The 72,089-nt window shown below is 29.9% G+C and overlaps 3 protein-coding genes across 4 annotated transcripts; 1 reads left to right on the plus strand and 2 right to left on the minus strand.

Moving 5' to 3' along the window:
• Nucleotides 1-3,989: 3,989 nt before the first annotated feature.
• On the plus strand, nt 3,990-27,104 carry LOC107442205 (deoxyribonuclease-1-like). Of its 2 annotated transcripts, none has more exons than XM_043055935.2 (10): nt 3,990-4,137; nt 5,904-6,174; nt 7,528-7,616; nt 9,787-9,867; nt 10,777-10,874; nt 12,237-12,352; nt 14,389-14,543; nt 16,732-16,828; nt 19,634-19,685; nt 26,697-27,104. In XM_043055935.2, exons 2-10 carry the CDS (start codon nt 5,917-5,919, stop codon nt 27,083-27,085), a joined length of 1,335 nt encoding a protein of 444 aa, XP_042911869.1. In that variant the 5' UTR covers nt 3,990-4,137; nt 5,904-5,916; the 3' UTR covers nt 27,086-27,104. The 2 variants fall into 2 exon arrangements, with proteins under 2 accessions (XP_042911869.1, XP_042911877.1); XM_043055943.2 differs by having other exon boundaries at nt 4,029-4,137; nt 5,851-6,174.
• A 1,691-nt stretch (nt 27,105-28,795) lies between these two features.
• On the minus strand, nt 28,796-41,051 carry LOC107442233 (zinc finger DHHC-type palmitoyltransferase GABPI). Its single transcript, XM_016055744.3, has 3 exons — nt 40,126-41,051; nt 37,631-37,807; nt 28,796-33,880 (listed from the first exon to the last, which is right to left on the minus strand). Exons 1-3 carry the CDS (start codon nt 40,581-40,583, stop codon nt 33,691-33,693), a joined length of 825 nt encoding a protein of 274 aa, XP_015911230.1. The 5' UTR covers nt 40,584-41,051; the 3' UTR covers nt 28,796-33,690.
• Nucleotides 41,052-46,706: 5,655 nt separating this feature from the next.
• Nucleotides 46,707-66,801, minus strand: LOC107442215 (Protein phosphatase PP2A regulatory subunit A). The gene is made up of 16 exons (XM_016055712.3): nt 66,649-66,801; nt 66,331-66,415; nt 65,817-65,907; nt 64,012-64,112; nt 61,177-61,318; nt 59,907-59,997; nt 58,574-58,721; nt 57,994-58,149; nt 57,073-57,187; nt 56,317-56,473; nt 53,864-54,086; nt 52,295-52,355; nt 52,049-52,203; nt 51,185-51,327; nt 47,776-47,867; nt 46,707-47,682 (listed from the first exon to the last, which is right to left on the minus strand). Exons 2-16 carry the CDS (start codon nt 66,412-66,414, stop codon nt 47,669-47,671), a joined length of 1,773 nt encoding a protein of 590 aa, XP_015911198.1. The 5' UTR covers nt 66,415; nt 66,649-66,801; the 3' UTR covers nt 46,707-47,668.
• Between the last annotated feature and the right edge of the window lie 5,288 nt (nt 66,802-72,089).

Below are 72,089 nucleotides of genomic sequence, written 5' to 3' on the forward strand. Positions count from 1 at the left end.
AACATATAGAGGTGAACAGTTTGCCAATATTTTATATTTTTTGGCAAAGTGGAAATCATTCGGAGCTTATTTTTTATTAATAAGTCAGTGTCAAACTAAAAAAAATGCTAAGATATATCAAGAAATTTAATTAGAAAGTGTTTAAAAGATATTTATTTGGTTACGAACAAGGTATCAAACACAATTAACACAGAGGCGAACAGTTGGCGAATTTTTTATAATTTTTTGCAATGAGGAATTAGCTTGGAGCTTACTTTTTATTAATAAGTGAGCGTCAAACTAAGAGAAAATACAAAGAAATATCCAGAAATATAATTAGAAAATGTTAAAAAGGGATTTGTTTAGTCCCGGGGCTTCTCTTTTTTTTTTTTTTTTTTTTTTTTTTTTTTTTTTTTTTTTTTTTTTTTTTTTTTTNTAATAGGTGAGTGTGACGCTACAATTGGCACTACATATATAAAATGTATTTAATTACTAACATTTACTTTTTTTTAATCATTCCTAATCGAATTATATTTAAATTAAATCAATGAGTTAATTTTTATAAAACCGAACATAAAATATTTATATTCTTTTCTTATCGATCAATGTAACAGCTAACTTTTTTGTTTCAATACTAATGTAGACTCATTAATTCACTGTCGCGCCTAATCGTTAACAAAAATCTATTTATAACTCTTATTATTAATTTCTTACCACCAATATGTTTCAGTCATATGGTTATACTAATTCTTACCATCTTGTTGGCGATTTGCAATCATTTTCAAACCTAATATTGATTATGGGGGGTTGGCTTTATTTTCGCTATGTTATATGTCGATAATTCGCCAATCTTGGATCTCTTCTCCGTGCTTTGTGTCAAACAACAAACAAATTCATTCACATCGATTCAGGACATATTCATTCTCTTTGAATTTCAAATTTGTGGGGACTAGGGGGGCCCTTTAATGCCTCTCTGTCCCAACCGCTAAAAAAATATTCTTCTCATACTAACAAAACTGATCTATGTAGAGATTGTTATCTTTATCCCTTTAAGGGATTTCTTTTTTTTTTTTAATGATTTGCATATTTTAAATATGGCCATTTTGAATAGATTAATTCTTAATAAATAAATTTTTTACTTAAGCGACTTTATTCATTTTCTTTGAGACAATACTTCAACCATCACTATAATATTAATAATAGTGATCACCGCCTTCATAAGATTGGTGCCTAGGACCACACAGAGCGAAATTGGATATTGAGCATCTGATGATGAAAGAACTAAAAAATTTAAAAGCTGAGAGAAAATGTGAGCCTGTATGCCGATGAATCTCAACCATAGATCTCAACTAAGAAATGACATTGCGTCATCCAGCTGCCGCTGCAGACTTTTTCAAAAGATAAAACTGTTCAGTTTCTGCTTCTCATTAGATAAATTTAACGAATCGTTATGGTTCCAAGAATATTTTAAAGTGAGCCTTTACATTGATCGATAAGAAAAGAATAAAATATTTTATGTTCGCTTTTATAAAGATTAACTCTTTGATTTAATTTAAATATAATTCGATTAGGAATGGTTAAAAAAAAGTAAGTTTAAGTATTTAGAGATATTTTAAAGGCTAGAAAATATGTAATGCCAATTATGGCTTCAGTGTGGTTGTTGTTTTGCGTGAAGGCATCCGTGAAGAATAATTTAAAGTGATTTTCTTTACTTAGGTGCCAGGTAATTAAAATTCATTCAGTGGCATAGAGATAAATTGTTTTCTTACAGTATAAATAAATAAACAAACGTAAGTAATAATTAATTTACAGTAATAGTTTTTTTTATTTAATTTTACAATAGCTGTAAAGATTAAATACAGCTTTACTTTTTATCATGTAACAATAATAAATTGACGTGAACAATATTAGACATTTTATTTTGCCCTAATATTTTTAGAGTAAATTGAAATAAGAAAATATATTTACTTCCTTGTGCATAAGAATAGGGTTATTAAATACAAGAAATCCAGACACCAAAATATTGCATTTTGATTTAGAAATATGTATTTACTATGAAAAGATAATGCAACTTTTTTAAATGTTTTGAACTGAACCATTTTATACAATTCAATAATTGTTCACAATAAATATAAGATTTTTTGCAGAGTATAAATTTTCAAATGAACATAATAAAATTTTCAAAATTTTTTTCGTGCTTAAATATATATATATATTTGAAAAATAAAATAATGCAAGCAAACAAAACTTAAGTGAATTCTTTTTCTCAAGAAAGGACTTGTGCACAAATTAAGAAACAATGTATGTTTGCTGTTCTCGCAAATTCGTGAGAAATTAAAATATCCTGGCCAGGTGATGATAATGCTCAGCTAATGGAGAATTTTATATACTCAGCTTATTTTACATCAAAAGTTCAGAACATTTATATATGAGATTTAATAACAAGAATGTTGAAAATATATGTTAGAGCTATAACTGTATGTTATAAAAATTTTTTTGAATAATAATGATACTTTGATATTTAACTACACATGAGTTTATATGCATATATTATATTTTGTATTACATAGATATTTCATGTCTTAATACATAACATTTTCTTGAAACATGGGAGAGAACCATCAATTTAGTAAAAAAAATTATTACATTTTTTTCTGTATCCAGCGGGGATGCTGGATGTCACAATTGGCATTACATATTTCCTTGCCTTTAAAATATCCTTAATTACTTAAACTCACCTCTTTTAACCAATCTTAATGGAATTATATTTAAATTAAATCAATGAATTAATGGTTATAAGCGCGAACATAAAATATTTATATTCTTTTCTTATCGATCAATGTAACAACTAACTTTTTTATTTCAATACTAATGTCGACTCATTAATTCACTGTCGTGCCTAATCAAAAACAAAAATATATTTATAACTCTTTATTGTTAATTTCTGACCACCAATATGTTTTAGTTACACGGTTATATTAATTCTCTCAGTCTTGTTGGCGATTCGCGATCACCAAAGTATTTTCAAACCTAATATTGATTATGGGGGATTGACTTTATTTTGGCTATGTTATATGTCGATAATTCGCCAATCTTGGATCTCTTCTCCATGCTCTTGTGTCCGTTAGAAACAAATTCATTCACTTTGAATTTCAAATTTGTGGCGACTGGGGGGTGCCCTTTTATGCCTCCCAGTCCCAAACGTTAAAAAAATATCAATGCTAACAAAACTTCTCGATGTAGAGAGTTTGTTATCTCTTGATCCCCGTAAGGGATTTCTCTTTTTTTATGATTTGTATATTTTAAATATGGTCTTTTTTATTATACTAATTCTTACTTAATAAATCAATTTTTTACTTGAACTATTTTATTCATTTTCCTTGGAACACTACTTCAACCACCACTATAATATTAATAATGGCAATCACCGCCTTCATAATAAGCATCAAACTAAAAGGAAATACAAAGATATATCAAGAAATTTAATTAGAAAATGTTGAAAAGAGGTTTTTTTAGTCTGGAACTGGCAACCCTTTCAGCATAAATATTTGGAATCATGGCATTGCTAGAAAGATGGCAAAAGGTATTGGACCAGAATGGATAATATATGATTCTATAAATATGCCTTCCCTATGAAAAAATCGTGTTTCAATTTCCTAAAGAAAAAACAAAACAAAAAGAAAAACCCAATAGCAGACTTTCTTTGTTTAAATGCACATTTACATCATTTTACTTAATGGGTGACGCCAATCATTCAGGGCTCTATTGCCAATGATAAATTGGAAACCGTTTACTAAACCACATAAAATCTTAAGACTTTTTTAAAGCAGTAGGAAAGCTGAAATATTTTTTTATGGAAATATTTTCATTCCTTCTAATATGTGATATGATTTGATTTAAAAAGCACATGCAAATGAGATTTCTAATTTTAAAAGATAACATAAATAGTGATAAAATAATAGAGAGATAAAAATAAAGCATTGGTGTGTTTGGTTTCTGTCCGATTTATAATTGTATCAAATGTTTGAAAAAGAAAGGGGGAAACCACCTGTGATTTAGATAAATTTATCTTCCTTCACATTAAATTCCATATCGCTTTCAGTAGGTGTTATGTGTCAAAAACAGATGTAGTGATATTTTACTGAATATCCTAACACGGTAAGTATGCATTTCCCCCTTTTTTTTATTTAAACTTTTTTCTTACATTATTTCAGCCAATTTATGTTGAAATCTAGCAAACGTATTTTTTTTTTATTTCCTTTAGAATTATCAGGAAAGATGGTTCAGAACAAAATACGGAGTATTTATAAAACTCCACTCTTTATATACGCTTTTCGAAAAAAACACTTCTCAAAAATAAAGAAGAAAAGCATATGCAAGGGTTGATCAAAATAATGGAAACACTTCTATGCCAACACCTTCTTTTGATCTTTCGAATAAAATACTTGCAGAGTCATTTTATTAATTTATAAGTGTTTTGATTATGCATTGCCTTATACTTATCAATGAAGTTTAAAGTTTTTGTAAGCTTGATGGGTCGACACTAAATTGCAAACGAAAAAAAAAAGTTTTTGAACACCCTTTGTCAAATAATGTAGAAATATGTTTGTAACTTGCAAAAACTAGTTCTGTTATTAAATGCAATAATTTCACAAAATTTCGCAAACCTAGCTTACATATATATGGAGATATTTTTGGAGCAATTTAAGATTAATTGGGTATAATATAGCCTACGTCACAGGTTGTGTTGTTCCTACTAAATTTAACCCATGAACGTCATTTTCTGCGAGCCTAACTTCAAGCCACAAATAAACAAACGAAGTGTTCGATCGTTTAAATAGCTGCTCGCCAGATTTTATTGCATTATAAAGAAAAGTTATTGAAACTAAAAAAAACTAAATAAACAACAGCAACTAAAGCAAATAACAACAACTACTAATAACAATAACTAAATAAACAACAACTAAATTCCATTCGTTTAGCATTGCGTCATGTGTTGTTCCTACTAAATCGAAGTAGTTGTGTTTTTTTCATATTATACCCAATTACAATTTATTAGCAACTTATAAAAAAAATTCAAAGTCAATTCCTACTTAGGTCAGCAAAGAAAAATTTTATTTTAGATACTTTTTATTAAATAATTACAATTTTTTCTCCCATATAAAACTAAAATTAATTAATTAAATTTAATGAATAAATTAATATTTGAAAAATCTGTATTATTGTCAAGTGTCATCCACTACAAGTTCAGAAAAATACATTTGAACTTGAATGCGCAATAAACTATTTTTTTCTTCAAAAAGAGCTATAAGTTAGAAATTGTCCCTGATGTTATTTTTAAAATATGTGAGAAAGTGAATCGCTTATAGCGAAATTTACAACAATGACGAACGCTTAACCATTCAGATAATTCCATTTCGCTTTTCTCTCATTCACTTTTAATTAATGAACTAATATTTGAAGAATAAACTCAACTTAAACTGATCTGAACAGTTGAACTGGTCATCAACTTGAACTTCTGTACTTATAAATAACAGATTTTGTAAATTATTGCTTACAAATACAAATTAACTCGATGAGAAATGAGCGCATAACACCCGAGAAATAGCTATCCGTATTTCTCTCTTCTTGACCCCACACAAACCTTTACTGTTACCCGCAACAAAGAAACGAAGTCCTATACATTGTTGTGTTTTTCTATTTTATTCAGTTCTTTACAGATTGTCTCACAAATCGAAGAAGAGATAGCTTTGCATAGTTATTAAAATGAATTTGGTGAAATTTAATGAATTTGGTGAGACATACGCTAACAACTTCCTTGTAAATTGTTAATAATGTAATGGAATATATTAAAATTTTCTTTTTGTTTAGTTTTAGAATCGTTTCGGTCACTTGAAAAATTCATTTTTAAAAATTCTTAACAGTGATTGGTGCAAAATGGAAGGGAATTCCTTCTATTCTTTGCTGTTTGTTGTGTTAGGGATTCTATCAATTCTGAAAGATGTAGATGCATTCAGAATTGACGATGACAGAATTCTAACAAACAGAGTGGAAACACAATTTGCAGAAGATAAGTTTCAAGAAGACATTAAAATTAAAGTTGTTGAACGGCCTCTGTTTATTGGATCATATAACGTTCAAACTCTTGGAAAGAAAAAATTAGGCAATGACGACATAATGATTAATTTAGAAAGGGTAAGTACAACGCAATTTATTTCCTTTTTTAGAACTATTTCTGAGTTTCATTTAACTCCAATCTTATTGATTTAAAAAAAGTGCATATTTTAATTCATTTAATATTTTATATGCGAAAGGTTAGGATAAATACAAAGATAAGCCACATTTTCAAATCTTTCAGAAGAGCTTTTTTAGTGAAAAGCTCAACGATTTTCTGGTAAACAATAAAATGTTTTTATGTGTAATGTGCTTTTATCTAGTGGCCTCTAGTGAAAATCTGGAAATAATACTAAGAAACAATCAATAGCCAGTAAGTGATTTTGGATAAATCTCGAAATACGGATTTAAGAAAATAGACATAATTCGAAATACGTGTTTAAGAAAATACTGACATAGCTCGAAATACCTGTTTAAGAAAATACAAACGTAGCTCAAAATACGTGTTTCAGAAAAGAGACATAACGTGTGTTTAAGGAAATGGACATAGCAAACTTCTCAGTGAAATTTGACATTTTTTTAAAGAATAAACTAATGGATCAAAAATCGAAATAGATCCGTAAAGTGACATCTCCCATTTGCTTTAGTCACCTGGTACAAATTTTAAAATTAATCTTTTTTGAAAAATCAACCGTGCGTTTTTCAAGGTTGTCACGTGTCCTATATATTTCTAATAGTGGTATCAAATTGACTTCCTACGAATTTCGATTTTTTTTAAAACCACTTTACCGTTTAGTGTTCTGAATACTAAGAAATGCCTGGAAAATTTGTGAATCTGTGATATCTCAGCCTCCCCCCCCTCCGACTCTGAAGTCCGGTACTTGGTCCTCTAATTACTATGCTTAGTATTTAAATAAGTAAAGAAAAGTAAATACGAAATTCCTTTAAAAAATTAAACGAAACAATAAATAATTTGTTAATTAAAAAATTTAATAATTTAATGCAATAAATTTCAAAATTGAATTAATTAATCATTAATGATAATTAATTTAATGCAATTAATTAACTAATTTAATACAATTAATTGATTAATTTAATACAATTTATTAATTATTCATTACTAAAATAATATAATGCAATTAATTAATTAAATAAATTATTTTTGAGTTATTGTTAATATTTATGAATTGTTGTTAAATTTGGGTTGAACACTGAAAAATTGTGCTGAGTCCATTTTCTTGCGTCAATTTTCTTAAACATGCATTTCGAGCTGCGTTCACATTGAAAAGCCTATAATTTAAATCTTACTCTTTTTTGTTTTTTTAAAAAAGGGGAAGAGCTTTAGCAATTTCATTTGAACTAAAAAAATTTTAAACAAGAATGCATGTTGAACATTGGGAATGTATTACGAATGTATATTTCATATGATTTCAGGTAGTTCATCGTTATGATTTGATTCTTATAACGGAATTAATGACAAATGATAAGCGATTGATTGGAAGATTTCTTAGCAATGTCAACAGGTAAGATAACAAAAGAACGAAGCTTTATTCGCAGCTTACCTGCATAGTTAATAACATTTTGCTTTAAAAATCATTTTCTCACTTCAATTTATCAAAAGGCAAACATATAGGAAATATTGTAAAATTTATGTTGCTGATGATGAAGCTTCAAAGCAGTCTAGGGTTGCGTTTTAAAGCTTTTATTATGACAAAAAACACTTAAATGGCGATACAAAATAATAAGAGCTGGAACATCTTAATGAGCTCGCTCTCCGTAGCCGTTCAGTGAGTGAATGTAGAGGGAGTCTGCTTAACTACAGGTGGCGCTGCATGGCGTATGCAACATTTATGTTTAATTATGATTTTTGTCCTAATTTAATGTTTTGCGTAAACAATGTTGTTTGCCTTGCATTTACCTAAAAAATCCTTAGTATTAATGTTAACAAATATTATACGGAAACGCAAGAAAAGCATTTTAAAGAAATAAACAAAAATATAAGAATAAAATTTAAAGCCAACTAGATTTCAATAAATGTGTCATTATTAAAAGAACAATGGTGACGCTATTTTAGTTTCAGTAAAAAAAATAATAAATAAATAAAAATTAATAATTTTAAAAAAAACTAATATTTTACTTAACTAATATGAGAAATATAATCTTTAAAAATTTAAGAATTGATTTATGATAGATTTACATTTTGTGTGCTAATTACGGAGAAACGAAATCGGGAAGGAGTTACAAAAAGACGTAACAAAAGAAATTCAAAATCTGTCTTCACTTCAGTACTTGTGAAGATTATTAACATATTATCGGTATATTCCACATTCTTAAGAGGACGCTATACTGCGGAAGAAAATTTTTCCCTCAAATTCTCTTTCTCCCTCATTACTAATTTAAAACTAATTAATACTAAAAAATTAATTCATACTAATATTAATTAGTTATATATAATTAATAATTACTAATTTGAAACTAAAAAATTTATTAATAGCTAAATAACAATAAATAATTAATAATAATAGCTATTAAATAAATAATTAATAATAAATAATTATTATTTAATAAATAATTAATTACTTAATTAATTAAGGAAAGAAATAGTAAGTTCAGGCAAGCCTAAAATTTGCCATGAAGTTTCAATTGCTCAAAAAAATACTTCAAAATATTAAAATACAAGCTTCAAATATTAAAATACTTCTCTATTGCAAGCTATCATCTCATCATTTTGAAATTTTATGGTTTGTCAGAACTCACTCTTTCTGCACCCTCAGTCTCACCATCTTTGAATATCTATCCTTTTTAGAGAAACTTTGGTTTACCTTAGAACATTCTTAATCCTAGAGGCCCTTAGCCTTGAAAGGGGGACACTTGAACTTTCAGTCGATTATTTTAATTATTCTATTAATCTTATTTTAGTCTTATATGTACTTAATGTGATTTTCGCATTTTTACCATTTGATGTTTTACCTGACCTTACTTTTATATGTTTTTACCTGTATTTTTGACACTTTTATTGTGGTTTAATTTTACTCACTTAGGTGTTTTAAGCGCTTTTAACTTTTTTGAGGATTCTGTTTTATTTTTATCAACTTTTCGATTTTGTGATTTTTCCTACGTGTATCAATCTTTTTGGTTTTGATTTTACTTTACTGTAATTTTATAGTGTTTAGTTCACGTGACAACGGGTGAAACCATTATCCGAAAACTGCTTCGGGGGTTGGTCGGTTACTGTTAGTCTTTTTCTGCACTTTAAATTTTAAATTAATAGTAAAGGAGAAGGAGAATTAGCGACTGAAATTTTCTGCCGCCGTACGTCGTCCTCTTAAAAAAACATACTCGCGCGGAAAAAAAGTAAGATATGCCGTAACCATGGTGACAGAGAACATGGGAGAACATAGAGAAAGCGAACATGTGGAGAACATAGAGAAAGCGAACATGTGGAGAACATAGAGAAAGCGAGTAACCTTGAGAAGCCTATTCTATTTTCAAAAAGTATACAAAGCTTGTGAGCTAAGATTTCCTTTCTATAAAATTCAAGAAATAACAAATTTAATTGGATTGAAATAAAACCAACCAAAGGATTATGATATTTGAAAATAAATTCTATTATTTAGTTTTTATTTGAATTTTTTTAGGATGAATTTATTGAAAAGCAGAAAAGTAATGCTTTAAGTATGTATTTATTTCCAGATTTGCCCCTGAAGGAGTCACGTATAATTTGACAATGAATAATGATATAATAACAAACGAGTTCAGCGCATTCTTATACAGGTAAAGTATGCTCTTTATGGAGGAATAAAATAAATATTTTTAATATGATTTCATGCGATTGTCCTGTAGACATATGATGATTTTATTAATACAAGTCTCCTCATTGATAAATAGAAACTAGAATAAATACTTTTAGTATGATTTCATACGAGTGTTCAGTAGACAAATGCTAATTTTAATAATATAAAACTTTATAATGATGAATAAAGTAATGGAATAAATACTTTTGATATGATTTTATGCGAGTGTCCTGTAGACGCGCGTACTGATTTTAATAACACAGAGCTCCTTATTGATGAATAAAATAAATTAATAGAAAAAAAATTTATATGATTTCATACGAGCTTCCTGTGGACACAAGCAGATTTTAAGAATACAATAATTTAATGTCCTAAATTTTATTTACAGTTACATTGAACACCAATCTATTATGTGAAAACAATTCAAACAAATAATTGTGATCTGTTTCTTTCGTTGAAATTCTCGCATTTCCTACTTTGCCAGAAGCGTATTTGTCCTGTCGGACAATTGCTAGGCAATGTGTACTCCTCTAATGTTAATTTAAAAAAATTCCATATTTCAGTCTTTTAAAAAGCTTAGCATTTCGCACTTTATCGTTAACATGCATGTATATAGATTTAAACTATGCCTTATGGAGAGAAAAAAGTAACAATGTTCATAATACGCCTCGCGGATATTAGCAAATTTCAGGGGAAAATCCTGATGCCAATCGGGATCATACATTCAAAAAGATAGAAGAGAAGAAATGATAATATTCATATATGGAGGTGATATGCCTTCCCCACTTTTAAATTTATTTTGTGACTTGTCATTGTTTCACACTTAAATTTGTAATAAAACTCTCCGTATGGATTTGCTGTTAAAATTGTTTTTCCTTTTCAATTTTAGAGTAGATAAATTGAAAGTGATAAAAGTGGATTCCTACTCAGATCCAAGAAAATTCTACCGGTCACCTTACTTTGTTCTCTTTCAATCACCAACATTGAGTAAGCTTTTTTTTTAAATTTACTATACACATTTTTTCCCGTATCACGTATGTTAGGAAACAAATAAAAGTTGGATATAAAAAGAGTTGAAAATAATCATGAACTTTGTGGGAGAGTCATACCGATAATCCCAACTTTCAGCTATGAAAAGGGACATGGAATCGAGTTAGCATGTCTTAGATACTAGTGAATTAGAATTGTATTTTTGTAGTGGTAGATACACTACAGTACTCCCTCGTCAGAATTTTATCTGTGATAGAATTCGATTAACGGGATACCACAAGTTGATTTATTGCTGTTTTTGTGAGAAGCCGGGAGAGCTGTATTAAGATCACAGTAGTTTTGAGTGCTGATCGTGAGAGCTGTATTAAGTTTACGGTCGTGGTCGCTTCTGTGTTGCCATTTGCAGTCGATTGTATACAGGCCGACGATGTGTGTGATAGAGACTGAGTAGCAACAGTGCGAGGAGGTGGATAATGTCGCAGTCACAAGTAGCAAGTCAACTGTTCAATGTGGACCATTCATCGAAGTAGGCGTGTTCAAATCGAAATGGGAGTTTCAGTCAAGGTAGGCGTCTTCTATCACGTCCGAGTCACTAATGTGGGATAGTAGTTATCGACAATGTCAACCTTCGTCTATGAAAAGGTACCCCTGCATAGAAACGAGTTAAAAAGTCTTATATACCAGTGAATTGGAATTGTATTTTTGGAGTATATACATACACTGCAAACTTTGATTTCAGAATGACAAAATAAATTCATCAGTGGGAATGTAAGCAACAGAGCTTAGATGAAAGATGTCACTTGTTTACGTTAGCATCTGTTCCTTCCATTCTATTTCGAGTAAGCCAAGTCCGTCAAGCATCAATTACCTTAAGTGACACAAGATTCTTTCACAAAGTCTTCAATTCTTTCAGTTTATATTTCTAATTTAACACAAAGACAGGCACGAAGCCATGTAGAAAATGACTGTGCATCGAAATTTCCAGGTACACAAAACAAAAGTATATCACGTTTACAATAAAATACATAAGCAAATAATAAATCTAAGTTTAGTAAGTAAAAGACGTAGACGAGAAAGAATTATATTTCAACAATATAGATGTGAGATAGGGCACTGTATTTAATTAACTTCATTTTACTTAACATTTTAACTTACGTGAAGAAACTTAGCTCAACTTTAACACGCCATTCTGCCTACAAACGATCAGCTGATGTCATAGGTCACATGTTTGGTTATATGTGATCTTTTTGAAGTACAAGCACCCAATTATCGCTCTATTATTAACTCTATAATGTGAATAAGCTGTTTCATTCAACTTTTCCAATCAATCTAATATTTATTCCAATTCTACAATTGCAGGAGATATGAAGCGATTCGGTGTCATTGGATTTCATGTAAAGCCATCTCAAGCAGTGCAGGAGATAAGTGCCTTAGCAGACGTCTATGACTTCATGAAAATGAAGCATAAAGTGGAGGTTTGGTAAATTTTCAATCTGCATTTACTGGAGTTAAACAAAAATATAGAAACATTTCTGTTCTAACTCTCTGTAAACAATCATTCTTTTAGCTACAAATGGTTTGGAAGATTTCACATAAACTGTTGGCACAGTTTGAAAGATCATGCTTGAAGCTTTCAGAAATGATGTCCTATTTACCCATGCGAAATTCGGATCGACCCAATCAAGGAGTGAAAGTTATAAGTTTTTTTTCTGGTTTTCATACCAGCAATATTGTAGTTTTACTCAAAAAGTCCAACAAAAAGAACCTAAGACATCCTAAAAAAGAGTCATTAATAGTTGAAATATATTTTTAAAGGTGTTTCTTAGATAAACGATGCTAAAGAAATATTTTTCTGCCTTTTTTAAAGTTTTGAAAGTTTTTCTATGGATGAAGAACATCTTTGAAAACGCGTTTATACGAGAGCCATTTCTTTTTTTCAAGGTCCGATTGGTTGCTAAGAGAAAATCACAGTCAGAATCAAGGAAATTTTGTATGGAACAATGTGATACAACATTAAGCTACTTTTCGGCTTAATCGCCGTTCCGATTTATACATTTGTCGTAGCGTGGTATCAATTTTCCAATACCTTCATCATAGAATGCAGCCGCCTGTGTTTTCAGCCAATTCTGTACGCGGGTTTGCAGCTCGTTGTCTGTGGCGAAAGTTTGTCCTCCTAGCCAGTGTTTCTTCAGTTTCGTAATTTACCCATGCCTCATCTCCTGTGACAAATTTGTTCAAAAACTCATCTCCGTCATGATGGTAGCTCTGGAAGAAGATTAATGCGGCTCTCATTCGTTGAGTTTTGTGACGGTCGGACAGCATCTTGGGAACCCATCTCGCGCAGAGTTTGCGGTACTCGAGTCAAGGAGCTGACCGTGAAATTTTCGGAATCAAGTCACTCAACCTAGAAATTGTGAACTGACGATTTCTGCGAATCACCTGATCCACGCTCTGAACAAGATCATCGGTTGGCACTGACTTCCTTCCCTGGCCGCCTGCATCACGAACATCTGCGCGTCCAGCATCAAAGCTCCTGCACCATTTCCGCACATTGCTATCACTCATGAACGATTCTCGGTACGCTTTATTCATTCGTCTATGAATTTCAACTGCATAGCTTCCTTCAGCATGCAGAAATCGAATGACTGAACGCAATTCACATTTGGTGGGAGACTCTATTTTTCGAAGTATGTTTATGTGCTCCATACGTACTCAAAAATGACAATCGCTAATCCACGCTTTACCCTGGCCAATAAAGACACAGCGCACAGACCTAGCGGATTTTCCTCGAAGTTTTCCGTTAGCGACCAATCAGACCTTGAAAAAAAATAACGCTCGTATTAGGTAGATTTCGCAAATTTACGTTAACCTCCGTACGCTCACTTACGTAAGGTTTTAAGTACTGACGCAGACATTACCCTAAAACAAGAATACTACGCAGTTAAAGATAAATCAAAAACCAGTGCTCGACTACCAAAGCTCAATAAACTGTTAACTCAATCATTTGCACTGCAAAACAGACATTTTGATGTGAATAATATTTTACAACAGAAAAATGTACTCTGGAAAGATCTACTCGATTGATCCCTTTCCTATACAGCTAAAATAAAAGTGCAAAACTGCGCCATATAATAGAGCTAAATGAAATAAGGGTGATAGAACAAATTTAGACTATTGACCAACCTAAAGAACTTACCTATTTTATTTCAGTTATTACGTCCCTTTCTGTTTTAAATGCATATTTTCCTATTTTTCTTCAAGTGTTTTCCATGTCATTGTAATTAATGCTTTTTTAAAACTTGCAATTTCTATGGAGGCAATTTGTAAGAGGCTCTTAGAGTTCAGGGAAGAGGTTGTTGCAACATTTTTACGTAAGCTTACTTTTGCTAACAATGAGGGAGGTGGGAGTCCATAATTGCCAAAGATAAGCTCTTTTTTTTTTGGCAATTATGGCAACATTTGAACAACCCCACACAACAAATTTTACTTTCCTTTTAACGTTTTGTTTCAGGATATTTTGTTGATGGGTGATTTCAACGCGGATTGTTCTTACGTGAAAGAGGACGATTGGGAAAAAATTTCTCTCTGGACAAGACCTGAGTTTACTTGGCCAATCGGTCACGGTACAGACACAACAACCAATTACAGAAGTTGTACACTTGACAGGTGCTTATTTCTTTTTCAATAATATTAAGAGTAATAAAATCTTTAATGACGTAATTGACTAAATACCATTTAATTTCCAAGACTTATCTAGGAAATATTTGTGAATTAGATGTCCATTAACTAACATATTTCAATGTAACCACTACCCGTCGTATTTTACTTCGAGGTGAAAAACTCAGAATGTCCTCTTAGCGGAATTGTGATGATATTATATGCATTATATGTCTCCATCTTTTGAAATTTCTATAATTTCATAAATTTTTAGCCTTTCTTAATCCTATTATAATTAAGCTTATTTAATTACTTAATTTGTATAAAAAAGCGACTGTAAATACTTTTATTCTTTTCTTAACAATCAATGTAACGACTAACTTTTTAAATCAATACAAATATGTAACTCATTCATTCAGTATTGCGACAAATCAATTATCAAATTCTATATTTAGCTTTATTGAAGTTATACTTCTTATGTGACTTCCAACAAGGTTGCGTTAAACGTTTAACGCTACATTTTTATTGGCCGGGAAATCCAGTTTTCCCTCATTCATTTCCATATTGTTTTGGTTCTCACTAGCATGAAAATAATAAAAGTCATAAAAGTATTGTCTTTCTATAAATATTTTTTTACTTTGTTTTGATACACATATAATTTAATAGGGTAGTATTTTTTATTTTCAAATTTAGTGGATAACAATTGGGAAAAATGAGTGAAAACAATCCCACGGACAATGCGACGGATTTAAGGTTATGTCAAGGTACGTCTCTTGTGAATATCAATTGATTGTTAGGTTTTCTCTTCTGAAATTACATTATGACGCATTCACATACATTATTAATACAAATACATTTTCCAGGGCGAGACGATGAGGCAACCACAAGCACTTCCACTGGTTCAAGAGGTCCACGAGGGAAAAATGCACAATATTACCGTGATTACAGAGCACGGAAGCGAGTGGAGCAGGAAAAAGAGTCGTTGAATAGAACTAGTGATCCTTCTACGACTGCTGATTCTTCTACAGTTAACGTCGCAGGTTGCGAAGTTTAACTTCTTCTGCGCAGTGGGACTCCACGTATTAATAGCACGGAGTTGGCTTTATTTTTGGCTCTATTATCTATCGGTAACTTGTCAAATTTTGAGTCTCTTACCAAGCTTTAATGTGCCCGTTAGCAACTATGCATTTAATGGTAATTTGAATTTCGAGACGTTATGACTAGGGGGGGGGAATGTCTATGACCACTAAGTCCGAACGTTAAAAAGTTTTAAAAACAATTAAAAAAAGAAATGCTGAAAAAATTGTTACCTCGCTTAAATTTTTGTCCATCCTTATACGAGATCTTGAAGAGCACTATAGAGTGGCGCCATTATGTGGAACTCATTCTACTGTTAAATAAAGGAAGATGTTTGATTTTGCACTTTATTATGTTATTAATTATTATGTCGATCTTAAATGCAACAAGACATGTTCAGATAGGAGGGTATCTAATCAATCTATTAACATAAGATATTGATTGCTGGCTCTATCTATTTTGGTTATAAACCACTAAATAAAAGTAGCCAGGAAAATGACAGATTTTCTTGGGACAAACAAATTATTGACAGAAAAAATTATATTATACGAAGTTTTTGTAAATAATACCCTCTCCGTATATTCTAGAAATGCTTAGGTTGAGATAAAAAGAAAATTAATGCGAAGTTTTGAAGCAAGTTATTATTGAAAATATTGTTTGTGACATACCAGAAACATGACATTTTGAAATTCAATTAAATTTTATAAATATACAAAGCAGTCGATCCTAGTACAAGGTCATTTTAAAGTGCTAACAGCAATGCTATTTATTAAAATTTAAGAAAAAAAGTTATTTTAGTAGTATAGTATTAGATCTTGGAGCAATACTTTAAATTGTCATATTTCGTGAGAACCACCCATACCACTCTATTGATACGAAACAAACTCATAATTTAACAATCATTTCATTTCACTTCATTTCATGAGCGAATTTTACGCATACAATGAGAATGGCCCCTTTGTTTTATAGATCACAGTGTTTTATAGGTCGCAGTGGTGACTGAGTGCAAAGAATGAAAATAATTTGTTTCAGATAAGTATTTTAAGAAACCTTTTATGTGAAATGTTGAATTTATTTTTATTTTATTTTTAAATATTGATAATTATTTTTAAAAACCTAGGTTTGTATATGCGGGTGAAAATATGAACAGCGGTGTCATCCTAGCTTCAGCCAGATCTTTAGATTTGCAGCAAGAATTCGGACTTTCATTACAAGAGGTAAAATATCGTAATTTTACAAATAAATCATTCGATATTGGTAAACATTTTTGCTTGAAGTGAGCAGGATAAAATATTTTCTATCGTGAAACCATCAATAAAAATGTAGAAAGTAAGTTATAAGGTATTTGTTCAAAACATTCCGCTTTGGTAGTTATAAAAGTATAGTCATAAAACGTCAAAATCACCTCAACTTTTTTTAATAATAAATTCTAAAATTCTAAAGACTAAGAAGAAGAAGAAAGTCTTTAAGAAAATTCTAAAGGCTAAAATATTCTGTAGCTCAATATATTATAACTTATTATAACGCTTATAAACTTAAAACGCTTATAAACTTAAAACGCTTATAAACTTATAACGCTTCTGAACTTAATAACTTATTATATTATATTCGCGAAAGCAACGACCTATAGGGGGCGTTGTTATTTGAGACAAATGATTATTTATAAACCAAAAAACGTAAAATAAGGAATGCTAACGATAAAAAAGTGTTAGCGGTTGTGCGGTTGTTATTCTGGTTTTTAGATCATTCATCTTCCTGGAAAATAGTCATTCCAAGAACTACGAACGATGATACCCCAATGAGGTGGTGTACCATCTTGTTGCAAAAAGACATGTGGCTGAAGCTTTTCCAGTTGTGGAAATACGAAGTTTTCCAACATGTCCAAGTANTTTCAAGTAATTCGGATGATTCTTTATTGCAGTTTATTGTATTATATAGATACAGAAATACAGGGTGTTTATAAAGTCCCGGATCCATTGTGATGTTTAATATCTCATAAAATAATAAAGACAGATTGAAATTAATAACATAAATGGTTAGATAGACTCAAAAAGTTTCATGACCCTTGTCAATGAACTTACACTTGTGCCCCCTTCATCGCATGGAGAATATCTAGTCGATAGTCAATTTCACGCCAAGTAGCGGCAAGCATGTCGGCATCCACAGAGGCTATTGTGGTTGTTATTCTGGTTTTTAGGTCATTCATCTTCCTGGAAAATAGTCATTCCAAGAACTACGAACGATGATACCCCAATGAGGTGGTGCACCATCTTGTTGCAAAAAGACATGTGGCTGAAGCTTTTCCAGTTGTGGAAATACGAAGTTTTCCAACATGTCCAAGTATACGACTGATGAGACATGAATATGCATTGGGCGAGGAGATCCAATTCCTTGGCCACCCAGATCACCTGATATAACGCCGTTGGACTTTTTTCTTTGGGGATTTATAAAGGACAATGTTTACAGGAGGATCGTGTCGAACACTGATGACTTAAAAGCCAGAATTACAACCCTAATAGCCTCTGTGGATGCCGACATGCTTGCCGCTACCTGGCGTGAAATTGACTATCGACTAGATATTCTCCGTGCGATGAAGGGGGCACAAGTGTAAGTTCATTGACAAGGGTCATGAAACTTTTTGAGTCTATCTAACCATTTATGTTATTAATTTTAATATATCTTTATTATTTTATGAGATATTAAACATCACAATGGATCCGGGACTTTATAAACACCCTGTATATACTATTCTATGAAGAAGAATAGTCTGAAATCACATTTATTTATTGGAATCAACTAAGCAATGTTGACTTCACTTTAATTTATAATGAATTGAAAACAGAAAAAAAATGTATTTTACTGTCATACAGACATCTGTAACAGTATGCGATCATAATATCGGAAGTTATCGTTTGCAAGTCTGTTGCTAATAGAAGGGAAAACATTATTGAGCAATTGTTCTTCAAATATTAGGTGCGTTCTGTTTTAGAATGATTTAACAATGTTCTGCGTCCTTTTTTTTTTTTTTTTTTTTTTTTTTTTTTTTTTTTTTTTTTTTTNTTTTTTTTTTTTTTTTTTTTTTTAAAGTTCTTTTTCTGCCATTTCCTTCGGAAAATTTTGTGTCTTATTTTCTGCTAAAAATAAGGCCAATGGTTCTCTAAGGTTCTCTACCAATGAATCTGATAGAACTAAATGTAAACTTAATAAATAGTTGCCTGAAAATATCATCCCCGCTAGAGGGCGTATTCAAGTGCTGCGATCGCGAATAACTTAAGCAAGGGAAAATTAAACAGTTTTAATACTACTTATAAAATATTTCTGACAACCCATAAAGCTTATTTTTAAAAAAATTTCCCCAAAAATGAGAATTTTCGTTCTACAAATTTAATACGTTAAAGTGCCAATTGGTTGCTTACACTTCAAGAAGAAGATTACTGATACCCATGCATGTGACCTATGACGTCAGCGTCAGCTGATAGGCAAAATGACGAGTTAAAGTTGAGCTAAATTTTTACACATAAGTTAAAATGTTACTTGACGTGATGTTAATTAAATACAGTGCCATATCACACAGCGATATGCTGAAATATAATTCTTCCTCGTCCACATATTTTAATTAACTTATTTATTATTTTTATGCACTTTAATGTAATCATAATATATTTTTGTTTTGTGTACTTGGTAATTTCAATGCATAATTTGTTTATGTTCTACATGTTTTCATGCCTGTCTTTGTATTAAGTAAGAAATATATAGTAAGAGTATTGAAATCTTTGTGAAAGAATCTTTGAGTAAGAATATAGAATGTGTCACCTAAGAGAATTGGTACTAGCAACTTCTATGCAGACGGGCTCGACTAACTCATATGGAAAGAACAGTTGCTAACGTAAACAAATGACACATTTCAACAACCAATCAGGATCGAGATACCCACACTGCGTCACTTGCATGCATCCCATTAAATTGTTAAAGTATAGCTTATTATTGTAAATATAATACATGACTCTTAATTTCCCTCTTAGGTAAGGTCTCTGTCAGATCACAAGCCTATTGAAATAAAAATACGAGGAAAAAGTAAGGACTTTTCATCAACTTCACTTTTTTTGTTTTGCTTATAAAATTTATTATATTTATTAATCAATTCATTAATTAATTTTATAAACAGCTAAGGTAGAAATGAAAATTAACCTAGCAATTTCAAGACGTTCGAAGCCAAGACAGTCAGATTTATTTGATACATTGTCCCTGATTTTACATCTAAAAATATTTTAAGAATCGGATATGCTTTAAAATTCAATTTTCGATCAAAATTCAAATTTATTTTTTCAATTTTATTTAAATGTTTACGCGTAAGTAAATAACGATATATTCTTCATGATTGAGTAGTAGAAGCTTATTTACGTAGCACTAGCTATTGCAACTAGCGTCGCAATGAGCTATTGGCAACGGCCTGGGAAACATCCCTGAGGATGTGCCCCGATTTTCAAATCTTATATTTTTGTTTAAAATGGTTATGCATAGTGCAGCTTTTGCCAAGCGTATGAAGCTGCCGTACCATTTATAAGTCCTATCCTAAGCTACCTACAAAATGAAAAACCAATCTTTTAGCCAATTAAGCACAGGATTTCATTTTAGAAATCCCCCACTGATTGCAGAATTGAAATCGAACTCAGGGCAAATGGTGCTAGAATAAATATTTTACGAAAAACTTACAACCAAGATATTTTTTAACACTTTTTATGACATTCTAGGGTATCAAGTCCGGTGTTTGCAGCCACTTACCAACACCAATAATTGTTTATTTTTATTTTATAAACGTCGTTGAACAGCTGACCGAATCTTGGTTTGCGATTACTTATGATCGACTCCATAACCTTGTAATTTTGCATCTAATCCAGAAGAACTCTTGGATCAAGTATTGGAGGAAATTTGTCTTCGTGGAGGACTTTTTGATGAAACCAACCCGAATTTGCGTATCGTGGAGAGGAAGGCCATGAAAACCTCCCACGATTAGCTTGACGACAAAAAGACTCAAACCCATGATCTGTCTACCACTGAGGATATTTTACGTCAGCACTGTGATCGGTGCGAGCCGAGTGCGGAATTCGTATCGACCAGCCATCACTTGGATTCAAACCCAACAAATTAGCCACCACGGCTCAAGTGTTGTTTCTTGGAATAAATAGTTCCCCCCCCCTACAAAAGTTGAAATCATTCTCTTAAAATATACGTACCAAAAAGAAATCCGTTTGCTAAATGTTGTGCACCTACCTCCCACGTCCAACATTTCTTTTATGATTCAATTAAGATTTATCACTGAACCTAAATAATTTTTGTTTGTTATTCTTTCTTTAAATAACACTTAAAATTAAAGGTATCTTTTAGATGCGATATGAATCGTATTTAGTATACAGGCTGATATAAACTACATAAGATTTGTGCACAAAGCTGCTGGTAAAGCTCTTAATCATTTAACGAATCTCTTTAACTGTAATTTATAAATATTTATTGACGTCATTTGCACCAAAAATAATAATTGTAAAACAGTTCATAAGTTTTGAGAGCGATTTAAATAAGTTTGTCTTAAGATGCAGCAGAATAAGACAATTTCATAGAATCTTATATATATAATTCTCTTATGTGGTTCCCAAATTTTGGCTGTATTTCTTTTCCGCCGGTGGCAACGTTTGCTTTGTTTTGTTTCGACTAATGATTGCCGCTAAAAATGTCACATGCCAAATCTAGCTGAGGTGGCTCAACATATAGCGCTTTTAAAAACGGAAACTGAAATAACCAGAGAGCATCAGCTGCGGCAATCTCATACTATTAAGCCAGGCAGAAGTGAGTAGTAGTCTTTGTCGATAGATCTCTATTTAGTATTTTGTCGAAAGCACTTTTTTTCACGAATTTATATATTACGAATTTATTTGACGATTTTAGATTTTTATCACGAATTATACTATAGCACATTTCTAATGGGTTTAACGAATTACATGTCATTTATTTGAATTCAAATTTATTTTAATGACTTAGTATTTACTAAAAAGATGTAATTTTTTTTGAAAAAAAGTTTTTATATGGATTTGAATGATTGTTTTGAATTCTTAGAATTTTGTGCATTTGCAATGTACCTAAGTTAGTAGCCAGCGAAGTGAGCTTGGTTTGTGAGGCAAACTATATAAGATTGCGCAGCAATTTTCGGGGATTGGCGAGCGTTAGCGAGCAGGGGGCGCAGCCCACTAGTTACATCATAATAAAGAAATAACTCTTTTAATTTTAAACTCTTAAATTAGGAAACAAGCTAATCGCAAACATAATAACAACTGAATAGAATTCATATATTACTGGTGCAAATAGGTTATAGGAAAACAGTACCTTTATGACTTTCATTAATGGATTGTTTTCCTAATGCATGACTACCACACATACATTTCCTAGTACATGTTTTCCTTATGCATTTAATGCTTGACTACCAAACTTGAAGATGGCCGGTATTATGATGAAATCTTAAAACGAGTACTATATACATTATTTTTAACAAGCGAAAATATGAATAATTTGTCATTTAGAAGTTAAATGAAGTTTTCTTTTAAGTCTAAGACTACGTGTTCATGGATATTTGTCTAAGTTCAGAAATCTTTTGCCTTCTGACCATCTGTGCTGGGGTAATTACTAATTTCTCCATAGGAAGATAAAAACTAATTTGGTTTAGATCAGTGTTTCCCAACGTGGGGCCCACGCCCCACCGGGGGGCAATTCATAAATGGACTCGACATGAGTTTAAACCTTTTGCTCTGGGCCATTTAAATGCAATGCGAAATTTCGGTGACAAAATCGAAAGAAAAAAGCAAATTCTTAAATAATTGAGGTCAATAAATATTATGTGACTTAGGGATTTTTTAAGCGACAAACCTGAAATGAAGTATCTGTTTACAGTCGATGGTAAAGCATTTGTGAGTTATTTAGCCAATATCTTTGAAAAACTGAATATATTAAATAAGAAACTTCAAGGAACAAATAAAACCTTGTTGATGCAAAAGCGAAGATATATGGCTTCANGTATAAATATTTCTTGTAATTAATCTCACTATCAATTTCACTGTTTTCTTTGCTGGTTTGTTGTAGTATTGTTGACGTGAAGTGTTTACATAGTTATCGATCGAACTAATCATAATGGTATTATCGATATCAAGAACTCGCAGAAATGCAAAATGATGAGTCAGTTAAAACTTTATTTAATATAAAAGGAGTGATGGTATGGCTTCGTGAGGAAACAGAAAACAAATACTCAAATTCAATAAAATGTGCACGAAAACTATTGTTACTGATTCCATCTTCATATTTAGCTGAATGTGGATTTATTGCTGTAAATGATTTTATTGGTAAAAAAAAAGATATCGTCTGGATATAACATAACGGGGAGACTTGAGACTGAAGCTAACCAAATTGGAACCTAAGATAAAATCTACGTGCAGCAAGCATCAAGGGCAAGAATTTCACTAAATTAAAATATTAAATTATTATAGAAAAATCTTTATTAAAATTATTTCGAGTTTTAGTTTTTCATCATATGTTCGGAAAATTTACTTACTTTGTTTCGCTAACAATTTTCTAAGTTTCTTAAGTGAACAATTCGATTTTGTAATATTAAAAATTATGTATATGTTACATAGGGAGGCATAAGAATTTTAGAAAGGCTTAGGTGGGTCATGGTGCAAAAAAGGTTGGGAAACACTGGTTTAGATTTTAAAAACTTTTCTGATGTCTGCAGTTTTATTATTGTTTATGTCAACTTTTCCAAAATTGGGTTATTGGTTATGGCCCCATTTTTAGGTTACTTTCTCTGAATAGAGTAAATATTAACATCGCATAAACCACTCATGAAATGAGATACTTCATCAGTTAGGATGCTTTTATAAATAAAATTGCTATCACGTGAAACTTGTATTCCATTCCTGCTTTTTCATGGGAGGATTTTGATAGCACATTTTTCTATAATGCTCAGCCACCAGTTTTTGAAACCAAGTGTCCCGCAGTGGACTGATCGTAAGGACACGATTTCCAGCAGAACACTGAAATCAAGCATCACTATCTGCGGTCAGTAAGCGGATGGGTGACCACTTTGGTAAGCCTTCGTAGGGACAGAGGGAGCGTGGTATCGGTCCTCGTTAAACTGTTCTACAGTGAAGTGCTCGACTTCTGGCGTGCAGGTCGTCCGGCAACCAACAATTGCGATGCCATGTGTTTGAATCATCCTCAGGGATGCTTCCCAGACCGTCGCCTATAGCCCATCGTGTAGCTCTAGTGCGACGTAAATAAAGTACCTACCGTACCCTTGAAACCAAGCATCATATCATTATTTGTAGTCACCTCCTTCACAGTGCATAGTTACTCCTTTATTTTCTGGCATATACCATCTAAAGAACTGTCCTCTGAATCACTCATTGTGTGATAAAACGCAAAAACAAAATAACAAGCGACACTTAAATAATTCATTGTTAGGTTATACGAACCATCTCATAAGCAACAACAGCCGCAATCTAGCGGTATATCTCCAAGCTTATAGCGAAAACAGGTCACCTCCAGAATATGGTATGTTTTGGCACCAAATTGTGACTTCACTCCACGAAATATACTATACCAAATAGGAGGACATGAATCTTTTATATCCTAAAAATGTGTATCTATGTCAGCTAAACTTAAAAATGCAATGACTGGTTTTCGAACTCATCGATTCAATTAAAAACAATGAGAGCTTATTGTATTCTTCACAAAAGACAGTTATTGCGATGCGTATGACAAGTATGTTCGCCCAAAAAAAAAAAATAATAATATTTATTTTGCCGGGTGCAGGGGGCTTCCGATCCGAAACCATACATAAGCTGTGACTTAAACGGCAAGTATCAATTTGTATAAACAATAGCGTTGAAATTGCGTAAAAAATGAGCAGGGTCGATACTAGCCCTCTGCTCTACGAAGCAGTTTGCTAGATATTGTTTAATTTAATAGAAAAATTCGAAGCATTAGATTAAAAAAAGCTCTCTCTGCGTCACTTTTGAAGCAGGGCTCAAAATGAGACGGGAAAAAAAGAAAGATAGATAGCAAAACAATTTTATTTGTAACTGTTTCTTGTGAGGAGTAAAAAAAAAAAAAAAACTCTTTTCGACTTTTAATTCTGACTATTTACTTCATCTTAGGTTTTATTTTATTTTAGAACCAGCTTTGAAAAGCTGACCTAATTCTGAATTTACGACTATTATAATTAACTCCATATCCTTGTAATTTTGAACCTAACCCAGAAGACAAGGAAACTCATGGATCAAGCATTAAAACAATCTACCCTTTGCGGAGGACTTTTTTTAATTGAAATTAAACTAACCCGCATTTGCATTACATGGAAAGGAAAACTCTCGATTCCCCTACCACTGAGGATATTTTTACGTCAGCACTGTGGTCGGTGCAAGCCGGGAGCAGAATTCCTATCAACGAGCTCGAGCCTGGTCACCTCATTAAGAGGCAAACGCTTAATCCCCTGACCAACCGATGCTTTTCATATTAAGTTAAAAGAAACACACACACACACACACATATATATATATATATATTTATATATCAAATTTACGAACGAATTTCGCGTACATTGTAACTGCATTAAAAATGAATCTATGACAATAGCATTGTAAAGGATATTTTTTTCAAATTTCTTTTGAATGAAACAAATGAAAGATATAGTTGTCTTCCTTTATGCTATCCTATAAAGATCTTTTGCAGTGGTAAGCAAATAATTATAAAAGTAACAACTTCATACAGACATTTTAATTTCACTAATACTTCAAATAGAAACAGAAATACTGTTCGGATTTCTTCTTATTTATTTTTATTAAAGGAACTATCAGTGGTCATTTTCGGTTCGCCAACACGTAAGAACAATGTCAGATTCTTGTTCAAACAGGTAACCGGCTTCCAAGAATACACATAGGTATATCAAATATGACAGTATCGAGATCATTTGCGATAATAACACACATCGTAATTAAATTAGATAATGCCATAATCATTATTGATGTCTATAATTATCGATTAAGATAATACAACGATCATTATAGATAGCAAAAGCCACCGTATACTGAGAATATCATGTGTAACGATAATTATTAAATACGATATTATTGAGAGTGTTAGTCAAGTTTATTTGAATAAGGGAAATATTGACCAATGTAAAAATAATATAAATTAGTTGAGTTGGGAAAATATCGCAATATGTGGTTGGATATCAATATTTTTGATGATTCTTTACGATTCTAAAATTCGTACTTTACCGTTTTAGGGGTCAATTTTCTTGTTGGCGACAACTCTGAGAAGCAATCGCCTCCACATAAACGAAAAGTACCCTAAAACCAAACAATAATCTAGTATAATAGTGACCTGGCGGTGGTTCTCTATATAAATAGCAGACGGCAACACAATAAGAGGCATTTATAACTTCCTATGGATAATAGGAATGCATTGATTTACACTAATCTGAGCAGCTATGACGTAAGAGGAGGACTGCAAAATTTCCGGTTTAGCTTGTTTGTTTAAGATATTGGGTGAACAATAAGTTTTGTTATCACTTTATATAAAGAAAAAATTACATAAAAATTCCAGAAAGTGGTAAATTCCTAAGTCGTCATCACATAAATAAATAATTACATTATTATATTGTATCGGAATTTAACATTTTACTGTGAATGACCGAAATTGGTGGGTGTTGGCAATCTCATAGTCACTTTGGTAAACGTTCGAAAAATATACGAGATCTAGTTAAGTGCCACTGCCTCGTATACATTTGCCCGGTATGCCCTACATCAATGTTATTTTAAGGTCAAGTGCCCAGTATGCATTTAACCAGTACTCCGAACATTGATTTTTTTCTCCTAATCTATCCTCAGTAGATATTAAAATATCGAACAAATATCAAATCGGATAAAACAAATATTTCAGACATTCACCGGTGAAAGTCGACATTCTCTTGATTTCGGTCGTTCACGATAACATATGTGTTAGTTTTTTTAAACTTATTCATTCTTTTTTTTTTCTTTTTAGTGTCAGACACGGGTGAACAACATCTCACTTCAGAAAGTTGCTTTACAGTCAAAGATTCGAGAATGCCAAATGTCACCCAGTCAGAAGCCGTAGAAGCTGGCAAAGCTGCTCACTACACAACCCAGGTATCCCAATCAGGCACTATATTCATGAAAAATTCCACTAAAGACTTCGAGGACATGATGGGTGCTTTGAAAAGTCTTAAAAGAGCCATGCCACTCACTTTTACGAACGAGCAGTATGAAGCCATATTGTACAAGTTGGAAGAAGGAGCATTGGAAGACAGAAGCTCTTACGCCGATGAACAAAATGTTTTCTTCGGAATAGACTATTCAATTTTAAAAAATCATTGTGCTATTATGGTTTGTAAAACCAGTACAATAAATTAGAGCTTTTATACGTTTAAAACTTTTTCAATTGGGTGGCGACAAAAACAAGTTTTTAGTTACGGTATACTCTCGATATCTAAAAGTTGAAGGGACGCTAAAATACTTCGAGATGCAAGTTCAGATCTTCTAAAAAGTAAAAAAAATATATTTTAAAATATGACTTTAAAAGGTAGAGTCATGAAACATAATAATAATATGTATGTAATCATAGTTGACTGTAAGTCTAAATACAACAATGATAATTTTATTTTTAAAAATAATTAGGCATTGAATAGAAAAGGATTGGTGTATAATGATTTTACATTGTGATTTTTCCAAAAAAAAATTCAATTTCTCCTTCGAAAAAAATTCGACGTAACAAGGTTTTGAGAAGAAACTCTTCGACATAGAAATTCAAATTAACATTAGGTTAATATTTAAAGGGAAAATATTTTTTTGACAAAACAAGGTTTCGAGATATCGAAGTTCGATATATCGAGAGTATACTGTATTCGCATTTTTATTACGTGCATAGAGCTGCGGTTTATAGAGATAAATTAGAAAATTTAGCTACTTACTTATTATAGCATTTTTAACAGCGACCATTTTAAACACTTAAAAAACTGTTGAAATATCATGCCTTCATTTAATAATAATTAAATGAAGGCATTTCGTTTGTAATTTCTTAAAATGTACTAAGCACAACAAAGTTCTAAAATGAAGACTTATTTTAACAAAAAATAAAGTAATTTTCAGAATATTATAAATTTTTTATAGGTTCTTAACCTTATCCTCTTTGCGAACCCCTTTTTAAATTTCGAGACAAACTGGCGAACCTCTCATATGTTAAGTAATAATAGATAAATAATTGATAAACCCAATTCAACAAATCAACCGATTCTCTGTTAGTCATACATTATATTTTTTAGAATCACACTGAATTGCGTTACATGGAGAGGAAAACCATGAAAATCTCCCAACTCCAAGGGATTCTAATCCATGATCCATTTACCACTGGGCTGTTTTACGTTAGCCCCGGTGCGAGCTGAAAGCATAATTCGAATCGACCAGAAACTCTTGGATTTGAACCTGGGCCCACCTTACTAGAAGGCGAGCACTCTGTCTTCTGAGCCACTGTGGCTCTATACCTTTTATTTGATTCCAGTCTTAGATAGATAATAAGTAGTACAAAAATAATAACATTTATAATGTTTTTTTATTATTATTATTAAACAGCTTATTTATTTGCAAATTAAGTGAATAAAAGAAAGATCTTTACAAATAGTTTCTAAGAGCTGTGTGTAATCAGTTTTTATTTCTTCCTGTCAAGTTAAAGATATCTCTATACATGCAGATCTGGGATTTACGTATTCCCAGTTGTTTTACAGAAATATATTGCATGTAATAGGAAATTAGTTAATTCAATTTTCTGATAAAAAGCTACGGAAAAAGCAAAAGATTCTTATTCGTTAATCAGCATATATAAATTTTTCAGAATCATTTTAAATTCATCCTACTCATTGAAAATGACAATTAGTGCTTTATAATATAGGACTAATTATGAAATTCTTATACTCGCTAGTGATGAGTTATGGCATTTTTGACTTTGGCTCATTCTCGCGTCCAAAATGAGGGAGTGAAGTATCGACATCTATTTCCCGTTCCCGTGATATTTCCGGGCCACAGCATTAAAAAGTAATACACCAAAAAAGGTTTAAATATATCAGTCTCTTGAGCCCAGAATTTTTTATTTCTTATTTTACACACTAGTTTACACTAGTTACTATTTTTGATATATCAGTGTGATGTTGGCCTTTGCATCTCATGCTTTGAAATTACATACAAGAAACATTACATGCATGCATACAAGAAAAAATTACGAATATATACTATTGTTATGCTTAAGTTTTAAAAAATTCTGTTTTTACGTTTAAAACAGGTATTTTTTTAATTTTCCTTGCTTACAGGAAAATCAACATTCAAGCTCAATAACACTGAATGTTGGCTTCACCTAAAGAATTAAATTTTCTAAATATCAAGCTAAAAAAAATTCTGAGAATCAATAATAAATACATACATTGTATATACACTTTTTTCATATTATTTTCTTGAATAAAAAAAACATACAATTTTATGACAATTTTCTTGAAAATAATAAGATTATTAAGATGTTAAAAACATGTGATCACTTTTTCAAAAATAGAAAACTTTAAACGATTAAAAAAACTTTTGGCATTAATAATGTAAGGCATTTATTTTAAAGCATTTCTCAAAATGAGGTAAATATTACAAGTTTGTTTTCTAAAATGAAAAAAAATTAAAAATAAAATTAAAAAAACATAAAGTAAAGTAATTTTCGGAATATTACAAAATATTATAAATAATTCCATATTTATTGAAGAAAAAAAATAATAGTCGACAAAAAAAGGTGGAGACCGCCTTTTGTCAATACTTTATTTTACAAAAGAAAGAAGGTTTTTTTTGTCGTAAAAAAGTTTTTTTTAACCATAAACATATCAAAAATGTAAGAAAACGAAAATACACGATCAAGAAACTACTATTTTAACATTCTTCAATTAATAAAAGTGCAATAATTATGCATGTAATTTAACTATTTTAGCATTTTTTTACGTTAGACATTTAAAATTCCGTTTTTGCAATTATATTTTTGTGAAACCAAATCCCAAACGATTCTTTACAGTAGAGTAAGGGGTTCACACACTTTTCCAAGTTCTGGACCCTTTACGAGATTTAAAATTATCTCATGACACACCAATCCTATAAACTTTATCTGCGAATTATTCATTACATACTTGTAATATACTTTTCATAATTTACAAAAAAAAGATACTGTGGAAGTAATGTCATACTTACAATACCCACTATACTTTACTTGTAATAAATAAGAAAGTATTAAAAACAATAAATAAACACTGTCTTCTTTATTGGCACTACAGCCCGGAGTGGGCCTTAGCCTGCCACACAATATTTCTCCATACAGCTCTTGGAGACCTTTAAATTTTTTAAATCATTCATCCACATCTTTAGTCTGCCTCTTGGCTCATTGCACACGGGCTTTCAAAGCAAGATCTTTATCACTTGGTTGAAATAAACACATTAAAACCCTTGTAAATTGACCACTTGCAAAGCATTGCTCTAGTGGTCAACTACAAGAGTGGCCAACTGAAAAGATTCCCCTACATTAATATGTATTTATTTTTGAGCACTAATTACTTTTTAAAACGGAACTAGCTGTAAAGATATCTTTGCAAAAGAATGAGAATCTTTATAAAAGAAAAATTCAAAAAACATAATTTAGACTTAAATGAATAAACATAATTGATGAACATGACTTGGACAAATAAAAATAAACAGAGACTGAAAGTCATGGACAACATGCAATGGTCTCTCACCCCAGTGCTGAAGCATAGACGTAAGGAGAGCAAATCTGAAAACCTGATTCGTTGGCTTGAAGTGAAAAGTAGAAAGACATGTAGAAGGACGTTTTTTATTGGCCGAATGAACATATGACTAAATTACAAAAGAAAAATATTTGAAACAATAAATGAGCATTAGACATAGAATCTAATTTAAAGTTGTACACAATTTGCATAAAATAGAATTCCTTTCTCTCACTCTTTACTTTATAAACACAGAATTCATTTTCAGATTCTATATACATCAACATTTTACTATTAAACACAGTAAATATATTTTTTAAAAAAACATTGTAAATGGCTTGAGTATAACCACTTATAAATATTCAAAATACTACAATACACACGAATAGTTACATTGTTCTAACAGTTATACAATAAACATTTATACTTCAATGGCAACAAAAGAGAAAAATACAGCCAATGTTTCATTACATACAAATATCTTACAATATAAAAGCTTGACAGTTTTGATAAATTCAAATAAAGTTATTGGTATCTCTATTATAAGACTTAGAAAGAAGTATCTACAAATAGTAAAACCTGTCGTGAATATATTAGATTAAACAGTAATTAGATATCATTATTTCAGTAGTTTGAACATAAGTTTAAAGAAGTATAATAAGCATTAATTGAATGTTCCTATTTTCAGATCTTGTAACAAAAATGAATTTTTACCTTTAATCAGTCACTAACCCTCTTAACGCTAGTCCCTGCTTTTTTCCAAACTTTAAGCGGTAACCTTTTCTGCATTAAAGAACTGGTTTTCACCATGAAATTTAATAGAAAAGTAGTGCAAAGTGGAAAAATTTCGATTAAATTTTTCCCATGAGCAGAACGTTTGGAGGGATAATGTAAATGAGACTTATAATCCTATTATTTATGAAAAAGATAAATAATTAACTTTAGATTTGACAATTAATATCACAGCCAAGGGCAATAAAAAATATTATTTTTGCAAATTTATTACGAGGCCAAACTTTCCTTTAAAATCAAAAGTTAACATAAATACAGTTAGAAAATAAAATTTGCTAATGTTTATAATCACCAATAAATAAAATTATGTCGATATCAGTGCAAATGAAAGACTAGAGTCGATAAAATAATACAGAAATAAATCTCAAATAAAAGGATATGAAAATAAAAATGAGGCAAATATAAAATTATTCATAGATAAACTTTACACTTTAAAATACATACTTTTACCATAATATAAAAAGAAAAAGTGATAAATGTCATAAAACTCACTTTATAATGTACAAAATAAACATTTTAATCTAAAGACAATGACTATTTGAAAGAATTTATGTACAAAAAAAAAACTCAACTTACTAGGATATATACAACTAGGTACTTCCTACGATACTTATGATATACTCCTTAACAAAAACATGAATTGAAATAGCACAACTACATTTAATATTTTACCTCTTTTCTAATAATTGAGCTGGAATATCAATAACAATTCAATGTATGCAATCAAACATTTAATTATAAAACTCAAAACTACAATAGAACCTCAATTATCATTTTAAAAAACTCCCGTTTTCCTTTTGTATAATTACAATATTTCATTGTAAAGTTAACATCCCGATTTTCATCAATAAACTCTAAAAATTGAGATTTTTGTTACAATAATACTTAGCCATACTTAGAATTATAGGGGGCAGCAGTAAAACTCGGACAAAGTTACTGCACTGTAGAAAGAAAGTTAACTCTTTTCCTTTTAATTTGTATTCATTTTTTTTGTTGTCTACCATTTTAATAATAAATTATTTTGCAGTTTATATAATGTTTTTCAGTTTTTTTACAAAGTCAAGCAACAGATCTATTAGTTTAGAGTTGTTAAAGCAAAAGAAAACAACAGTGTGAAATCTTTTGTTTACTTTGTGCGCAAAAGTTTGGACTCACACAAACAATCGCTTCAGTGTGAATCGGAGAGATTAGAGGTAGAAGGCTAGCAAACCATTTTTGAAAATTTCAATAAGCGTTTATGCTTTGGCCACTATGAAACCAATTAAATTTATTCATTAGTAAAACTCTACTCTTATTTGTTAATTTTTTCACTTTTAATAAGGTTATATTAAAAATTGTTTGCCAGACCCTGCAATATGAATATATAATAAATGTCTTTTTGTCAAATAAGTATTAAGATATTTTATTTTAGAATTCACTTGCCTAATTATTCCATAGTAGTGAGGAGATTTAATTATCGACTATGTCATACTTCATCTATCAAAAGGTACCTTGTGATAGAATCAAGTTAACATGTCTTACATACTAGTGAATTGGTATTTATTATTTATAGTGATAGTTATGCCACAGTAGTACTCATCTTCTCCTTTTTTAGTAAACAGTACAAAGCAGCACCGAATAATTAGCTTATTTAATTATTTTGGAATTTGATTTATTTTCATTTACAACCTTTGTACGACTCTTCTTGGATATATACATGCTAACATTATGTAATACACTACCTTTTAGCTGTAATAGAGGGTCAAAAGTAGAAGCATGTGGTCAAACTAAACAATACTTTTAATAATATGGATGAAACAACCGAAATTACAGCCTTCATATTTCTTTAGCAAAACTGAAAGCAATTCAGTAACAAAACGCTTATTTGTTACTTACATGAAATCAGAAATTCTATGCAGTTGTGCAGTAAAAAACGTGTTTTAATTCAGAACCTCATGCTTAGCATTAAGACTTCATGCATAGTTGATTTATGTTAGCATAGTGCTGAAATTGAGGAAATAAAAAAACAAAATATGTAAGAAAAACAACCCTTCAAAATGGATTTTGGTAAATACAAGTATTCTTATAAAATAGGCTGACATAATTACAATTATAAATAAATAATTTTTAAAAAATAAATAAATAAATGATGGCATAAAAATTCAAATAAATATTGGTAATACAGAATAATACAGTAATTCTTTTTTTAACTGCATTACAGTGACACAAAAATATAATATATAAGCACCAGTCTGCATAGGAAATCTCAATTATTAGAGTTTTAATCACTTTAAGGAAAATATAAAATAATAATTTTAAAAAAATTATTAGTATTTGTTACGTTGGTAACATCATATATAACAAATGCAAAAATAAATTGATAGTTTTCAAACATACAAATTAAAAAAAAAAAAACTGGTTGACAAATAAAACAAATATTTTTGAGATCTCGTTTCAGTAATAACCATACCAAAAATCAATTATATTTCTCCGTATCCCATTATTATATAAGTTTATATTTCCATCTTTCCAATCTTGATACGTAGCATTGTGACACACAAACCAGAGCTGTTGTAGTAACAAATAAGAGCAGAAAACAGCAATCATCAAAGTATAAACTGCACTCACAAAGCAAATTGCAATGCTATAAAGATAAAAATACTGATAATTAAATTAATATTCTTAAAAAAATAATTAAAATTTATTTTTGTGTTACTTCTTTAATCATTTGTGTATTTTTGTGTTACTTCTTTAATCATTTGCACAATTCAAGAAGTGTTATAAAAGCAAATCAAATGATTAAATTAATTTTACTATTTTTTGACAAAAGTTATTACACATTTGTTTCATATTTGCATAAAGGATAGCTTTGATAAGGAGTTCTGTTAACAACAGCGATTCTGCTTGCATGCCATAGAGCATTAAATACGCTAAAATAAATTTTAAGGGGATGAGAAAATAAAAAGCTATGGCGGAAGCATTATTCTGTGAGACTGCTCGGACTGATGTCTCTAAAGAATATAAATGGGAGACTAATATTATTTTAAATATAGACCTGCCATCAGTAAAAAAGACTCGGAAACATGAATATCTTGAGTCCTTAGGACCCACAGTATTCTAAGTCAAGTTGAATCTCTGTGACAAAATGCCAAAATATAAAAAAGGCAAATTTATTAACTAAATTTCTTTAACAATTGTGAAACCGAAAAATTTCAGTCAAAGAAAGCTATAATAATAACGTTCATTGTAGTAGGGGGAGATTAATTTCTGTTATATGTTTCATGCAAAAAAATAAAAGGCCTGGTAGAAAACAATACAATTTAAGAGATAGTGCTGACATATAATTTTAACACAAATAAATAAAAGTTTTTTTTTAGTCCATAGAACCAAACTTTTAAATAGTCAGAATCAATCTAATACTCATGATTATGACTCATGCTGAATTGTCTTAAATTTGCGATTCTACAGTCTTAGAAGTAATAGAATGTGAGGGATCTTATATTTATATGCAGGGTCTGTTGATTTAAATCAATTGAAATTTTTAAAAGAATCATCAATTTAAAAATGTATAAAACATTTTATTACATTGTTTAAATTTTTTAACTATAGTCATAAATTTAAAATTAGTTCTTCGAATTAGCAAAATTACATTAGTAAATGAGTCACGATGGCTCAGTGGTTAAAGCAATGGGCTGTCATTGTGAAGAACAGGGGTTTGATCCCCAGTGGGGGTTTCAGATCGATGGGTATCAGCTTGTATGGGAAGTAAAGGCGGCCTGTGAGTATAGCTGACCACATTGCAATAATCATGCCGTTGGTCATGAAATCGTGGAGCCTTATCCTCCATAAACTCCCTGGCCCACAATGGGCTGTTGAGGGAATGATTTTTAATTAGTTCATAATGAGTTATAGTACTGTTGCAATGACATTTTAAAAATATAAGAGTGATTTTCTCAAAAAAGTAACTTTTGTTTAAGACAATTAGGAAAATTTCATCTCATAATTCCTACTTACCGTTGACAATTTTTACATTAAGATTATATATTAAAATATACAAATCAATGACCAGCACTGAAAAAACTTTAAAAATAAAAATTTAGTGACAATTTTAAATTTTAATTGCACCGATAAGTATAATTACTGTCCCCCTTTTAAAGACTTTAAAACACATTAAGAAAATATTTAATTTTTTTCCATAAATTAATACTTAATAAGTAAATATAGGAAAACATTTTGTATAACATTTAATTGAAAATTCAATTAATATTTTTTTTGAAAAAAATAGGCAATGGCAAAATTGTAAAAAATTTTTAAATAAAAATTCCAAACATTCTTACGAAAAGCATGATAAATTCACACTTGGATCTTAGCTTCGAGTTCAAAACATAGTTAACATTATACAAAATCTATATACAAAGTTTCAGAGAATTCTATATTAATGCATTGAATTCTATATTAATCTATTGTATGTTAATCTATCAAAGAATTCTATATTAATCTATTGTAATGTGTGCTAGCTTAAAGAGATTTTCTCAAAATCAATGTTTTTCTAAAAATTTATTTCATGTATATAATTTTTATTCTGTTTCAACTGTCAGAAAACAAAAAAGGAACTAAAACTTCGATTCTGAAGGTAAGAGAATAAAAAATTTAAATGATTTTGAAAGCTAACGAACAATGGTTAAAATACAGATACAAAAATTTTTTTAATTTTAGTCGAAATTTCCAATTTCTTCCAGTCGGATACTTTCAGCTTATTGACCCTGAAAGAAACGGTACTGCAATTAAACCTTACTGATCTGAAGAGAAAAGTGCTACATGTAACCTGGAAATTATGTTAAATTCAACCAGGGTGTAAGTGTTTTATTGGCACTTTTTGAACTAGTGACTGTAATTACAAAAAATTGGGAGACAGACCCTTATAATATACACAAACACGCAAATGCTGCTCATGGAAAATTTGTCACCATAGCAGAAAATTTTCTACAACTGCTAACAAAGAAAAGAAAAACTGCCTCTTCAAAAAATTTTGTCTTTTTTGAATTCCTGAGAAATAAAAAATATTTACTTTTCCACTTTTTCTTAACAATGCAAAAGCAATTTATAATTATATTCACATGATTCAAAATCACACATTGTGATTCCTTATTATGCGATTTAAAATCTTGCATCGAGTTTTGAATTTTTACAACTTTATATTAAATATCGCATTTCATATTCACTTGATTTAAAATCCACTATAATTATTATTTGTGTTCGAGTGTAAACCATAATTCGGAATTTGTATTCATGCGATTTTAAACTCAAACATCAAAACTTGTATTAGCGCGATTTTAAAATTAAGCGCTGATATTCGTATTTGCGTGATTTAAAAATCCCATATTGGATTCATATTTGAATCATTTAAATAAATAAATAAAATCTAGAATTAATATTTTAATTAAAACGTTGATAGCACACTGTGGATAAATGCTTTCTACATACATTTTTTTCTTGCTCAATTTCCAGGTACTTTTTCAATTATAATGTCGATAAAAATATAGATTTTTTTTTAATTTCGATTTTCAGCTCTACCAAACTCATCCCTGTGGTATGAATCAATATAAAGCTCTATAAAATTAAAACATTTTTAAAAAAATCCATGATTTTCAAACAAATTTTGCCACAATGAGGTGGCAACAAAAGGATTGTAACAAGAGGAAGATAATTACAAGGGTTAATCAAACTAAGCCAAAAGTCTTTTAATTGATATTTTGTGTTCTTTTAATTGATACTGTGTTCGAAGAAAGTTTTCAATTTTATTTAAGTCAGTTGGGAAACACATACAAAGTTATGAGTATTTAAGTAAAAGTCATACTATATCAGAATATGTATAAATTTATCTCTGTAACACTTTAATGAAATAGTAGATTATTCAAAACTTTCAGAAATGTGTGCTGGAAACACAGAACAGTAATAACATTTCACCCACATTTTTTTTATAAATATAATTTAAATTCAAAATGTGTCTGCTGAATATTTTTCTACTCCTTTTGAGTATCTTAAGCAAAGCATACCATTTAGTAATGAAAATAAATATTTCAATGGGAAACTTTGCTTAGAGATGCAAAAGCTAACAAATTAAGTAAATAACCCATAAAACTTTGGACTTACCAGAATGCAAACTAAGACAAAAATAAAAAATAAATATGTATACAAATACTGAATATAGATTTGATACTTGAAAGAAAAAAAAAGAAAAAGATCTATTATTATTATTAAAAGATTGATTTAACTTGTTTTTCAATAGTTAATAATTATACATATCTATTCCCTTTTCAGTACAAATTTATCATAAATAATATAAATTGCAAATGATACAAAGAATACTTTAAAATTGTAAAATTTTACTGACTGAAAATCGTCAAAAACATCAGTACAGTCATCTGGCATGAGAAGTATTCCTGCAACCAGTGTAGGGTGGCAGATAGTGGTGAGAGTCAAGTTACTGCTATAGACACAACTTATCAAGAGAAACACCAAACCACCAATAAAATACTTTTGATTCCTTGAGCCAATACAAACATCCAACCTAGAACAACAAAATTATATTTCTTAATGAGATATTTTTGTTTATTCAATTAATGATTTATTAAAAGATATATTAATTTTAATCAGAGTTTTGCGACACTATTAATGAATAAAATATTACATTTATGCTTTCTTGAAAATATTCATCATTTGGTTAGTATCATATTTCTGGTACACAAGATGAGTTTTTGAAATAGTGTGAAAATAAAGAAGTTGACTTTTATGCCTAATATTATACATATGTCCTTTATATCCAGACTTAATAATTTAAAAAATCATATTGCGAAATTGTCATAAAACTATGTTTTTAAACAGATATAAGGTTCATTGAGGAAAAATGCAATAAAAACAATGAAAAACTTACATGTATTTTATGTAACTATGAAAAACTGATTTTATATAATTTAGTGTCTATTAAAGCAAATTTTGAAACAAAAGACAAAACTAAAAATATTTTTTAAGTTGTCACTGCCCAAGAGATAATAAATAAACAGGACACTGTTTTTTTTCTTTTTTTTTCTATTTGCCACTTTTAAAAATATTTAAAAAGTTATGAAATACTAAGTCATTTTTAATAGCACTAAAATAAGGAAAATACAGTTTAAATAAGTATGTTATTATCATTATTTTAAATGGTAAAAACATAAGATTTTGGTATAAAATGAAATTTAAAAAATAGGAAACTTGCTTTAGTTTTTTGAGAAATCTTTCTAATTTAAAATCTGATTGTTACTAGCTTCAAAAAATTAAGTAGTAATAAATGGAAAAAAATAAGCAACAATAAGTTACAGTAAATAAATATTGTAAAAAAGAAAAAAAAAGCCTGATTCATGATATCATCATTAGTGAAGAACTTTTTAATTTTTGCTTTCTTTTCTAGAAATTTGAAACTTTAATTTGATCTCAGCTTTAATATTTTAAATTTAAACAATTCCCAAATAAGTATTTGAAAGCATTAGATTAACATTAACAAGAATTAAAATGTGACAGCACTATATATTGCATTGTCACAAAAACTTTTCTATAGTAACATTTCAGTTATTTTTTTAAGTCATCATTTCATTTGTCTCTGTAATTATAAAATTAGAAAAACATAGAAAAAGAGTACACTTTTATGAGCTTTATCTAAACATAATACAAAATACCACCAACATATCTTATTCTTCCAAACAAGTTAGTAATTATAATTAATTATGAAATTTTATTAGATACTTTCAAAGTAAATTGTATTTCTTATAAAGGTGCCTATTATAAATATAAATTACTTTAAAAGTTTCACATTTCTAGAAGAGAAAGCAAAAATTAAAAAGTTCTTCACTGAGAATGACATCATGAGTCAAGCTTTCTTATATTTTCTGAAACTTAATAATCATATTTAGTTTCATGCTTCCTTATATAAATAATAAATGTAATTAATATTAGGAAGCATAAAACTTTTAAAATAATGAACTTTAAAAAAATAATAGTAAATAAAATATATGTTGTATGTAGTTAACACTACAATGATTGTGCATTATACAATTTTTTATTTTAAAAAAATTCTTAACTGATAAGATTAACTTTTTTAATCTCAAATAAATTTTATATCTGCCTTTCAGTAGATATTAAAGAGGTTCTATTGAATTTAAATAATTTTTATTTATTAATATAAATTGTATTGACATAGGTTGTAAGACCCTTTCCTTAAAATTTGAAAGAAAAAAAATCTAGGTTTGAAATATTTGAAAAGCCTTATTTAAAATTGTGGCTGACCCTAATAGTTTGATTTTCTAAACATAAAACACAATAGGATAAACAATAAACCAATCAAACAAATAAAATATTTAAAATTTTCGCAGCCAGAAATAAAATTACAAAGATTTATTATAAAACTTAAATTTAAGGCTCACTTTGAAAAATAGTTTTAACAGTATCAAAATATAACAAAACATAAGATCAGATTCATTATTGAGATTGTCTATGAACAAATTAAAAATAAATGATGCATAAATTTCATAACATATTTTTTTAAGAACACATGCAATTGGATATCAAACTAAATGGATTTCAAAGAAAATTATTATTATATAAAATATAAAAAAAAAACATTTAAAATGCATAGCATTCACATAATTCAGCATTCACAAATTAATAAATAAAATCATGCAGGTAATTAAGCATACTTGCCAAGCATTATGATGGTCTTTTTTAAGAACACAGAAACCACATAAATCACAATGCAAAGTACGAGCTGGTTGTAGAATTGTGCATGTTTCACATTTTANATTCAGCATTCACAAATTGATAAATAAAATCATGCAGGCAATTAAGCATACTTGCCAAGCATTATGATGGTCTTTTTTAAGAACACAGAAACCACATAAATCACAATGCAAAGTACGAACTGGTTGTAGAATTGTGCATGTTTCACATTTTATTCGAGCAGATTTTTCATTCTGAAGAACAGTTTGTGAAGCGGGTTGAGAATTCGATTTGACAATGAAAAAACAGAAGCACATAGCTGCGACACAACACATAAGACACAAATTTTCAGAAAAGAGAATTTCCAAATACGGTACCACTTCCAATTCAAATACAGCAAAAAGGAAGAAGAATGTAACCACACTCCACCCCAAGAAGAATTTTGTCTTGGATTGGGACATGAATTTATTGTAATAATATAAAATTAATAATAAAGGTACCGAACTGAGAATTGCAAATGCCCAAGTCCATCCTTGCGCAGCAACTACCATTGCAAATGGCATTAAACAAAACGCAGAAATTACTTCTAAATCCATTGCGTTTCTGACAGTAATAATTATGATTTCAATAAAGATGTCAACACAATAAACTCAATGCATTCAGTCTTAAACAAAGATAACAATTATATATATATAAAAAAAAGAATTAATATTTATTTGTTCATGACTATTCAAGACCTATTACAGATATCTTGTCTTTTTAGCTATCCTTTACTTATGTAAAATTGCTGTTTCATTATCGGAATTATGAGCAAGGAAAAAAAATTATTATTTTCCTCATTATCGCTGTTCTCTTTCCCCCAAATAATAACCAAAGATAACTAATCATTAATCAATTACTTCCAATCAACTTACGATTGATTCATTGAAATGTAATTGATATGTACCGTGTTTGTCACAATTGATCCGAAAAAAAGTTCTAATACAGCTCATGCAGTGTGAAAGCTGCACCAATCAGATTAGAGCCAGTCTTAACGCATGCGAAAAAATTCCATATTCGCATGTGTAAGCGAACACTGAAACGCATTTAGAGAGTTTTTCGCGGATAAGTATATTCAATTAAAATTTTAGATGGCAGTGTAAACGGTTCTAACATGATGGAATAAAATCTCTTTCATGAAAAGAATTCCCAGAAGCGATTTCAGAAATGCGAATGAGAACCTGATTCGTGAAATCTTAGGACTATTTTAGGAGCGGTTCATGCGCTTTAAATTTCCTTTAGAGAAAAATGTTGTTATTGTTAATTTACGTCGCACTAGAGCTGCACAATGGGCTATTGTCGACGGTCTGGGAAACATCCCGGAGGATGATCCGAAGACATGCCATCACAATTTTGATCCTCTGCAGAGGGGTGGCGCCTCCGCTTCGGTAGCCCGACGACCTGCACGCGAAGTCGAGCACTTTACGGTAGCTTGTTATTATTGTTGTTGTTAATTTACGTCACACTAGAGCTGCACAATGGGGTATTGGCGACGGTCTGGGAAACATCCCAGAGGATGATCCGAAGACATGCCATCACAATTTTGATCCTCTGCGGAGGGGATGGCACCCCCGCTTCGGTAGCCCGACGACCTGCGCGCGAAGTCGAGCCCTCTTTACAGTAGCAGAGTTTAACGAGGATCAATGCCGCACACCCTCGGTCCCTACGCAGACTGATCCAAGTGGTCACCCACCCGCACACTGGATAAGCTGATTTGTGAGTCTTTTGCGGGAAAATATTTTGTGACTATCGGAAGAGCGTGAACCGCATGCAGTTAGATAGAAAACTCATTGAAATTATTTATCAGTAAATTTAAGATTGTATTTCTCTTATGCCTTATAATTCGTTTTCAGTATAACCAGCGATCCCTCAAATTATTAGCGATCGCAGCACTCGAATACGCCATCTGGGGAGAGACCGGTTTCATGTCTTTAGCCCTTCTCCCTTCCCTCTCCTCCTCTTTTCAGTTNTTGACTTCGGTGATCTGCTGTGAACCGTGTCTTAACGATCAGTCCACTGCGGCACTAGAGAAAAATGGATAAGCTGATTTGTGAGTCTTTTGCGGGAAAATATTTTGTGGCAATCGGAAGCGCGTGAACCGCATGCAGTTAGATAGAAAACTCATTGAAATTATTTATCAGTAAATTTAAGATTGTATTTCTCTTATGCCTTATAATTCGTTTTCAGTATAACCAGCGATCCCTCAAATTATTAGCGATCGCAGCACTCGAATACGCCATCTGGGGAGAGACCGGTTTCATGTCTTTAGCCCTTCTCCCTTCCCTCTCCTCCTCTTTTCAGTTGTACAGGAATGTACTACGATATTTTCCCTTTTCTTAATATTTCTCCTTTTTATTTAATAAAAATATTTTTTAAAATTTCCGTGATACTTTTCTTTAGAACTATGTTTAATATAGTTTTCAGTTCCTCATAGTTTTCCAACTTAAAAGATTTTAATCTATATGAAAATCAAGAGAGAAACTAACGTACTTCCTTCCTCTATGACTTTCCACACGCTAATAGGTATAGAGTCTGCTCTACGCCACCCGCAGCCTATTTCGATCGCCATTAGTTTGCTCGGGAGAAAAACACTTATGACTCTATTCATTGAGTATAGAAATTTCCAAGTACTGCAGATAATTTTATCTTTCTGGTTGCAAGCCTGGGATGTAATTCATTTATTTAGATTAGGTTTTATTTGAATATTGATGACTCCTTACACGACTTTTCACTTATTCCCATAAATGTCATATGGGATCTGGAAAATGACACGGCCTTAGTAAGATGTTATGTGCAAACCATTCCTTCACACGCTTAGAGGTGTGATTCGGATAATTTGCTAACACTTCCTGAGAGGAACAGATTTTGTGGCATTTAGTCTGCATACACTAGAAAATCGTTTTTTTTTTTTTTTTAAATACCAAGACATAGAGAAATCCATATTACAAATATGCAGTAATGTTGTTTCTTTGAAACGAAAGAGACCCCAAACCAAAATATTGCCTTTTCTATGTTTGTCTGTAAGAATTTGACAGTTAACATTATTTCTTTTTCTTGTCGAACATTCATCGCTCACCAGTAAATTGAATTTAATACTCTTCAGACAAACGTATATTTTTACTATTCTCGAAGTCCATTTAAACGTTGTAAGGTAAACTGCAATGTAGTCATCATATTTTCTTTACTAACTAATGATTTAATTCCAGCTATTCATCCATGCAAAAGGTCTTGTGACAATTCTGCGACTAATATTTATACTACTCACGTTGCATAACTCCAGTGCCAATTTGAGCTGCAGTTTTCTTGACATCCTACACATTTTAAACCAAAATCACTTTGATTTATTAATATTTAACCAGATCATTTACAGTTCATTAGCCTTCTTTGGATAATTGTTTTATTTTTTTAACATAACTACAAATGTGATTGACTAATCATAAAAGGTTTGTTAATGCAAACAGAATTATTAATTTTCCAAATTATACTCATTAAAAATTAAGTTTATAAAATTTGAATCATAATCTCGGTGGAGACTTATGAACACAAAAATAAGGCAGTTTACTTTAATTTGAATGTTTATATATCTTTATACATGTAATGATAAATAATGTGCTATTACATGAACTTTGTTATAATAATAAATAAAATAAAAAATTTTGTTTTTCAGCCAGCTCTAAGTTAAAATGTAACTTTTGAAGAAGTTAAAGCATGAATTATGCTAACATCCAGATTTCACGAAACTCAGCTGGTAATCTATTTGGCGAACGTTTATTTATCTATGGGGAAATAAATAACGTACTGTGATGACTTACAAGACTTTAATCATATTCCACACTCAAAGAGTATTGTGAATAATTTCCAAGATTAACACCCAGATTAATGTCAAAGCAAATACTTTTTAAATTATAGTGAGAAACTTCATTGCAATAAGAATTGACCCATCTCACATAGTAACTCTTTTAATCATAAGAACTTATACAACCGTCACTAATTACATGAATAAAGAAAAGGCAAGGTTTTGCACATTTAAAAGAGAGAAACTTCAACATGAGAAACACTCCCTATTTTAGAGCTGTGAGACTTGCAAAGAACTGAATATTTACAGAGAGCATAAGCAAAAAAGGTTAGCTAGTGAGTAAAAACGGTTATTTTTGTTTTGAAAAAATAAAAACAATATGATAGGTTACTTTTTAAATAGGGTACTTAGCATGATAGAGCCAGTTTATAAAGTTCACTTCTGGCAACAGTTGTAAAAGAAAGGTTAAAAAGATACATCTAAAGAAGCAATTTTAAGTTATAATTGTGATTTTTTTTAACAACTTGAACTATAAGAAAAGAATTTTAAAGCAGGTCTGAAATTTATCTCTAAAGCTTTTGAGATAAATTTTTTCTTCTCAAATCAACATTGTTAAAAATATCTACTTGAACAGAAATAAGTATTATAAGTATAAGTATAAAATAAGGAAAATTTAATACTTATATCATACTCATTAAAAATTAAATTTTGATAGCAAAAATGTAATTTTTTGAATTTAACATTGACCAATTTACAGAAAACAAAATTACATAAATTTAATATCTTATTAGCTTCTTTTACTTGGTAGCAATAGTAGTGCCTTCAGTAAGTCTCAGAAGAAAAGAAGAACTACAAATTGTAATACCATTACCATATCATAAATCAAAATTTGTTTACAATCAAAACAGAGAAACAAGATAAAAACTAAGCTCAATCTGGCTCTGTACAACACACATAATCTTGAGTAGTGTGCTTTATTATATATTCCAAATTCGTTTTAAATTTAACACAATACAAAAAAATCTTTCAGTAAAAATACAAGCTTTAGTGAAGGATAAAATAAAAATGTAGGATAATTAAAAAAAAAGACTATGATCATTTAGCAAGTTATTGAACCATGGAGCCAGGACACACATTAAATCTCACATAATAAACATTCACTTGACTGAGGATTTTCTGAATAATCCAGTTAATAGTTTTCTCACCACACCAATTTTTATTTGGTATATATATTTTTTTAATATTTAAAATAATTCCGCATGAAGAAATAAACTCTATTAGCACATTAACATTGCCATAATTAAAAAATAAAATAAAAACTCTTTCCACTTTGGAACCATTTCAACTGCATTTGTTGGTTTACATAAATTGCACTGATCAAATATTTCAGATATAAAAAATTTCAATGATGTTATATTAAAAATACAATCAGTAAAGTGCTATATGGGTTTTCCCGTACAAATAAATTTCTTAGTAGAAGTTTTTTTCAACTCGAAATCATAGATTTTTCTAACCTCTCCTCATTCATTAAAATTAATTTCTTTAAATTTTCATTTAAAGAAATTAAACTTTGACAATTTATTGCACTCCACTGGCTCAGTGTCACAGAACTCACTTCACTCAACATGCGTGGTCAATTCAACGGTAACATAAAATAGACACTACCTCTAGTAGAAATGTAGCATGTAAGGGCAGATGAAGCATGCGACCAATACACAACTTGCATGGCTCCCATGTTTAGGTATCAGAAAAGTATAGTTCTCATTTATACTTCTTCCCTAAGGACAGGAAAAAAGCATTTCACCAACTTTTCTCCGTCATTTTTATTTAAAATTTTAAAAAACACATAATCTGCTTAAAAAAAATTACCTTTAATGTCATGATGAAACTTGTGATTGAATGTTTTAATCTGTAAAAGAATTTCTTTTGATATTACAGGGCTGCCACACAAAAAAAAAAATGAACAAAATAGTTGCTTCTAGTAGCCTTAAGCATAAAAATAGTCACCTAAAATTATGAAAATAGTTGCCTAAATAAGAACAAAAATTTTTCAATACTATAATGACTAAAATTTTATAAAATGACTTCAATGTAATATACCATGATCCATTTAGTCAAGTTGACAATACGATAATTTTTAAATGAATGTTAGTGTTCTAGCACTAAATTTTAATATTAAAAAAATTTGTATATTTGCAGAACATTAAATATTTTTATATGCTAGAATTAATGCAGAAAAATAATTTTTTGTTAAAAAAAACACTATTAATTTTCCCTTTCACATAATTTTGTCCTTTTATCAATAATTGATTTAGCAAATATATATATAGGAAAAGTGATTACTAAAACTCAACCATCATAGAATCATATTAAAAATTGGGTTCGTTAAAATCAGGCAGATTTTCGAACCAATAACTGTTGAAAAGGCAATTGAGAAACAAAATAGATTCACAATGGAATCTGTGCAAATTGAGCGCATGTAAAAGTGATGACTCAAATTTGCAATTCAAATTTTTTTTTTTTATTCTTTATAAAAAAATTTTCATTATGCTCACAAGCTACTGCGGGCCACAAGTTATCAACCCAATTTATGTTTAAAAAAACATTGTTAGGAGCACAGAAAAATCTCCCAATAGTCTCCTTTTCCAGAAAATAGTTGCTTTTATAGACTAACAAAGCAAAAAGAGGAGCCATAGTTGCAAATAGTAGCATTTTAGTCATCTGTGGCAACCCTGATATTATGGCAAATCTATCTAATTCCATAATATGGTTATGTTAATGAAACAGATCGTAAAAGTACTTAAACAAAACACCCCTCAAAAAATAATGTCTGGATTGAAATAACTTTAATCCAATGAGATAGATTAAGAAAGAGAAATACAGGTTAGTTAATAATTGAATTTTAATACTCTCACAAGATATACAGAAAAGGCAAAATAACCAACAAAGAAACATGTCTTACAAACACTGGATGTTCAAAATATGGATTTCCTTTGTTGATCTCTTTGATGCTAAATGGGGGGGTGGCAAAAAATGCAGATCTATTTAATAAGTAGTACTACATTTCATAAATTGAGATTAAAAATGGTCCAGCATTTTCTAGATGATTTCATCCATACAAGTTCCCCAGCTATACAGTGGTTCTCTGTGACTTAGAATCACAAACATTTGAACTTCTACAAGCGAAGTCATGACAAACCTATATAGACCAGATTATATTTTATACCATACGTTTATTTATAAATTAAGAACAGCTTAAAAAAAGTAGCTCACACTGGTATAATGTATACAAAATAAGAACACACACAAACAAAAAATAAAAGTACAATGCTTATTGATGGCAGACAATGCTCTAGTTGCAATTTAAATACATTCAAATGAACTAGAAATGAAATATGATAAAGGAGTTTTATAAAGGTCAACACAACAATCATTCAAAGCAAAATCTGGAGTATACAACATACATTCTGGAAAGTATTTCCAGTGAAAGAAATATATTTTCACATCAACTTGATAAATAAACTTTGGAAAAATTTAAGAAAACAAAAAGAGAATACTTAAAATCATATTTTATTAGGAATTGAGAACTAAAACATAGTGGAGTGAAATTTACAGCTTTAGCATTACTTTGAAGAGGAAATACATTTGTAGATGATTAGTTATTTTAAAGTGAGTTATTGCACACTTTATGGCATTGTCAACATCTGCAATGTATACATTTATGCACGGTTGGGAGCTCTTGTATTTTTTTTTTACTTGAGTGATTGTAACAAAGAAAAGATTAATGATGACTTGAACATCTTTTTAAGATAAAACAAAAAGCCATAATTTCCGCAGCACATCAAACTAAGCTCCTAAAGCTAGAAAGAATAAAAAAGAACATTACAAATTATTCGATCGGACAATCATCTTCGCAATATAAACTTTAATTATATAAAAGATTTACCCATTACCTCCTAAAGCTTCAGATGCAAAATATCTAACATCTATGTCATTGTCATTGTTCAGTTTGTCAAGACAGGGTTTGACTTGACTCTCTAGAGCACTGCAATGAAAATATTTATACATAAACAGAAATAAAATACAATGAAAGTTAGACAATACAGAATATAACTACCCAAAAACCTTAAGAGGACGCTGTATCACAAGAGAAAACTTAATGACAAATTGCTTTACCCTCATCGGAAACTTAAAATATAGAAAAAATGAGTTTAGGTAACAACTTTTTCTATACTTTTAAATGACTAATGTAGGTAAAACAAAAATCGACACTAAGTACTTCGTTCGTGGTATAGCATCTTTTTAAGTAATCAGAACTTTTGGCTAGTATATATAAAATTTCAAACAAAAGATTAAATGGGACATATTTTCCCTCCCTCCTTAAGAGGGGAGGAGGAAGAAATGAAGAGAAAATGAGCAAGTAGGGAAAATAAGAATCAAAAGCATACCATTTAGAAAAATAATAATCTTGTGGAAGATAATGCTGAATGTATGGAACATAATGATTTGATTTATGTTTATTTAAATTGATTATCAGACCAATATTCATAAATTGCAAAGAAAATAAATAAAACAGAAATAAAAAATAATATTCAGATTTCACCATTTTTTAAAGCAGGCACTCTGATTAATTTTTGTTCAAGTCAAGGAAAAGCATTTTTAAAGGAAAATATGTTCATGAAGAAAACCAAGATCTCAAGTATCCAGAATTTTTGTGCACTCCGGATCTTTGCTTAATTAGCATGAAATATAAGGCCATCTTTATACCCATTAAAAAAAAACGTTCGTTCAGTAGCCTCCAAGCTCCAATAAGTATTCTCCCAAGGCATTTTTAGAAGGGCAGCCTTCCCTGCCTGTCCCTTGATTCCCATAAATGCACCTTCTTTGCCCTTTTTGTAAAAACAAGTTACCATAACTTAAAAACACTGCTATTGGCGACAGTCTGGGAAACATCCCGGATCATCCTCCGGGATGTTTCCCAGACCGTCGCCAATAGCCCACTGTGCAGCTCTAGTGTGACGTAAATTAACAACAATAACAACAACTGAACACCTGCCTTTCTCTAAGGTTTTTCGAAAACCTTTTTAATTATTCCCCACAAAAGTATTCCTTTGTATTCCTCCAAGTGTATAGATCTCAAAATAATCACTTGCCACCTGCCAGGTAGCGAGTGACATAAATTAAGTAAACAATCAATCACTTTTTCCCATCATTTTTTTAAAAAATTTATTTTTCTGTTGAACGATAGAAGTGCATCAATGCAGAAAGATACTCTGGAAAATACAATTTTCTTTAAGATTTCAAACGTCTCCATTCAAATTTTTGAACTTTCAGAATCCCTCATTTTGTAATGGGAAGATTCAAATGGAAGGAGAGTCCTTTAACAAGTCACATACTATAAAAGTTTTAATGCACACATTAAATTGTATTTTGATTCCCCAAATATTCTTAAATAAAGCTCTATAGAGTCAGTACGCTTAACTAAATTTTGCCACACATTTATATTATTGCCATTGTCAGGGGTAATTGCGAGCCCAAGTCAAAATTCCGGAAAATTTCCAGAGTTAAAAATAAATAAATAAATAACAGTTTAAATTGAAAAAATTTTAAACAAGGTTTTTCTCCTCCTTTTCTCAATATTTCTTAGTTTACTTAAAATATGTTTAAAATTTTACACATACCCATACCATTAACACATACCTATGATGACCTGGAGAAGTAATTAAAACTTACAAATATATCTTTCTTTTTTGAATTTATGATTATAACAATTATTTACTGATAAAAAATGAATATTAATCATGAATAAAAGCTTATAAAGTATCCCTCTGGATCTGCCTTACAAACAAACAAAATAAACCGTGTTTATAAGTTCCACCTTTGAAAATTTGATTTTCAGAAACTTCTGTGATCAATGATTTTTTTAAACGTCTGGATCTTCGATCTCCGGAAACTTCCGGATCACTGTTATTGAAAAATCCTGAAATCCGGATTTTTTTCGGAGCACAATCAGCCTGGCATTGTTGACTTAACTTTTTATATCCATAGATTATTAATAATATGGATTTTTTTAGAAAATATAATTTAATCAAAGCAATAAAAAGTTTGTAAAAATTGATTACTAAGTTTTTAGAATCTACAGGTCATTGGACATTATCTGAAAATTTAAACTTCCAAGTGCATCCTTTTTTATTTCATTTTATTTGAGAATTTTTAAAAATACATATGAAAGGTGGTAATTTGAGAACACCCCTACTTAATACAATATTTATTCCAGGCATAGTTTGCAAAGAGCCTTGCGGGCGGTTCACCCTGTTTGAGATCTAAAAAAAAATATTCCTTTCCCATTACACTCCCTGATGCGTATAGAATTCTTCAATTATTTCCACATAACTATATTTTAATGGGATGTTAAGGAATGTTATTACCACTCACAGCATTTGAAATACATCAGCGTTTAATTTGGGACAGTTTCATCATAAAATCACATAAATTTTTTTGGGCGGTTATCATATTTTCAATCATTTTTTTAAAATTTTTTCCAAGTTTGAAATTTTACACTTGAGTAATTACTTTTTTTTGCAACCCTTAACACATCTTTCATCATTAATCCACATTGTTTCCTTGTCAATTACATACTGCTTTTTCAAATTCTGAATGCTACATAAAATTCAAATTTATGTGATCACATTTTGAAGCACTCGAAACATGGCAATTTGATTATAAATTTACATAAATTTCCAACAGTTTTATTTAAACTTTTTTTCTCATTTTTGTCAGTCGAGGCTGTTTTTAAACCGAAAAATAAAACAGTTAAAAAATCTAATTATTTTCAACTAATTATATATTTATACAATATATTGAGGCACAGAATGCACGTTCCACACTGTTTTTCATTAAAAAAAAAAGCAAACATTCCTACAAATGACAACTATTCAAAGCAGATAGCACTGACAAGCACTCTCTTTAAAAATAGGTTTTACAAAATTTTAAATACTTTTTCTTAAAGCAAAGCTTTTTATATGTTAAGGCAACTTTTTGATTATTTTAAATTTTTTATCGTCTTTTATTATGCGTAATTTATATAGATATAACTCTATAATAGAAATATTTTCTCAGCATCAATACCTACTATCTTTACTGTTCAGTAATTTTACTTTCACTAGCAAGAAATAATAAAAATTAGTTTAATTTCTTCAAAAAGATTTATTTAAATGTAAAAAATAAAAATCTCAACTCCCTCTCCATCGAAATTTATTTCTACAGTTAACAATGAATGTAATAAAATGTAAAACTTTAGTTACTTTAAAAAGACTGAGTTAAAATTTAGATTTAAAAAAAAAAAGAAAAGAAGAAACTTACGTATTATCTAGTACAGGCCCTATCCTTTGCAAGGTCTTTGCAACATTGAATCGTACATTTGCAACATTGTCATTTGCAAGACCCAAAACAGTTGGAAGCATAAACTTAGCGGTTATTTCTGATCCACATGCTTCAGCTAGTACCTATATGAAAAAAAGGGATCATGAGGAAACAATAACTAAGAATTAAAGCTGCAAATTCCAAGAAAAATTACATTATTGTGAAGAAATTTTACATATTCATTCAATAAGCATAATTTTGACTTTAGCCAGATGCCAATGACTAAGTACATTACACGCAATTTTAGTACTAAAAATTAAGTAATAAAAATCATAAACATACTCAAGTAATAATATAATTTACAAATCTAAATATTACCTCAATTTAAAAAGTGAAATTTTTTCTCTAAAAATTAAAGAGCAACTCACTAATTTTTAAACATTCTGGCTTATCAACTATCTTCACTATTTTGAAGTAGCATAGTTTGAGCCCTTTTTTTAAATATGTTATTTTAGAATAAATTTTTGTTGACAACTTTTTAATCACTGATTGAGATGGTGTTTTTTCCAACATTAGACAATGAATTTTAAAAATTATTTCACAATATTTTCCAACTCCTATGTAAAATTACTCACATACCAAATTAAAAATTCTGAAAAAAAAAAGTCATTGTCACAAAGACATTTTAAGAACTGTGATGAACTGATTTAATATATTTATTAAAATCAGCTCACTTTAGAGAGGTTTAATTCAAACTAATAATATTTAAACACTAGTTCAATACAATATAGCGCAACAATTAGTCATTGTTTCAATGAAAAAATTTGCATTTTAATAAATATTTTGATAAAAGACAATACTTACATTCACACAAAACAAGCAAGTCATGCGATGAAGATAATTTTGATCCTGAGCCATTGTCAATACTTTAGGGATTACTGTGTTAGTGGCCCATTCAGAACCAAATTTTTCTACCAGTTTTTTTAAATTTTGTGTTGCTGCTTCCCGGATAGCAAATACTATAACCAAGTTTTTAATAATTAGTTACATGAGACAAGAAAATGTAGTTAAGTGTGAAATCTGAATTTAAAATTAATGAAAAATACTCACCATGATCCACTAACCAAGTCATGCATAAAGTATTTAATTTTTCATCAAAAAATTCTACTCCCTAAAGAGAAAAAAAATATATATATACATATTAATATACATACATATTGATTGTTGATCCATCACAAAATCAAATGCACGAATAAAAAAAATTTATTTCCTCTTGCTGCCTTTAGGATAGCTAATACTAGGATAATTTAGGATAGGATATACACTATTTTGATGAGAATTCTTAAAAGAAAAGTTTAATTGCGAGCAAATAAAGAAAAACAAACTTTGGTGAGACAAATTAACTATGAATATTGATAAAGCTGAATATTAATTAAGTTCAAGAGAAACACAAAGTTTGTTTTAGTTTAAACTAAAAATGTATCAATACATATACATATATCATTCCAAAGGAATGATCAACTATTCTGATTTAAAGCTTATTTTTTAATGTTATTATGTGAACAGAGTGCATAGCCAAATCATTCAACAAAAAATGTTAGCACATTTTAAGCATTCAAAAAATATTTTAAAGCACTTTAAAAAAATATCATAATTAGGCAGGGTTGGAAAGTTTTTGACAATTGATGGTTTTATCTTGTTTTAACAGTAATGTCAACAAAAAAAAACCTTTGGCATTGTTTTTGACAATTGTCAAAAATCATGAAATTTTGAACGGCGTTTTCATGTGCTATGAACTGACAATACGACGAAATAGATTGGGGTTGAATTAATTGTGAAAACGTTGAATAGAACAATGATGTCTTTTTGCATAATTTGAAGCGAAAATCAACATAGTAAAGGAAAAATCTTATTTTGAAAAAGGGAATATTATGCACTTCTTAAAAACACCCAATAAAAAAAGCACCTTCAAGCACTTTCTAAAAACGCTACACACCCTGGTGAATAACTGCCCTCGTAATTGCTCACATCAAGAAAAGAAAAAAAGAGAACATAAATACTAGATATTGATATTATAATAAATATTACTAATTTATGACTTTTAATTAACTAAATAACTGCAAACCAATAACAAAATTGCTAAATCTCTGACAATTCTGAATACGGCACAAATCACTTTATTATAACAAATGCAAACATTTTCCCCTACTAATAGGTAAATTTAATTCATTTTCGTTTTGTATTGCTGACTATTATGTTTGTTTTATTCAGTACAGATATTTGTTGTCCAACACCACTTTAATATTCAAGCGTTAAGAAAATATCTCAATTAACTTTTAAAACTTAAAAAATTATTACCTATTCATTATAAATGATAATACGATACTCAATAATGTGATGTATTTATATATTAATCAAAAATAAACTAAATTGGAAACAATTTTAAAACAAAAATTCAGTTTAAAAAGTAAGATTTTCTTTCTTTTTTTTCATTTTAATGTATTATAATAAAAATAACATGTTTCTAAAATTAAAAATTTATTCCTCAGCATTATATGTGAGAGCAAAATTTAAAAACTAATTTCAACAGATTTTATAGATGCAGTAGTATCTTCATAAAAAGGGTTAACACTTGTGAATATAAAGTATAAAAAATAAATTATGAATGGAAATACGAACCAATTGACCGGCTAAGAGAGGCATATATTCTATAATTGCTAATCTCACTCTCCATTTACTATCTTCAGCCAATTCCACAATGGCAGGAAGAAGACTTTGTGAGAGCTGTGTAATTCCAATAACCTCATTCACACAATCAAGATTGGATATAATATTGAGTCTCACATCTGGACATTCATCCTTCAGTTGGGACAAGAAAAGAGGGAGCAGGTGTTCAATCGTGCTGCAAAACAATTAAATTATAAATTATTTGTGACTTCCTTTGCTAACAGCTGTTTTAGAAAAATATATTACAAAGCTACTTCTACAAATAAGAAAATATAACTGTTTAAAAAACATGATTGGAACATTAGCAAAACAAACAAGAGCAGCAAAAACAATTAGAAAGAAAAATTTATGTAAAATTAAAAATAAATCAAACAAATGGTATAAATTTTTCAAGATAGTCTTCTTTTAAAAAAAAAATTTTTCTCACAAATGCTGTAAAGTTATATTTTTAAAGAATTAAAAAAAAAAAATTTAAAGTTTTGTTGAGCAGTTGTTATATGTTGTTTTTGAAATAAATAATTGGCATAAGTATGCTTTGAGAAAAATTAATGCAAGTTTTCATCAGAAAACAGCAACATAAAAAAAAAAAAAAAAAAAAAAAAAAAAAAAAAAAAAAAAAAANAAAAAAAAAAAAAAAAACTGGTAAGTTATTTAAGTATCTATAAAAAACTACTCTAAGAAATAAAAAATTAAAATAAAATTCTAAGTTTGATTGAAATTGTCTGTGTTGAAGAAAATGTGAAAACATAAAATGATTCCTCAGATTGCCAGTCTTTGAAGCAACGACCCATTTATTTAACCTTCTAGTAGCATTTCATTAGCTCTTAATTCAAAAATAATAATTTTTTCTTTGCACATGGTTTTGCTACTACAGGGTTCCCACTCTATGATAAGATTGAAATTCAAGGACTTTCCAGGACTTTTCAAGGACCTCAACAAAATTTTCAAGGACCTTAATCTAAGACCAATTTTAAAAATTATTCTCTTCTATTTTACTAGAAGCAACAATGCTTGTTGTGGCAATAATTGATTTCAAATATAATATCTAAATGCTTTGCCTATATAGAGAGAAAAGAGTATATGTATTATGGACTAAAATTTATATTTTTTTAAAAACAACCCTACTGGTTTTACATATTAATTCACAAAATCATTTTCAGCACGATCTATAACTAATGTTAATGAGGTGTTAATGGTGAAATCCTTTAATCCTGTGTATTTCCATGTGAAGGCTGCATGAAAGACAGAGCTAAATCTTAGGTATTCCATATTCCATAATCCCCCCCCCTCCTCTATTAAACATCGTTTCTGAAATTATTCATCCATAATTTACACAACCTTCTCTAAATGTTATGCAGCAACAATTCTTTCTGAAAATAAAAATTAGAAGGAACATATCCCATTTTCACCATGNCAATGTCAATATGTATTGTATTCACATTATATCCTAAAAATCTATTTCAAACATTTATATCGCAATAATTAAAAATGAATGTTATTGCGGTAAATAAAATGTATCAATATTTCAAGATACATCAACAAATTCTACACATTCTTGAATATTGTATTAGTATGTTGCCACTTTTTCTTAAAAAAAAAAAAAGAAAGCTTTTTTTCTGCAGTGAACATTTATGTATTGATTTAATTAACTAGCATACAATTATCACAGGTTTGGATAATAAATTGAACAACTTATTAATATATTCATCCACTGATAAGATGAAATCAGTGCAAAAAATTAGTTACAGTACAATAATATAAAATTATTAGAGTAATTCTTTTTGATGAAATTGAATTAATAAAAAACTTTAAAAATCATAAATTGTAAAAAAAAATAATAATAATTTAAAAACCTATACGCTTTTTAGTGACACAATGGTAAACCATCACCAGTAGGATAAAAGACAGTAAAGGTAAAAATAGAGATGGCTTAATCTGACAGAGGTTAAGTGATATGAAAAGAGATAAATATACAGTTAAAAGATAAAATTAAAAACTGAATTGATTGCTGAACAGAAGGCTGTAGGTGTCTCTTTACCATTATTTTCCATATTTCATGTGTTGACATGGATTTTTGGGAAAGTTTTTACATCAAAAACAAAATCTCTACGGTTAATGACCTAATTGCTATACCATATTCGTCAGATATTTATAAATCATTACTTTTTTAATCTTCTCTCATTCATCATTTTAACCGTATATTCATCTTTTAGTATGATGTAGCAACTGTTGAATAAAATCATTTCTGTCCTTTATCTAATTAATGAAAGTGTACCACCATTGTGCCACCAAAACAGATACAGGTTTTAAATAATTTCTTACTATTTGTGATTTTAAAGGTTTTTAATGAAATTTACAGTATAAGTTAAAGATTAATAAAAGCATAATATTTTAAAAGCCATTACTTCTGTTTCCCTAAAATAGGAGATAGACCCATAATAACAGAGGCTAAAGCAGATTTCACATGTTGATTTGCATCAGCTACTAATTCTTTGATACACGGAAGAATATTATTCATTATTACAGCTTCTTGTATATCAGCAGGCAAATTCTGACAGAAATCTGTAAAGATAAAAAATATTTCTGTTAAATCATTATTACCAAATATTTCAACATAATTAGTATCCAACTAAAAAGAAAAATCAAAATACTCTAAACTTTATTATTAATATAAAGAATTAAGGTATTTCAAAATCTTAAACATGACATAATAATCAATTAGATCCTGATCTTTTAAATTTACCTTGTGTAAAAAAAGAAAAAAAAAAAAACCCAGTTAACAACGTTTTGTCTTAAGTGCCAGTTAAAAAATTTCAAAATATTTCTCAGGTACCAAATTGTGCATATTTGTGGAATTCATTAAACTCTACTTCAAATTCATTAAGCTACAAATTATGAGTTTATCTTGAAAAATTTTTTTTATAAAAACATATGGAAGTATTAGTTTAGCAAATATTAAGTTGATCATTCCCATAATTTATCTCTGAATTATAGTAATAAAATTAGTTTTACTCAAATTGGAATCATGTTAAATTAAAGTAAAGTTTCAAAAAATGAATTTAAGAGAATTTATAAGGATTTTACAAACTGTAGATAAAATATGAATAGATATTTTCCAAATAGCCAATTATCTAAGCAAAGTAAAAAATCATTGAATTTACCTTTAACTTTATGAGCAGCAGCAGCCCGAACTTCAGCTTCACAGTCTTTTAACAGGTTTTGAAATGCAGGTACTAAATCTGTTTTGGTTATTTCAGGTCCAACTGCTTTTTGAATCTATAAATTTACACATTTTTTTTTAAAACAGACATTACAGGAAAAATACAGAAAATAATTCACTTTAAGCAGTTAGAAACTTTAAAATATGAGCCTAGTATAATGCACGTAAAAGTTATAAGCCAACTGATTGCACTTCTTGACTTAGAGAACAGCAAAACCACACTATGGTTACTTAAAATTTAAAAAATTATAAAAAAATGCTTAAAATAAAAATGTGGTGAAATAGGTCAAAATTGCTATCATATCATAAAATATATACATAATAAATCTGCAGGGATACAAATCAATACAATAATGCTTTTTTGTATCAGCAAAGATAGATTTCTAAAAATCGCCTATGATTCTCTGTGATATTATTGAAATGAAACTATTATTATACACACTGAAATTAGGTTTAATATTTATTGTTATATAATTTTATAGTATGACTAACACACACACACAAAAAAAGATTTACAGAAATATTGAATTGTGAGGCTGTAAGTTTCAAGTACAAAACAAAAATAAAAAATCTAACTTAGGAAAAATAAATAAAACTTAACCAAATATCTAATTCAAGGGATATTGAAGCATTCAAAAAGTTTTAAAAGAAAAGTAGCCATTCTTAAAAAAAGGGACTTTTTAGTAGCTTTCAAAAGATTTTCATAATTTTAAAGAAGGAAATGAAATCTTTAAAAAGTGGGATATTTTAAGAAGTTGGGCATTGCTAAATTTATTACTAACTCTAAGGTTTGTACTGATAAGCTAATAATTTTGAAGTAACTAACTGAATCAATAAAACAATTTTTCTTAATAAATCGTACCTCGTTGAATTTATCAGCTACCATATAACGTACTCTCCACGATTTGTCTTCAGCAGCTTGACGAAGAATTGGCATTACAAACTGTTCAATGTCATCTTGAGGTAAAAGTTCAGATATAGAAACACATGCTTCCACAGCTAAGAGGCGTACTGAGTCCTGAAAAATATAATTGAATACATTTAAATGGTTTTTTTCCTTTTCAATACAGGATAAACAGTAAACCCTGAATAATTTGCAAGGAATCCATTCGATGATCATATAGTTAATAATGACCGATTACTGTGCAAGTAAAAAGACATAATGACACTGATTATTATTTAGTGATAAAATAATTAAAAGTTTGACTAAATTATGAAGAAATCATGCATGTAAACAATAAAATGGCATCGTAGATGACTATTTTGCTTGTTTACACCAGCATAAAAAGGATACAATAAAAGATAAGTATTAGATGGCAATTAAGCCGATGTTTTAATAAAAAAAAAATTTTTTAATTAATTGAAAGTCAATGGCAATACCTTCACATTAAATTATAAACTTTCAAAAAGTTAAAATTTGCAAGACCGGTAAAACAAAATACCTGTTCATCTTGTGCAAGATTGGCCCACATCGGTATCAAATCTGACTTGACAAACTCTATTTCAACAACATAAGCAAATTCACCTAATTTATTCGCGGCAGCTCGACGTACCATTGGTGTATCGTCTTGACAAAGATTTCGAAAATGGCTAAAATTAAAAGAATGAAAATTATAAATAAACAGAAGAATCTGACAGTACAATTGAATACTAATAAAAAATTGTGCATAGTATTAGGCTTACTTTGGCTTATATAACTGAATTGGTAATCAAATAAAAAGAATCAGCAATTTTTTTTCGTAGCAAATTTGGTCAGCAAAAAAAAAATAATAATAATAATTTAATGTATAAAATCTCAAATTCCAATGAATACTTGGGAAATAAAATTAATCTAATTAACAATTATGATTATGTAATAGAACAAGCAAATATTTACTTGGTGTTAATAAAGCTTGAGAAAATTAAAACACAATGCCTGACGTTCATTAAAATCATGTTCTAAGGACATAAAATTTTTTTAAGTAGCTGATTTTATAAACCTGCATATCTACACTTTAAAAAAAAGTTTCAAAATAAATACTGAAAATATCATAAAATCTAATTTAATTGTCAAATTCACATTTTATTTTAAATATTTCAATTTGCATTCGACTTCTTAGTTTACATGAGGAGCTACAGTTCTTTATAATTTAAGTGAAAGGCATTTAAAATACTAATGTATTGTTCGATTAGCAGAATTTTTAATTAAAAATCATGAGAGTTTGTAAATGCTTTTGAAAGTTTCAATATTATGACAGAGAAATTTGAATACATTTTGAATATTTGACACTCAAATCTCGCCACTTTGGCAAGTTGCTGGCTAACAAATTTGACTAAAAATTTAAATAAAAATGTAATTTCAATATTTATTTAAAGTTTAATCACAATATAATATGTGGAAGAACTGGTTCAAAATTATTCATATATATTCTGACTTTTTTGGTTGATAAAATAGCAGAATAGATATGGTTGATCTCATTGAATGTGTAGGGTATTTAATCTATTTAGTTTTTTTACATCGGAATTCTATTTTTTACATAGTTGTGGCAGTTTTTTTTTTTTTTCATTCTTAAATGTGCAGGATGACTATTGACACTAGTTTAAAACACAACAAATTAAAACATTACTGGCTTAAATATTATATCTCCAATGACGAAATTTTGAAGGGAAAAAAATGGAAAGTGGACTCTGATTTAATTATACAGAAAAATATAAAGAACAAAAAAAGTTTAACAGAAAAAACATGGACAGAAATCGAAGGCTATAATTGAAATGTGTTTAAAAAAATCTACTTACTTGCGCAACTCAGCTTTAAGTGGTGCAGATAATCTTGAATAGCAAACACCAAACAAACCACATGCTGATGTACGGGAAGTAAACCAGTCACCTAGATCAAATAGAAAAAGTTCTTTAAAATTTCTTAGATAATGATAATAAAAAAATTTTGTTTTATTATTTTAAACAATGTCTAAATAACATGTTAACTTTGATTACTAATTCAATAAGCGAATCAGGACAGAGAAGTGTTTACAGAATTAGTGTACTATGATATTCAAATTATTATAGTTCAACCCTGGAAAGCATTTATAACTGAATAGATCATCTCCATAACATTTAGAAGACATGGTGTTTACCGTTGGGGCAAAAATAAGACAATTTTAAAGTATATTTCAAACTATAGACAACTATGGTAGTGTGCTAAAACAAAGATAATATATATTGTAATACACATGTTATAAATACACAATTTCCACACTATTTGTTTTTTCTTATACTTTGGGTATAAAGGACACAACAAAAGATATTTCCTTTTACTGATATTAAAAGTTATATTCAATCATCAACAATTATGTTATACAAACATATATCCTAATTAAAAGAATGAAGTGCAGACAATGCAGATATTTCTCTTTACTTTTCTCAGTAAGCTTGTTTTAGTTAAGCTTTCAAAAAATTTCTAAATGGAAATTGGTGTAGTCTTAATTGTCAATTTTAGCTTAATTGATATTAGCATTTATGTCAAGGTTTTCCTTTTAAAAGCATTGCATCCTGATGACTGCTTTTTCTGATTTTGAGCCGTTTCATTTCAATTTCATTGAATCTTTTGTAAGTACACACACACATATATAACACATAAGTTTAAAGTACACACTTCTGTACTTCAGTAAGAATACTCCATAAGTTGATCCCTTCATCCTCAATTTACACTTCTATTTTCATATTTTGTAATCTGGCAAATACGAAAACATTTAAATCATTTTTGAAATATGTCTGTAAGTGTAAGTACATTTGAATTCGCTACTCGCTTTACTCGCACATTTCAAGTCTTTTTTTTTTCTATCTTGAGCAGAAAATGTGCTCAATGGGAAATGTTGGTGCAAAGTTCCTATGGCGCATATCATATCAAACTCTCTGATTTTTCTAGATTGCTCAAAAATGCTAATTTCCCTGATTTTTTGGACAAATTCCTAATTACCTGACTTTCCCCAGTTTCCCAGGTAGCGTACTAGCCCTGAGTAAATTTCTGATAAAATTTAAAATAAAAACTGTATAAATAATAAATTACCAGAAGCTAATCTTTTGACCAAAGGTACAAAATGCTGTTCTAAATCAGCAGCGCTATGTTGCTGCGATATGTTGCGCAAAGATTCTACAGCTTTATCTCGAACCACAGTTTCTTCGACGGTAGCCAAGCTTTCAAGTGGCGGCTAAAATGAAAATACAGTATTTTAAAATTTATATAAGCTAAAATTTTATGAAACACTTATATTTAAAAAAACATTTAATTGATTTAAAATTAACATTAAGAGTACATTTTACAACATGTACAGTACAAATGTAAATTAAAAGTCAGATATATATAAAAAATGAATGAATTCAATAACTATAAAACATAATGTTAATTATGGTGATCAATAAATTATAATAATTCTTTAATTACACAAAGTTGGACAAGACTATGCTGTAAGAAACTTCAGGTAAAATAATTTATAGTATGAAAGTACTCAATAAAACAAAATTAAATAATGTTGTAATCTATGTTGCACGTAAAAAGAGAAAGTCAAAATAAAGAATGGTTGTTATGTTAGTGTAATACGAGGAGCTGGATTCTGTGTTTGCATTAAAAAAAATTAATTCTTTGACAGTTATAAACATAATGAAACATAAAAGCTATGCTGAAAAAGTAACTTTAGTCTGGGTTTCACTAATTTGAAACTTATTTTTAAACTGAGAAAAATCATAAAATTGTTAATTCTCACATCCTATTAAAAAGGTTAAATAAATTATGACAAGTTATTCCTAGAGCGACTGAACGGAATAGTGTGGATATAAGACCCTTTATACTGGATAAATTAATTTATTAACCCATTAAATGACACTATATGAAAGAAATTGTATAAATTAGAATTCTTAAATCTTTTTAAGAATTATTAATTTTATTCGAACTTTGGAATATTTTTTTTTTTAAATGTTTCAACATACATCCTTATTCATATCCAAACTAAATTTTAATTTTTCTTGAAGAAATGATAGGGTCTTTGGCTTACAAGAGTACCACTAAAAAAAAAAATTCAAGACAGAACTTATTATTTGATCAATTAACACAGTCTAGTAATATTGAAGAGAATTTTTCAGAAATTCACAGCTCACTTTTTGTGAGTTGTAAATCCGAAAATATATATTATGTTCCATCCTACATACTATACTATATAAATGACTTTGATTATTCTTTCTAAAAAAGCACATTATTTTTCATTTTATCAGTTTCTTTTTTATAGCAAACAAAACAAAAATAACAGCTAACCTCATGTATATTTTTACAACATTATCTTTTTCTTGGAGCCATTTATATCTTTACTTATTTTTCACTTCATCATAATAAAGCTTTTCCTTAGAGCAATAAATTTCATTTTTTAAGGAAGATAATAATAATTTAGCTTTTGCCCAGCAACTCAAAATGTCAGGAAAAATTACAAGCTCAAGCAAATTCAGTTTTAACATTACAAATTTTGGATACGCAATCAGATGCGTAAGTTATTCAATCTCATTCTTTTATTGTAGTGTGACACCATTACTTGATCATTTGTAATAATTATGAAAAATAACAATATTTTTATTAAAAAAAAAGTATTAATTTTTTCAATCTTAACAGTTTTTTTTCTTCTTTTTTTCGTATTTTTATTAAAAAAAATGCAAATTTTACTATTTTTGAAAATTTAAATTGGGAAAAAAAAATTGGAAACAAATGTTAATGGAAGGATGTAATTCAGTCCACTGATTTTTTCTCAAGACTGATTTTAGTCCTCAGGAGCGAAGAAAGAGCGACACCTATGGGCTTATAAACCAACAATTCCGAAGAATGATGGTAATAAGTGTAGATATAATTGCTATAAAAAATAAAATGTAAAATAAATGTTAATGAAAAATAAAATGTAAAATAAATGTTAATGAAAAATAAAATGCATGAACCATAAATTGCTTTTTATCCATTTATGTAGGCTCAGACAGTTACCCTATGAAAGAATGAAAGCCAGTAAAATGGTTCATTCCTAGTTTGCATTTGTAAGTAAAATCCTGCGAATATTACTCATATGAAAGTTTTACATATATTTTTTAAATGATTTAACCAATTTAAATACTATTCTATATCGATTTTTATACACTTCTTTTTTCATTATGGTTCTTATTACTTAAATTTTCCAATCATTATTACTCTTTAAGTATTTTTTCAAATGGCAACACAAACTCAATTAGTCATATTTATTACCAATTATTTTACACAATAAAGCTAAAAGCATCAATATTTTTTCTTCCTAGCAATTATGTTAACTGTTAGATCAGCCAATCTAATTTTAACAAATTTTTTTTTCTTTATATTAGTTTGTTTTCAGCCTTTCTTCTTTCATTTTTAACTCCTTTACTATTCCATCATTTTTTATTTTCTCATTTTCTAATAAGATATCGACACATTATAAAGAACAATTTTTATCTTCGGATAATCATTCTCTATTTTGAAACATCTCTGTCTTAAAGGAATGTGTTCTGATGATAACCTTTAAGTTTTACCATCAAGTTTCTATTGTAATTCTAATATATTTCTGAATACAAATATTGTCATGACAAAGTTGGCAAATTTTCATATCATAATTACATTTAAAGCAGCCAAACTTTAGAAGATTTAAATTACTTTCAGGAAAACAATAGCAAAAAATTGGAAAAATAATCCACAGAAATAGTATCTGCATGAAAACAAACATGTTAATATCTTAAGTGCTTTTTACATTTATTTCAATTTATTAGAAAGTCTTACAGACCAACCTAATAGACAAAAAAAAAAAAAATGGATGGAACTTTGCAATAGGATGACTCAAAGATATGTCTACTTAATTCTTATACTTACTAGAAGACAGTGTACATATTCAGGACCTCCTACAAGAGGAGTAAATGTACCAAGTTGTTCAGCAAGGGCCAAGAGAACTTCATCTTCATCATAAATAGTATCTGAAATATAATTTTTAAGTAATTAATTTTACAAAGAAAAACCACTTTTATTATCAGGCTTCTATTTAAAGAATGTTCATATAAATGAAGATTTAGAAGGAAAAAAACTAAATAAAAAAGCATATTTGTTAGCACGAAATATTTTCAAAATGAAACTTTTCCCTTCTAAAATTTATAAAGATCATTGATAAAACTACCACTTTAATACATAGAGCTAACATCTAGCAAATAAGCATTGCTTTTAACAGCTATTTTACCGTTATTAATGTCGTTCAAAAGATAATTTTTTTTTTTTTAAATATGTCGAGATATAATTCGAACATAAAAAAAAGTAGATAAAACTTCTGATGAAATAATAAGGAACACAGGTTGGATAGATGGATAAATCAAAAACGCAAGGATGCAAACCTGAAAATCCTTGCACACCACAATGTTTAAAGTGAAATAATTATTAAAATAAATGTTAATTTGTTTTATTTCGTCGATACTTCATTACCTGATTTGCTGATCTTATATATTTGACTATATTAATGACATATATTGATTAAAATCAAATAAAACTGTAAATTGTAACATTTACTAATGCCGCTTAAATATTTAAAAAAAAAAAAAACTCTAAACTAAGAAAAATTGACACAAAGACAAATGTAAGATTTACGACAAATCCCAGTAACATCATTCAGAAAATTTAATCAATTCCTAACCAGCTGCAATCAGCGTCGGGATTTTGCTGGTTTGATGTCAAAAACCTGGGCTAGTTTTTTTTTGGTTATTAACAAAAAAAATTTCCATGAGTGAGGTTTGCATATATTATATGGGTATACTGTCAAATGAGGAAAATTTGCAAACCCTGATTGCAATCCATATTTATATAAAAACAATAGTTCAGGTATTTTTTATGTAGTCCACATTTTAAATCATAATGCAAATACAAGATATATGACAATGAGGTAACAACACTCACAAAGACAACATTCACAAAGTGAATTGATTCCAAACCAACAGCGAAGCAATTCCATTTAAAAATAATCTTTCAGCGTTTTCTTTCATAGTCTATATTTTAAATCATAATACAAATATAAGATATATGACAAATCGGGATAAAAACATTCATAAAGTTAAGTGATCCCTAACCAATTGTAATTCAATCTATGAAGGGAAAAAATTCCTAATTGACAGATCTTTTAGGTAATCCATATTTTAAATCATAATGCAAATATAAGACGTGACAAATCCAGGTAACAACAACCATTAAGTTAATTGATTCCAAACCAATTACAATATAAACCAAAGTAAAAACAATCACTGATTTCTCAGGTAGTCCATACTTCAAATCATAAGGAGCAAGATGAAGAAGAAATGATAAGGATTGTGCTACAAATATATTTATATAATGCTAATTTAATAAAATCAAATTTAAAAAAATTGAGAAAATCAAAACAAAGAATTCAGTTTCTTCAGTGAATTAGTAATCAGTCAGTCCAGTTACAAAAGAGAAAGTGCAAATTTTTGACAGGAAATTATAAAGCACATTTCATTGATAAGATAAAAAAGTAAACAAACTGAGGGAGAAATAATTTGGCAATTTAGAACTAAGCAACCAAGATGATAATTGCATAATTTATATGCGAAAAATCTTGAATAAATCTAAAATGTTACCATTTATAACTTAGTAACTAAATTAGAAAAATAAATTTAACTTACCAGTTAAAAAAGGAATTAATTCACTCCTAGTTCGTTCCACTCCGAGTGCTAAGGCTATAGTTGACAACTTCTTAATACTGTTCAGCCGCAACTGTAAATGCATCAAATATTAGATACATCCCACAATTTATAGAATGCGCGATAAAAATTCTTATGCACTGTAAGTATATGAAGTTTTGCACTGCAAACATGAACAGGTGTAAATAGTACAGGTAGTGTGTAAATCGCATTTATTAATAATACACATGATGAAGAAATATAATTATCTTTTGCATAAATAAGATTATATGATTTGCATCCATTGCATAAATAACCACAATTTTAAAATTACAGAAATAGACTCATAGGTGTGGTAGAAGTATATATAATATGATAAAAAGAACATTTAGTGCAGAACATAACAGTATAATAAAATAGATACGTATCCAAGAATCTGTAACAAATTTAAAAAGTTCTTTTTAAATAAAAATCCTGGATAATGAACAATTTAACGAAGCTATTTATAACAACATACTTGAACATCTTCATTTCGCAGTTCATCAATTAAAACAGCAATAGGATACAATGAGTCGTCTGTACTTGAATCGCTGGATGCCATCCTATAATCAAATTGAATTAATAAATTTGTTGATATAATTTCATATAAATAGCACAGTTCATCTTAGATTATTTAGAATACTATGAAAATGTCACTTTCGGTTATTTCTCCAGATCACTGAACCAACTAGGCTTAAGAATAAGCAAAATACAGGCTTCCAAACTGTAGAGGTATTTGATAAACATAATAAACTAAAAAACTTAAAAATAATCTCTATATAACATTGGTACTTACCTCTGGAACTACAATTTTAATTATAAAAACTAATTTTCTCAAAAACAATGCGATGTATTCATGTGTTGATACTAATTTAGAAAAGAAACGGTTCCATTCGTATGTCAAATATATAGTTTAAATAACAAATCATATAAACAGATATGAAAAGTTACAAATTTCGCCGTATGTGGCACTGCAAAAAATAATTTTATTTGTTAAGATTTTTTACTAAATCATTTATAATTACTTTAGAGCATTTAAATGTAACTATAAGTAAAATTGTAAATAATTTTAAATGATAAAAAAGCAGTATTTATCTTTAAAAAGTTCCTATCTTTTTTTTTTTTTACAGATGCGTGGGGCACTTGACATATAAAAGGAGGTACTGGACATCAAATTTAAGCCTTAATGTGTTAAAATTTTACGTCTTACAGTTTTTTAAAAAAAATTCTGGAAAAGTTAAGCTTTTTGTGTACAAATAATATGGTACTGGTCATATTCAGTTGACGCACGACCCCTAAGAGTATGCACATTGAGGAGAGCATCACGTTTGTGCGTCGTATACCTTAGCGTGAACCGGATGGCCTCTTTGCTCTCTCTTCCACGAGGTTCAGACCGAGGTTCGAATTCATCTAAAAAAGATGGGATTAGACTTTCTCCGAATCGTATCCCATGATTTGGGATAAACTCTAAAGCCTTATTTCCCTATAAGGTATAAAAAAAAACTTAAATACTCGATGAATTAACTTAAAATTGCTTGTAAAAACAAGGCATAGTGTAAAACAGTAAACTCTTACCTCGTAGTCAGTCTTATTTTCAACTATTTTAGAGCCATGAAAGTGAAATTTTCATGGCTTCTTCCTAACTTTGGTACTTAAGGAAAAAATAAAAAAATAAATGAAAAATAAATGAAAGAGGGTTGGGGAAATGGGAAAAACGAAAAGCTCGTTACTGTGCGGAAGGCATTTTTCTAATAAGGTTTTAATCCCCATTTTTTTAACTTACTTTTATCATTTGTAATTATATCCTCTGATTTATATAATAAACAGCTCTTTTTTTCTGCTAATTTACTTTGATATTGTTGGGTGACGGGAAATTGAATTTGGATAATGATTTTTTTTTTTTTGCATATAAACACGCCTATAACTTCTCAAGACTGGGATAGCCTGGTTGGTAGGGCATTAGGCCTATGTCGAAAAGTTGGTGGGTTCGATCCCAGCCGGCCGAAGACTCCCCGTGTAGTAAATGGTGACTGATGCACGTTAAATCTGTCGAGTCGCAAAGTCCTCCATGCTCCCATAACAAATCAAAACCTTTGGGGGTACTGATCCAGGAGTTTCCTTGTCTTCTAGATTGGTTCAAAGTTACAAGGATACGGAGTTGAGCATTAGTAGTCGTAAACCCAAAATTCGGTTGGCTGTTCAACGACAGGTATAAAATAAAATATAACTTCTCAAAACAATGCTAATAACCTGGAATGCAATACAGATGCTCATTTACATTTCTCCGGTGCATCCTGCAATGAAGTTTCTTAAAGGGCCAACCAGCCTGTGTAGGAGGCAGGGAACTGTCCTTGCATCAGAAAGGTTCTGGGTTAGAATCCCGTGCAAGGCATGGATGTTTCTTTCTCTCTATCTGTGTTCTATGTCCCTTCTCCTTTGTGTGTGAATGTGACCCACCCTATAAACGGGATGTGGTAGTGCGACGTGGGCGACGCTGCTCCACCGCCATGGCTTCGCCACAGGTGCCCACTAGGTAACGGAAAGAGAGTTAGCAGTTCTGGCACTTTCTGTGTTCCACAATAGTTCCAAGTGGCCGCCATTAAAAAAAAGTTACTTAAAGGTTAATTGCCCCGCTGTGGGTTGATCGTAAAGACACGTTTCCCAGTAGATCACCGAAGTCAAGCATCACTGGCTGCGGTCAGTAAGCGGATGGGTGACCACTTTGATCAGTCTGCGTAGTGATCAAGAGTGTGTGGTATCGATGCTCGTTAAACAATTCTACCTTAAAATGCTCGACTTCGCGAGCAGGTTGTCGGACCAGCAAAGCAGGGAAGCGATCCCTTCTGCAAAGTATCAAAATTGCAATGGCATGTGTTCGGATCATCTTTCCCAGACTATTGCCCGGCATTTAACCACCGGTACACTGGAATCGCAACATGTGAATATGCCATCTGGGGGGAAGACCAGTTCCATGTCTAGAACCTTCTTTCTTCCCTCTCCTCCTCTGTTTAGATATTTGGGAATGTATTGTAATTTGATCCCTCCCATAATATTTTCCGCATTTATGTTGCCAAAAATATATTTTAAAATTTCCACGATGCTTATTACTTTAAGCACTGTGCTTACTGCAGCTTTGAGTAACATATAGTTTCCAAGCTTAAATATTTTAATCGGTTTGAAAATCAAGATAGAAACTAACGAGCTTCCAATTCCTATGACTATCCACACGTTAATGGTAAAAGCATGCTTAATATTTCGATAGGTAAAGAGTTCTGCTATGAGCCACCTGTAGCTTATTTCGATCACCAATAAAGATTTTGGTGACTATACCTACCCAGATAGCTATTCTAAAATGCTTCCTCTTTAAATGAATGCTTAAAATTCCTTTCTTAACGTCCCGCAGTGGACTGATCGTTAAGACACGGTTCCCAGCAGATCACCGAAGTCAAGCATCACTGGCTGCGGTCAGTGTGCGGGTGGGTGACCACTTGGATCAGCCTGCGTAGCGACCAAGGGTGTGCGGTATTGGTCCTCGTTAAACTGTTCTACCGTAAAGTGCTCGACTTCGCGCGCAGGTCGTCGGGCTACCGAAGCGGGGGTGCCATCCCCTCCGCAGAGGATCAAAATTGTGATGGCATGTCTTCGGATCATCCTCAGGGATGTTTCCCAGACCGTCGCCAACAGCCCATTGTGCAGCTCTAGTGCGACGTAAATGAACAACAACAACAGCAACAACAACAATCCTTTCTTAACGATTATTTGTTTATTTATAAAATCATCTTTAGTTTTCATTTACATAGAAAAATTCAAAAATCAGTATAAACTTTCCCTTCAAATATTAAAAAGGGCAGAAATGATCCCTCAACTGGCATTACGCAATGATAGACAGGAAGGGAATTTCAATGCATCCTTCAAAAAATGCGCAGACATGAAGCCGGTTACCAAAATTCGAATGCAGCCCCTCGAAATTTGTCTACAAAATGTCTAAAGGTCGGTTGGGAGGAACTGTGTGTAGCCCGGGTGATTCCTACCACCATTTGCTTATCGTTTTCAAAATATGATAACGTATGCGAGCAAAAGACCATTGTCTTTCTTTCATCACCAATGGAACATTCCCACTGCATCTGATTTCATTTAGGTACCTCCTTGCGTGCACGCGGAAGAAATTTCTTCTACCTCTACACTGCTATCTGATCAACACAAACTCCTTCCACGGTCAGCCAGATGTTTAGTGTTGAAAAAGTTTCCTTTGCTCTCCGCATCTTCATAAGCAATTTTTTTTTCTGAAACTTCCTTGTCTTCTACGTTGAATAGTTAAGGCACATGATGTTTATTGCTTCAAAACATCTACGTGAATTGATGTATTAATATTCAAAATAACATTATACTGTATTATTGTTCTATATTATTTCTAATACCTCAAATATTCAGAACAGTTTGCAAAACTTTGGTGAAAGAAAAATTTGGTATTGTTCACTTTGAATAACTCAAGAGGGCTAAAAATAGCAAAGTTACAGTTTCATATCGTCAAAAGCATCTAGTACTCGCGGACTGGACCGAAATGAACTTTCCTCAAGATAAAACGCCTACTGAAAATGTGACAATTAAGATATTGAGCTATGAAGTTTGCACCACGTATTCTTTACTCCTTGTAAACCCGCTTCATTTAACATAAGCTTTATTAATTGCGATCGTAACCCTCGAATACGCCATCTAGGGAGAAGATCGTCTCCCCCTTTCCCTATCCCCCCGTTCTCAGTTTTATAGCAATGTACCACGATAATTTTCCTTTCCTTAATATTCTTCGTATTGGCGATCGAAATGGGCTACAGGTGGCGTAGAGCAGAACTCTCTTCCTATGGCAACACTTCGCATGCTTTCACCATTAGCGTATGCTTTCACCATTAGTCATAGAAGAAAGAAGTACGTTACTTTCTGTTTTGATTTTCACATAGATTAAAATCTCCTAAATTGGGAAACTATATGGAACTGAAAACTACATTAAACACAGTTCTAAAGAAAAGTATCACGGAAATTTTAAAAAAATATTTTTATTAATTAAAAATGAAAAATATTAAGAAAAGGAAAAAATATCGTAGCACATTCCTATACAACTGAAAAGAGGAGGAGATGGAAGGGTGAAGGGATAAAGGCATGCTACCGATCTTCTCTCCAGATGGGGCATTCGAGCTTTGCGATAGCCTATTTAATTGTCACAAATATTTTTTAAAATTTCCATGACGCTTTCTTTGTTTAATGTAGTTCTCAGTTCCATATAGTTTCTTAAATTAAATTTTTTAAATTTATTTGAAAATCAAGAGAGAAACTGGCGTACTTCATTCTGGTATGACTCTTCACACGCTAGGGGTGTTGCCATAGGTAGAAAGTTTTGTTCTATGCCACCTGTATAGTCCATTTTGATCACCAAAAGTAAATAACAATTTAGAATTTGAGATGCATCGTCTTTAAGAGGATATTTTGAAAAACTTCTACTTAACCGGGTTGTTAATTATAACTATAAATAAACGACATGAACTTTTTCGGAAACTAGATGACTCTTAATAAAATTCTGGAAATGGGATGACGACTTATTACAATAAAAAAAAAATTTATACATTAATGCACCTCAGCGCTTATGCCTATTAAGAGACGAAAATAATCAATATCTAAAGTAATGTGAAGTCAGTTGGAAGAACAAAATGTAATTTCAAAATTATATTAAAAATAAAATTTGCCGAATTTAATTAACAAATTGTTTCTTGTCTTCCAGAATCCGAAAAAAATCACTTTTCTGTAAGAAAAGCTTTCTTGCCAACAAACAGTTACAGTTGTGTGAAATGACGCTTAAAAAAATAAAAATAACTAGTACTTAAAAATTATGTGGCAAATATTTATCAAAAATAGTTATTGGATTAATCAAATTCATTAATAACTGCTGAACTTAGCGAGAAGTCGTAATGAAAACTTTTTTCCAAATAGCGCTATTACATTTGAGAAGAGCATTTTCCTTCATTTGATTTATATTGAATTTCTTTCATTTAGAAATAGTATAACTTAAAATATTGCTAATACTTAGAAATAAGTTGGCTAAAATTAATCATTAGTAATTATTGGGTTCAAATTCCCTAATAACTGCTGAACTTATGGAGAAGTCGTAATGAAAACATAGTTTCCAGATGACGGCATAGCGCAGGGGTCCCCAACCTTTTTGTACCTAAGAGCAAATGCCAGAATATC

This window comes from Parasteatoda tepidariorum, chromosome 2 (assembly GCF_043381705.1).
Source record: "Parasteatoda tepidariorum isolate YZ-2023 chromosome 2, CAS_Ptep_4.0, whole genome shotgun sequence".
Taxonomy (NCBI): domain Eukaryota; kingdom Metazoa; phylum Arthropoda; class Arachnida; order Araneae; family Theridiidae; genus Parasteatoda; species Parasteatoda tepidariorum.

Excerpts from the sequence above, each read along its gene's own strand:
- LOC107442205 (XM_043055935.2), top strand. The coding sequence starts at position 5,917 with ATGGAAGGGAATTCCTTCTATTCTTTGCTGTTTGTTGTGTTAGGGATT. Across the intron at positions 14,544-16,731 it reads AGAAGTTGTACACTTGACAG|GTTTGTATATGCGGGTGAAA; the intron begins GTGCTTATTTCT and ends TTAAAAACCTAG. Across the intron at positions 16,829-19,633 it reads TCGGACTTTCATTACAAGAG|GTAAGGTCTCTGTCAGATCA; the intron begins GTAAAATATCGT and ends TTTCCCTCTTAG.
- LOC107442233 (XM_016055744.3), bottom strand. The coding sequence starts at position 40,583 with ATGGATTTAGAAGTAATTTCTGCGTTTTGTTTAATGCCATTTGCAATG. Across the intron at positions 37,808-40,125 it reads AAAGACCATCATAATGCTTG|GTTGGATGTTTGTATTGGCT; the intron begins GCAAGTATGCTT and ends TTGTTGTTCTAG. Across the intron at positions 33,881-37,630 it reads GATGTTTTTGACGATTTTCA|CATTGCAATTTGCTTTGTGA; the intron begins GTCAGTAAAATT and ends TTATCTTTATAG.
- LOC107442215 (XM_016055712.3), bottom strand. The coding sequence starts at position 66,414 with ATGGCATCCAGCGATTCAAGTACAGACGACTCATTGTATCCTATTGCT. Across the intron at positions 52,204-52,294 it reads GACTTGGTTAGTGGATCATG|TATTTGCTATCCGGGAAGCA; the intron begins GTGAGTATTTTT and ends ACTTGGTTATAG. Across the intron at positions 47,868-51,184 it reads GGGCCTGTACTAGATAATAC|TGCTCTAGAGAGTCAAGTCA; the intron begins GTAAGTTTCTTC and ends TTTTCATTGCAG.